At 36.7% G+C, this 70,562-nt stretch overlaps 9 protein-coding genes and 1 long non-coding RNA gene across 10 annotated transcripts in view; 4 read left to right on the forward strand and 6 right to left on the reverse strand.

Annotated features, from left to right (window-relative positions):
- The first annotated feature begins 6,768 nt into the window (after positions 1 to 6,768).
- LOC149405888 (putative transferase At4g12130, mitochondrial) lies at positions 6,769 to 8,941 on the forward strand. Its single transcript, XM_089607056.1, has 2 exons — positions 6,769 to 6,995; positions 8,585 to 8,941. The coding sequence occupies exons 1-2, from the start codon at positions 6,863 to 6,865 to the stop codon at positions 8,830 to 8,832; spliced, it is 381 nt and encodes a 126-aa protein (XP_089463182.1). The 5' UTR covers positions 6,769 to 6,862; the 3' UTR covers positions 8,833 to 8,941.
- Positions 8,942 to 11,016: 2,075 nt separating this feature from the next.
- LOC149405889 (UPF0481 protein At3g47200-like) lies at positions 11,017 to 12,609 on the reverse strand. The gene is made up of 2 exons (XM_089607893.1): positions 12,580 to 12,609; positions 11,017 to 12,453 (listed from the first exon to the last, which is right to left on the reverse strand). The coding sequence occupies exons 1-2, from the start codon at positions 12,607 to 12,609 to the stop codon at positions 11,017 to 11,019; spliced, it is 1,467 nt and encodes a 488-aa protein (XP_089464019.1).
- Positions 12,610 to 17,489: 4,880 nt separating this feature from the next.
- On the reverse strand, positions 17,490 to 18,527 carry LOC149405890 (uncharacterized). Its single transcript, XR_016295435.1, has 2 exons — positions 18,365 to 18,527; positions 17,490 to 17,796 (listed from the first exon to the last, which is right to left on the reverse strand). It is a non-coding gene; the product is annotated as an uncharacterized LOC149405890 (long non-coding RNA).
- A 9,791-nt stretch (positions 18,528 to 28,318) lies between these two features.
- On the reverse strand, positions 28,319 to 29,733 carry LOC149405891 (putative UPF0481 protein At3g02645). The gene is made up of 2 exons (XM_089607894.1): positions 29,057 to 29,733; positions 28,319 to 29,009 (listed from the first exon to the last, which is right to left on the reverse strand). Exons 1-2 carry the CDS (start codon positions 29,731 to 29,733, stop codon positions 28,319 to 28,321), a joined length of 1,368 nt encoding a protein of 455 aa, XP_089464020.1.
- A 1,444-nt stretch (positions 29,734 to 31,177) lies between these two features.
- On the reverse strand, positions 31,178 to 34,902 carry LOC149405892 (uncharacterized). Its single transcript, XM_089630570.1, has 3 exons — positions 34,317 to 34,902; positions 33,497 to 33,757; positions 31,178 to 32,787 (listed from the first exon to the last, which is right to left on the reverse strand). The coding sequence occupies exons 1-3, from the start codon at positions 34,735 to 34,737 to the stop codon at positions 31,448 to 31,450; spliced, it is 2,022 nt and encodes a 673-aa protein (XP_089486696.1). The 5' UTR covers positions 34,738 to 34,902; the 3' UTR covers positions 31,178 to 31,447.
- Positions 34,903 to 41,145: 6,243 nt separating this feature from the next.
- Positions 41,146 to 42,044, forward strand: LOC149405893 (putative calcium-binding protein CML13). The gene has a single exon (XM_089630594.1). It carries the CDS (start codon positions 41,337 to 41,339, stop codon positions 41,778 to 41,780), a length of 444 nt encoding a protein of 147 aa, XP_089486720.1. The 5' UTR covers positions 41,146 to 41,336; the 3' UTR covers positions 41,781 to 42,044.
- Positions 42,045 to 44,267: 2,223 nt separating this feature from the next.
- On the reverse strand, positions 44,268 to 47,176 carry LOC149405894 (alpha/beta-Hydrolases superfamily protein). The gene is made up of 8 exons (XM_089630581.1): positions 46,776 to 47,176; positions 46,273 to 46,398; positions 46,082 to 46,180; positions 45,844 to 45,986; positions 45,206 to 45,314; positions 45,034 to 45,141; positions 44,809 to 44,949; positions 44,268 to 44,732 (listed from the first exon to the last, which is right to left on the reverse strand). Exons 1-8 carry the CDS (start codon positions 46,845 to 46,847, stop codon positions 44,358 to 44,360), a joined length of 1,173 nt encoding a protein of 390 aa, XP_089486707.1. The 5' UTR covers positions 46,848 to 47,176; the 3' UTR covers positions 44,268 to 44,357.
- Positions 47,177 to 47,208: 32 nt separating this feature from the next.
- LOC149405895 (uncharacterized) lies at positions 47,209 to 48,150 on the forward strand. The gene has a single exon (XM_089607895.1). It carries the CDS (start codon positions 47,209 to 47,211, stop codon positions 48,148 to 48,150), a length of 942 nt encoding a protein of 313 aa, XP_089464021.1.
- Positions 48,151 to 50,137: 1,987 nt separating this feature from the next.
- GAE5 (UDP-D-glucuronate 4-epimerase 5) lies at positions 50,138 to 52,888 on the reverse strand. The gene is made up of 2 exons (XM_089630606.1): positions 52,003 to 52,888; positions 50,138 to 51,303 (listed from the first exon to the last, which is right to left on the reverse strand). The coding sequence occupies exons 1-2, from the start codon at positions 52,557 to 52,559 to the stop codon at positions 50,547 to 50,549; spliced, it is 1,314 nt and encodes a 437-aa protein (XP_089486732.1). The 5' UTR covers positions 52,560 to 52,888; the 3' UTR covers positions 50,138 to 50,546.
- Positions 52,889 to 70,462: 17,574 nt separating this feature from the next.
- Positions 70,463 to 70,562, forward strand: part of LOC149405897 (amine oxidase [copper-containing] gamma 1-like) — a 3,600-nt gene continuing 3,500 nt past the window's right edge. The window contains exon 1 of the mRNA XM_089630618.1: positions 70,463 to 70,562. This exon is cut by the window's right edge and continues 1,398 nt beyond it. The gene's annotated coding sequence lies outside the window, so the exon portion shown is untranslated.

A 70,562-nucleotide genomic window follows, 5' to 3' on the forward strand; every position in this document is an offset into this window, starting at 1 on the left:
CTCGCCTCGTTCGCCGAGGCAATACAGAGTCAGGTGCCCGGCCTCAACCTGAGCTCGTTTATGCCCCAATTTCCGTAGAGTTCGCAGCAGGCTCCTTCGACCAACAGCCAGCAGACTCCGACGCCCGGTGTCCACACTCCGACCGGCGGCCAGCAGACGACTCCCGACGGTAGCCAGACCTCCCACCGTGGCGGTCCGAGTCAGTCAGCTGATGAGCACATTATTCCGCCGAGCCTTGCAGAGTATCAGCGCCAGCAGAGCATTTCACGTCGAGGCGTAGGAAAAAAAGGACGACGACCCAAAGGTCGCAGCTAGTCTTTCAGTAGATATTTTGTGTATAGCAGATTATTATTTGCATGTATTTTTACATATTTCTCGTTTATCGAAATCGTAACTGGATTTTATATATAAGTTGATTTCGATAATATAATTTGATTTTTATTTGAATTTTCATTATAGAATTTCATAAACGAAAAAAAATAAAAAATTAATAATTACCGACGACAAAGTCGTCGCTAATTCTAGTAATGACTGAATTTATTAGCGACGAATATTCCTTCGCTAATTAGCGCGGGAAAATTTTCCGCGCGAATTAGCGACGACTAAATCGTCGCTAAATGTATTTCACAAAACTAAAAAAATGTTTTCGTTTATACATTTCGAGACGACATTATCGTCGCTAATGTCGTCGCTAAAGATTTAGCGACGACTAGTTCGTCGCTAAATATATTTAGGCACGGACATTTAACAACGATAAAAATCGTCGCTAATATCGTCGCTAAAAAGATTTAGCGACGATTAAGGGGTTATTACCGACGAAAAAAATCGTCGGTAATGGCTCTATTTGTTGTAGTGTGACTACGGCGGTTGGGTCTCGAGGGCTCGGACTCGTGAAGCTCGAAGAGGTGTTGAAGAGACTAGGATTGTTGTCATTGGGGATAAAAGGTCAAGAGTGTTGTAATTGAACTCAAAATCGTTAGATATCGGTTGTGCTAGTTAAAATCCGGGGGTTTTTTTTATTTATTTTAAGTGCAGGTGTCCATGGGATCATATCCAACATTAATGTGTGGTGACATGGACTTAAGTTAGTTTATATCAGGTATAAATAGATAGCGTTGCACACAGTAATGACTTGTAACACTTTCCACTAGGTTTTATTCATAGAAGGAGATAGAGAGTGTTGAACTAATTATAGGGTTTCTCGGATTTTAGTTCAAATACTCGATTTATTGTGTTTCGTTGATAGTGAAGATCAGACCCTGAATTAGGTCATTTACGACTGAACTGGACTAAAAACACTCATGTCAAATATTTAATTTAGCGTGATCTTGTTTTGAAGCATGGCGATTGGAAGTTTACTTGGAGTTCAAGGTATCTTGGTTTTGAGAGCTTGAATCTGAGATTGTCGCAACAATTGATATTAGAGCCTACCTCGACAATCAAGACAAACGAAGATGAGCCTAAGGCGAATTAAAGTAGAATGATTTGATGTGAAAGGTGATTTTTCGTTATGGCGAAATCAGCATGAAGGCATTGATGATTCGGATGAAGATTGCAAATGCCCTACACAAAAAGAAGGAGATGCCAAACACGTTATCAAATTAATTTTACATATCTTCAGCTTAAATTAATGAGATATATATATTATTTGAATAAATTCTTTTCCTACATGCTTGCTATAAAATTAGTATATATATTTTTTTAATCAGATTTGTCCCCATAATGTAAATCTTGGGCGGAGGGGAGTCGGGGAGATCTCGGGCGTGAGCAAAGAATTCTCGATGGGCTCGTCGAGAAGGATGAGATTTATTGGCGGCAAAGAAGTAGGATGGCATGGATGAAGAGTGGGGATAAGAACTCAAAACTTTTCCACCGTAAGGCGACTACGCGAAAGAGGAGGAGCACTATCCCGGGCCTTTTCGATGATGACGGGGTGTGGAGGGAGGGAGACTTAGAGTGCGAGAAGGTGATCTCGAGGTACTTTGAAGGTATCTTTTGCTCTTCTAGACCTGGGTTGGGTAGCATCGCCACGGCCCTTGCTGGTGTCGAGCCGAAAGTCACCTCGGCTATGAACGAGCTTCTTCTTTGCCCCTTCGACGACAAGGAGGTGAGGGCTGCCCTTTTTGCGATGGACCCCATCAAAGCGCCCGGTAAAGACGACTTTCTCGCCCCTTTCTACCAAAAAAATTGGAAAGTGATGGGAGATCGAGTGACCGCCTTGTGCTTAGGCGTTCTCAACAACGGCGGCCCGGTCTCGGAGCTCAACGACACCATTATCACCCTTATCCCTAAGGTGGATAAGCCGACTAAAGTGAATGAATTTCGTCCTATAAGCCTTTGTAATGTCATTTACAAAATCATTTCAAAGTGCCTTGTTTCTCGTTTGAAGGGTATCATGAACGTGATTATTTCGGAGAATCAAGGGACGTTTCTCTTCATGGTGTGCTTCAAGGGCATCCACACCATGAAGAGGGGTCGGTTCGGCAACGGTAAATTTGCCGCCTTGAAAATCGATATGGCGAAAGCTTACGATCGCGTGGAATGGACGTTCATTGAGGCTATCATGGTGAAGTTGGGATTTGACTCTAAATGGGTGGAGCTAGTCGTGCGATGCGTTTCCTCGGTAAGATTCTCGTTCAATGTCAACGGCTTGATCCAAGGCTCCCTCATCCCGGAACGGGGTCTCCGTCAAAGGGACCATCTTTCCCCCTTTCTTTTCCTTTTTTGCGCCGAAGGTCTCTCTCGCCTTCTCATTGAAAAGGAAAGAAGGGGTCTCATCAATGGGGTTAGATTCGGGAGAGGGGACCTCCGGGTCTCGCATTTGCGCTTCGCCGACGATAGCCTGATCTTCTTCCAGGCTGACATCGAGGAGAGTGAAGAGGTGGGCCGGTGCCTCTCGACGTATGTCGCGGCCTTGGGACAAGCCGTTAACTTCGTGAAATCCGATGTGTGCTTTGGTCATTCCGTTCCGGACGCTACTAGAGCCTTGGTTGTCGATAGCCTCGGAGTCTCGATCACCGCCCGTACCACATGAAGTACCTCGGGTTGCCCACCTTCTCGAGTCGAAGGAAGTGTGAGTTGTTCGCGTTCATACGGAATCGGATTTGGGAGAAGCTTCAATCTTGGAGGGGGATTTGGTTTTCTCACTCCGGCCGCGAGGTTCTCGTCAAGGCAGTCCTCCAAGCTATTCCCGGGTACGTGGCTAGTTGTTTTCGCCTTCCGAAGACACTCATTAAAGACATTCACAAGATCATCGCCAAATTTTGGTGGGGGAGTAAAGAGAACGAGAAGAAGATCCATTGGCGCGAGTGAAAAGAATTGGCGGTCCACAAAGAGGACGGAGGGTTGGGATTTCGGGACTTAGAGCAGTTCAATCAAGCCCCCGTTGCCGTTTCATGTGTGGAGGCTTGAGCGTAATAAGGGCAACCTTGCTGAGAGGGTTTTCCGTGCGAGCTACTACCCCGATGGGAACATCCTTGACGCCGTTTGTAAGCCGAATGGGTCCTCTATTTGGCGGAGCTTGATGTGGGGCAAAGATCTTATTGTGAGGGGTACAAGATGGAGAATCGGAGACGGGGAATCGGTGCATGTGATGGGAGATCGTTGGATTCCCCGGCCCCATAATTCTGCGCTTTCCGAGGTGTATCTTATTCCGGAGGATATGCGCGTGGCGGAACTCAAGCATAATGGCGGTGAGTTTAATGAAGTCTTGGTACGAGCCATGTTTGAAGATGAAGACGCGGAGGACATCCTCGCCATCCGGTGAGTGAAGATGGGATTCCCGACAAACTTAGATGGCATTTTTCCCTCGACGGTGTGTACTTGGTCAAGAGTGGCTATCGCTGGCCATGACTTCCCTTGCACGTGCCTCTCCGTCCGTCCCGGGCGTTACCGCGAGGTGGTGGAAGACCCTTTGGAAGCTCTCACTCCCACCCAAAATCAAGCTTTTTGCTTGGCGGGTGTGCAAAGGGTGGATTCTGGCTTTGTGGCGAACCTTTCTCGGAAGAAGATCACCGACAATGAGCGCTGGCCGAGGTGTTTTGATGGACCGGAAACGGTCACGCACAGCTTATGGGGCTGCCGAAGGGTCCGTAAAGTTTGGGAGTTCACTAGTTTCTTTGATCTCGTCAAGGATATCCGGGGAGAAGACGCCACTACAATCTTCATCAAAATCATGGAGAACTTTGAGGTTCGTAACTTGGAATTATTTGTGGACCTTTCATTACTCGTCCAAAATATTTACCAAAATTAATGTGCTCAGTCACAGAGACCTGAGGCGTTTTATTTTTCTCTCTTTATTTATTTACATTTATTCTTTTGAGAATATGTATATATATATATATATATATATATATATATATATATATATATATATATATATAAAGTTATGGTACTAGAGAAAGAAAGAAGCACTTAAAAGTTAAAACTGAGCCATGCATACATTGAAAAGTTCAATAATAAAGTTTAAGTATAAAGTGACAATAAAGCCAAGAAAAAAAAATATTGCATGCATATTCATATACTACAATGACATAGTAATTTAAGACCAATTATAAACAAATTCCTTTTATTAGTTAGATTGAATATTTGTAGAACGATAAAATGAAGAGATGAGCTTATGACGTTCTTGGATAATGAAAACAACCTTAAAAACGTTAATAATACTCAATCAGAGTATTTGACCCGTGAAATCAGTAATATATTTATATATATGGCACTCTCCGTGGTGCTCCAACTTCCTCCACGTGGTAGCGAACGGAGATCCGGTGCCGAGAATGTTCTCGGAGAACTACTTGCCGTTTGGGACGTTTCTGTTGTGCTCGGAATCTGGAAGCTCTTGCTGAGTTTGCTGGCCGTAACCGGATCGGAAAACAGAGGAACTTCCGGTGGGAGTGTGGATTACGGGAAGGTTCTGGAAGATCTGAAGCGAAAGTCTTTGTTCAAGAAGAAACTCGAGACTGAGACTGAGTGGGATACGAATCTATACCAAATGGGAACTCTCACCCAACTCTCAGCCATAGGCTATCCGCTCTCACAACTGGTATCTATACTCTCTCGCTTTTTAGAAATCATATGTATTGAGATAATTTGTATTATAAGATTATTGTAATTGGTAGTTGATGAGTTAGTTTTATTTTTATAAGTAGTTAATAATAAGGTTAGGGGTGTAAACATTAAATTCAGTTGTGAAAAACACTGAAAATAATGAATAAGAAGTATTTTAATTTCTTTTAATTAAAAGTAAATTGTTTAGGTAAACCCTAAACCCTAATACATACTCTATAGGTAGTAAAAAAAATTGAGAATTTTTTAAAATTACTAAGGGCAGAGCTACATACCCTGAACTTTTGAAAATTACAGTTTTTATCCTAAAAGTTTTACAAAGTGTTACAATTTTAAACTAAATTTATATGATTTTTCTAAATTTGTTCACCTGAATTGATTTATTTTTTCAAATTTGCTCCTCTGATTGGAATTCCTAGCTTCGCCAAACACGGAAGTGTGAAGTGTGTTTTACAACACTGCATACCAAATATGTTATTAATTTAGTGAAAAAATTGGTTATCCAATTTTATATGAGAAGGAGAGAGATAGTGATATGTAAATTTGACCCGTGAAAGAAAAAAGACTCAATCAAAGTCAGCGAAATACATTAATGGGATTAGAGACAACGTATGTTTTTAGTTGGCATGTATTTATTATTACTGGCCATATTTAATTCGAATTCCCCAACTACTCGGATTACTACGTTTTTAGTTGGCATGTATTTATTATTACTATGACGATAGATTTGCTTTTTTTTTTTCAAACTCTCACATGGGGTGGTCTTCTTCCGTACGAGAAGTGGTCCAAAAAATACACACGAGGAGCCATATACTAAATATAATTCCTCTCGCTCATAATAGAAATCAGGCAAAACAAAATAACAATAAGCAAAAGCAAGAAAACTAGAAAGTAAAGAGACATATAATACAAAGGTAAAATCAAAATATACACTATTCAATATCCAAAATCAAGATTCAATTCCAACAATACTCAAATGCAACATAAAAATACGCTCAAAACATAAATCAACAAAGATCCAAACTCAAATCCAAGATCATGAACATGAAGTCCATGAACATGAAGATGCTTCTCTCCAACCTCTCTTTGTTGGCGCTGCAGTTTATGAGAATGTTGAGGAGGTGCCATGGAAGTTGATTCTTGAGAAAAAAATAAAAACAAAACTCTTGCTCCATAGAATTCTGGATCCCATTGCTGATCACACTACTCCTGATCCAGATCTTGTAGTGGACCATGTCGAAGATGAACTGCAAAACAAAGCAAGCGTCAAGAAACACAAGACTCAGCAGCCCATCGTCATCGAATGACACTACAACAAACAGTGGCAACAGCCACAATTTTTATTCTCGGGAATAGCCGCGACAAGTTGTGGCTAATTAATAAAGGATAACACATGTAAAAAAAATAAGCAGTCAATAAGATGCCACGTATGCAATTTGGCTATTTACAAAGAATTTACAAAAGGTTAGCTAATTTACAATTCTTATAGTTTAAGTGGCTTAAAACTTTCTGATTTTTGTTTTTTTTCGAATTAATTTTTGTCTGCTGTTTTTCAAGCTCTTGTGTTTAGGTTTTTACGATTTTGTTTTCCCTACCTTTCTTAAATGTCGTTTACAGCAGTTCCTGAATTATAATTGAGGTTAGCCCAAACTAAACATTCGTTAATTTTCTTCTCAATTGTACTTTAGTTTTTCAGTTAATCATTCTCAAGTGAATATGTAGATTGATAAATGTGTGTATAGGAAAATGAAGTATAAACTCATGATGTGTAGGTGAGGCAATTCCTCTCGAGTACAATATGGTGGGTCTAAACGCGATAAGCTTTGACAAGGGGTGTTATGTTGGCCAAGAGCTTGTCGCTCGGACCCACCACCGTGGCGTTATTCGAAAGAGATTGCTACCATTAAAATTCCTCAATCACAACGGTGAAGGTAAGTGATGAGTGCGTATTTTACGTACGAATCTGCTCTCGTTTGACTTGGATTTAGCGCGTTCTCAAGTGTTTTTGATGGTTTTAGTGTGGTTATAGTGAATTTCAGGTCAACATAGATGAAAAGTAGCTGTCGGGTCACATATCGATGGAACGGAAGTAAAAGCGATGAATTTGGAGTCAAAATGAAGAAAATGAAGATTTGGAGGCTGGTGCGCAAGACCTCGCGCCGCGACCAGAAGACCTCGCGCCGCGACCCCTGCATTTTCACGAACACAAAAAGTTCCAGGAGCTTCTCGCGGTGCGCCTCGCGGAGATCTCGCGTCGCGACGATGCGAAGAAAGGAGCCTCGCGCCGCGAGGATGGATGGCGCGCCGCAAGACGACGAATCCTGACGAAAATAAAGTCGAATTTTGACTTAATCTCAGTCATTGGATCGTTTTTATTAAGGCCCATATCAGTCCAAAATTGTACTTCGACCTAAACCACTATAAAACATAACTCAGCCTCTATTTTTAGGTTACGCTTTATTTTATTATTGTTTTGGAGAGCTTTTGCAACGGAGAGAAAGCTTATCAACGGAATTGACAAAATCCGATCAGCCGGAACTCCATTAATAGTTTTTCTTCTTCCTTCTATTTATTTTCTGCTCTTAATTTACTATTGTGTTCTTGAATTCCTTTTTTGTTATAATCATGAGCTCTCTTCGTCATTCTATGCTAGTTTTATTGCTTTTAATCACTCTCCTTGTGTTGATCATGGTCATGAACACCGTTAGAGGCTAAGTCTTTAGCGGGGTTACGATGTAGTCGGGGTTAGATATAGCTTAGGGGTTTCGTTAGGGTTTGATTAGTTATTAACTGTTTCATGAATATGTTTGCTTGTGTGGAAGTGTTCTTAATGCATTCTTTAGCTCGATCACCTTTAGAATTGTTTAATTAGAGTTTTTAGCTGCTCGAGAGAGAGTAAAAATTCGTGCCCTTTTTCACTCATCACATTGTTTTAGGTTGCTTGACGGCTTAGACGAGTGTGTAATCGTTAGAATTCTCGCGTTTAGTGCATGTGGTTGTTTTAATAGGATTAGAGGCCGAGAGGATAAGTAATCCGACAATTGCATAGGTTCGCTAGATCACTCGAGAGAGGCTAGGGAATATTATGAGAGAATGAGATTAGCTTACATAGGAATAGTGGTAATTGTTCGTTCCCGAAACCCCAATGCTGTGTTACCTAGTGAAATCGTAACCCCGTAGTTTCCTTTGCTTGTTATCTCGTGTTTGTTTCTCGTTTATTTTTACGTTAATTCATTTGCTATTTTCATAAACACATCCATCAACAAATTTGTGAAATCAATTTGCTTTAGGTTGTTTAACGTCGCTATAGTAACTAGTCTCTGTGGGATCGATATCCGTTACTTACGTAACACTATTACTTGTTCGATACGTCCACTTGCGTGCTAGTCATAAAAATATCGCAACAGTAAGAAAAAAAAAATTATTTTCACTAGTATTTTTGTTGATTTTTTTGGTCCGCTGTGTGATCTCCACTTTTTGGTTTTTGCTTGACACACATTTTGATTTTTTTTGGGGTCAGAAATGGTGCAAAAAGTGTGTCCCGGGTCGGAAATCGTGGACCCCGAATCGGGCAAGAAAGTCGGAAATGTGACGACGGCGATCGGGTCTCGAGGGCTCGGAATCGTGAGGGTCGAAGAGGCGTTGAAGAGCTCAGAGTCATGTTTGGGGATAAAAGGTCAACAGGATGTGAAGGTTGAGGCCTCAAAGCCAGATTGGTGGCCTAACGAGAGGTCTCAACACTATCACCAACATACCGCTCTTGCTTGAAGGAATAAGTTTTTGGACCTTTTTAATTTTTACCCGAGCACGAACCACACCACGGTGTCAGGGGTTCGAATCCCTTCATTTTTTTTAATTAGGTGGTGGTAGTCTCAGCCAAAAAAAGAACAAAAAAAAAAAAAAAAAGCCTCTGCTGAGATTAAATCAGAAAGAAACGAAAACTAAGTTAAGGATGATAAGAATGTTCTCTCTCTCTCTCTCTCTCTCTCTCTCACTCTATCTCTCATGTATAATGTTGTTTATTTATTTATTTCTGGTTAATAAAGCTTCTAAGAGTCTCCATATATATATATATATATATATATATATATATATATATATATATATATATATATATATTAACTTTCTGATTTTAGTTTTTTTTTCGAATCAATTTTTGTCTGCTGTTTTTCAAGCTCTTTTGTTTAAGGTTTCTACGATTTTGTTTTCCCTACCTTTCTTGAATGTCGTTTACAACAGTTCCTGAATTATAATTCAGGTTACTCCAAACTAAACATTTGTTAATTTTCTTCTCCATTGTACTTTAGTTTTTCAGTTAATCATTCTCCAAATTTGACTATTCTAGAAAAGATCTAAAACAGCCACATATTACAGCCTTTCAAACCAAACGACACACTAAATAATTTGTCGAACTAAGTCACTTGAAACGGTGAAATTGTAATATAGCCAACGTTTCGTCCAAATTTTCACTCTAGCAAAAAATGATGACGTGTCTTAATTATGTAAGATGTTAATTACTATAATATCCTCTACTAGAATTTGGCTTAAAAAACTTGTAGTCCACGTTTTATCATTCAAAATTTTTGAAGTTAATACACGTGTATATATTTCGAATTTTTAAAAAAATTCTATATTTGGCAAAGTTGGTTATTGAGCGTTTATTTCTTTAATGAACATTATAGCCGTGTAAGCAAATACAGTGTAAATGTTTGTAAATTTTTGTTAATATCCGCTTCTTTGTTAATTTCTGTTAATTATGGTAAATTTACATATGTGCATGTAGAGCCGATTTCTTTCATTTCCTTTAATACGCATTTAATGCGGTCTTTTTTTTCCAAATTTATTTTCAAATTTTGAACAGGTCATGAGTAATTACGTGTATTCATTATGCTGTTTGACTTATTCAATCAATAAATATTTCATTTCCCTTTTAATTACATCACCGAATCTCCTATTATAAATTCAAAAATCTGAAATTAAATTGCTGTATACAATATAAATCGGTCAAACGTGGGCTAGTGTTTTGATCTCGTAAGTATAAGAAAAATGGTAAATTATGTATTTTATAGCCGTAAATTTCAGTAAATGACTAGATTGCAAAATTTATCAAACGTGGGCTAGATTTCAAAAGTCATGTTTCAAAATGGCTACGTTACTAGTTTACTCCACTAAATATAGGAGAATATGATTTTGGGAATTGATTACGTGACAATACGTCAAACCAACCGTATTCTTTTTTTTTTTTTTTTGCTAAGAAATGAAACCACTGTTTTTCCGCTTGCATCAATAATAATCTCGACAAGTAAACTTACAAAAAGAACATCTTATCCAATGAATTGAAACCAATTTTTTGAATACGATGAAGAAATGGGGTAGAAAGCGTGTCCGGGGTCGGAAATCTAAAGTATTGTACTTCAATAATTCTACGTTCGGAATAATCCTTTCTGGAATGTGCTTACAACAGTTCCTAAAATATAAGTCAGGTTAAGCTAAAACTAAACAATATTTTTTTCCTTCTCTCTACATTGCAATTCAATATTCAGTTAATCAAACTCCAGCTTTCACTATTTTCAAATGGAATTAAGCCAGTACTTAAAACAAAATTATCTATTAAACATTGCAATAATTTTTCCAACCAAACAAATATAAACATGATAATTATAGGAGAATATGATTGTTTGGGAATTGATTACACCACAATACTAAAAAACCAACTTTTTTTTTATTTTCCCAAAGAAATGAAACCACTTCTTTTCTCTAGCTTACACCAATAATAATCTCGACAACACAACTTAAAAACAAACCTTCTTATCCAAAGAAATGAAACCACCTTTTTTCAATATTTTTTTATAAGATGAGAAAATGAGACCAAATTGCAAATTACCACAAACTCAAAAGAAGAGGCAAACACAAACTCATGTACGGCTTCTTTGGTGGTTTGGATGATTTAATCTATTTCCCATCCTTACGGGGATACATAGCGTATAAAGCGGAGATCCCGCCAAAAATGAGCACGAGCGCACCAGCGATCAATGCCAACACTTTCCACGGGCTGCTGGAGTAGTCTTGGTAGAATTGGGCGCACCACCGCGCCAACTTGCTCTCGTAGTGCTCCTGTATCTGTGCTTGCACAAATCTGTAGGGGCGGGTGGGGACCAATCTCAGGTTCGAGCCAATCTCGTTGAAGAGCGTGGCCACTTCCTCGTCGCTGCTGAGGCGGTTGCGCAGCACGTGGGTCTCCCTCAGATCGCGCACGTCCTGCTCCGTGTCAATTAGCGAGTCCACGACCCACAGGTACCAGCTCACCCCGAAACGGCACCTTTCATTGCCGGGGCACATCTCGTACGCCACCAAATTCAGCAGCCTCGTCACCGTCAAGCTGTCCACAGTCAACGCCGGCACCCTCAGCGTCGCGTTGAAGAACCAATACCTGGAGAACGAAACGTCGGATAATGTTGAGGTCTTGCTGGACTTGACCTTGATCCCCACGGTTTTCAGGTCTTGCACGTTCCGAAAGGATCTCCGATCTTCCACAACTATGGACGCCGCGGCCGATGACATTTTGGGCTTGCTAGTGCTGCGCGGATGCAAAAGCTGTCTTCGGAGAAGGTCAAGGAGGTGGAGAGGTTTCTCCTTTTCGAGAAAGCCACGTCGGACTCTATGATCCCCGAAGGTTTCTCCATCACCCACGTCGAAGTCCATGAACATGAAGATGCTTTTCTCCAACTCCTCTTTTTTGGCGCAGCAGTTTATGAGAATGTCGAGGAGGCACCACGGAAGTTGATTCTCGAGAAGGAACAGGTCTTGTTCGATAGAATTCAGGAGCCCACTGCTGAACCCAAACAGGATTACATATAGCTTGTTGGGGAACATTTGAATGAGCTGCAAAACAAAGCAAGCGTCAAGAAACAATAGACTCAGCAGTTCATTGTCATCGAATGGCTTGACCACGCTCTCTTCGTAGCATTCCTTGATCGCCTTCAAGTCGGCTTCGACAAGGCCGAGCAGTTCCTCCTTGCTTTTTTCGCAACCTCTGACGAATCTTGATGCAAATTGGAGCTTGAGGTCTCTCTTGGCGAGCTTTTCGTTGCCAGCGTGGATGGGACCGATCGAGATCTCCCTCGGCGTGTAATACTGCTCTCTTCGTATTTGAAGCTTTATGCTATCCGGAACCTTCTGGATCTTGACACGTGCTTTTGATGATGCGTTCGCTATGAAATCGTCGGCCGTTAGCATACTGTCTTGCCTTCGCATCATGTCTTTTTGTATCTCCAAGTCCAAGTCATCAAGTAGCAACTCTGTTTTACTCTTGTATGATGCGTGACCATTTTCGGCTGTTGTTTCTTCTCTGGCCATGATCAAAACAAGAGGAAGAAAATGTACAACTGTCTGTGTATATAGAATAATCCAAGTTGTAGTAAAACAAGAGTAGATTTATTGAGAACTTGCTTCGTCTTTTTTACTTGTAGTAACAATAATCCAAGTTTGCAAGTGAGAACTTGGTGAAATATATACCCAGAGTCTGATTACTGGTAGATGTGCCATTGATGAAGGCATTTATAGAATAGAGCCATAAATATGAAAGCGTTAATTACTGGTAGATGTGCCATTGATGAAGGCATTTATAGTGAACAACCATTCCTAATTATATCAGGTAGAATAGAGCCATAAATATGAAAGCGTTAGTTTATATCAGGTATAAATAGATAGCGTTGCACACAGTATTGAGTTGTAACACTTTCCACTAGGTTTTCATCATAGAGGGAGAGAGAGAGTGTTGAACTAATTATAGGGTTTCTCAGATTTTAGTTCAAATACTCGATTTATTGTGTTTCGTTGATAGTGAAGATCAAACCCTGAATTAGGTCATTTACGTATGAATTGGACTAAAAACACTCATGTCAAATATTTAATTTAGCGTGATCTTGTTTTGAAGCATGGCGATTAGAAGTTTACTTGGAGTTCAAGGTATCTTGGTTTTGAGAGCTTGAATATGAGATTGTCGCAACAATTGATATTAGAGCCTACCTCGACAATCAAGACAAACGAAGATGAGCCTAAGGCGAATTAAAGTAGAACGATTTGATGTGAAAGGTGATTTTTCGCTACGACGAAATCAGCATGAAGGCATTGATGGTTCGGATGAAGATTGCAAATGCCCTACACAGAAAGAAGGAGATGCCAAACACGTTATCAAATTAATTTTACATATCTTCAGCTTAAATTAATGAGATATATATATATATATATATATATATATATATATATTATTTGAATAAATTATTTTCCTACATGCTCACTATAAAATTAGTATTATATATATTTTTTTAATCAGAGTTGTCCCCATAATGTAAATCTTGGATCCCCATGGATAGTAGTGATAGAAATTGTCATAATGCATTAAGTTTTTTATTTAAATGATCATTTACGGTTAGATACGTTATCATGAATAAATGTGTATTGGTATTTGTTGAGCTAAGCAACGTTTACAATGACGACTCTTGAGAAAGCGAATCCAAGGTGAATGGACCTTTCCTTACTCGTCTAAAATATTTACCAAAATTAATGTGCTCAGTCACAGAGACCTGAGGCGTTTTATTTTTCTCTCTTTATTTATTTACATATATTCTTTTGAGAGAATATGTATATATATATATATATATATATATATATATATATATATATATATAAAGTTATGGCACTAGAGAAAGAAAGAAGCACTTAAAAGTTAAAACTGAGCCATGCATACATTGAAAAGTCCAATAATAAGGTTTAAGTATAAAGTGACAATAAAGCCAAGAAAAAAAATATTGCATGCATATTCATATACTACAATGACATAGTAATTTACGACCAATTATAAACAAATTCCTTTTATTAGTTGGATTGTATATTTGTAGAACGATAAAATGAAGAGATGAGCTTATGACATTCTTGGATAATGAAAACAACCTTAAAAACGTTAATAATACTCAATCAGAGTATTTGACCCGTGAAATCAGTAATATATTTATATATATGGCACTCTCCGTGGTGCTCCAACTTCCTCCACGTGGCAGCGAACGGAGATCCGGTGCCGAGAATGTTCTCGGAGAACTGCTTGCCGTTTGGGACGTTTCTGTTGTGCCCGGAATCTGGAAGCTCTTGCTTCGAGGAGCCTGAGACGGTGCTGAGGAGCCTTGTATCCGGCCACCTGCTTGACCTTCTCCGAGAGGAGCTTTTGTATCCCCTCACCGTCGGCCATGGAAAAAAATTGTCCTACCAACCGCCGAATATTCTGGAACGTCCGAGATCCTTCCGGAACGTGCAGGACTTGAAAACGGCGGGCATCAAGATCAAACCAAGCAGCAGCTCGAGATTATGTGATGTTTCGTTCTCCGCACGGAGGTTCTTCAAGGCAACGCATTGATTGTGGACCACTCAACGATGTCGAAGCTGCTGAATTTGGTGGCGTACGAGATGTGCGCCGACAACAACAGGTGCGATTTCGGTGTGAGCTCGTACTTGATAGGAATGTTGATGAGCATGTCAATCTTTTAGGGACAACAAAACAAAGACAAGTAAATTTCATGCTAAAAAAGTATTTGTTCCATTATGTCTAAAATACACTTTATATCTGTATAAGTTAAGAATAACACTGATATTATATAATTTGTTAAAAGTTTCCAGCATGTGTGCAGCTTTCAGAAACCACATGTAAGGCATTCACAAATATAATTGCTTACATATATATTTATATATATATATATATATATATATATATATATATATATGTGTGTGTTTTTATTTATATTTTTTTTTGTAAGTGCACTTATGGTAAATGTGTGTGATGAAATGAAATTAATGTAGTAAGATAGCTTGATTAAGTTTTTGTAGATGTGGTTGTACTAGCAAGATAGCAGTTAAATTTCAAAACACAGAATAAAAGTGTTAATTTTTTAAAGATTTATTTTTTGTGATGAGTAGTTGTGGATGGATTGTTGTAGTTTGGCTTTCTCGCTGGCCAAGCAAAAACAAAAACAAACGGTTTTATATGACATGATAATTATGTGACATGATAATTGCTTACCATTAAGCAATTTGCTCTATAGAGCTATTTTGCTAAGCTAAATCAATAACTAATATACAAAACAATGATTTAAGCAAGTAGTTTAGAACTTTTGTTATTTACTAGCAAGTCCCTTCAATTGTTAAGCGAATGACCATTAAAGATGCTCTAACTTATAGCCAATAAAAGCATCTTTAATGGTAAGCTAAATGTCTTTATCATGATACATAGTTCTCATTGGTTGAAAAAAAAAATGGGGCTATTTTTTGCTAAGCTAATGGTTAAACAATTTGCTCTATAAAGTTACTTTGCTAAGCTAAATCAATAGCTAATATGTAAAACAATGGTAAGAAAGTAGTTTAAATTTTTGCTATTTACTAGCAAATCGCTCTAATTGTTAAGCAAATGACCATTAAAGATGCTCTAAACACCTAATATATGCTCATGAAAATGATGAGTCAAGATGTCATATAATAATAATTTATTGGTATGTGAAGTGGTGTTGAATTGCGAGGAAGGCATCGTACTGCAAAATGATAATAATTATGTATTTAGATTTTAGACCACTAATTAAAAAGTTCGAGGCGTAAAAAAACACGTCACTATAAATCATTACAGTAACTTAGCAAGTCTATTTCCTTTCCGCTGAACACGTGAGCTTTTTGGGCTGTTTCAATCTCATTGTCATCTTCTTCTTTTATCATGATCTAATGTCACGACCCGCAAGCGATAGCTCGCCCACGAACCGCGACTGATCAACTCAAATCTGTACATAACTCATAATATAAACACATAAATTAAACATAATAAAGTAGTTTGCGAAAATTCGGGGAAATTTTTCGCTTTTATAACTTAGAGTCTTATAGCGACTCCTATACAAATATGTTCCGGAACGTTTTAACAGAAGACACTAACCCCTGATTAAGAAACCCCATAGCCCATAGGTCAAGGCAATACGCGCTCGGTCTCGGTCTTCAATCTCGTTTCCCGCTTACCAGCTTTTCCCTTATCTACATTACCAAGGGTCATAAAACTATGAGTCGATTGACTCAGTAAGTGGGAGTCTATCTATAAAGTAAAACGACTAATGCCATGTGACGTGCAAACAAGCATACAAGAATGCAGAATGATTGCTAGATATCGCTAGAACATAACATTAGAGCATGACTGAAGCGTGATATCACACTCTATCTATTCACTTGTCGTTCTGCAAGATCGTACATCCTCTTCTGCTACGATCTCCACGACGACAATAAGCCAGCCTCAGACCTCGAGCAGCAGTCTTACGGCGGCTTGGGTGTTTTAAGATTGTCTGGGATCCACTAGTGGTACCATCTTCATCTGACGTCGGCGCATGTGTGCCCCCTTGGCACGACAATGAGTTCACTCGAGGCGACTGCTCATTGCTGAATGGGTTCACTCTAGGCGACTGCCCATTACCATCGGGTTCGCTTGTGGCGACTGCCCGTTATCGTTGGGTTCGCTCGAGGCGACTGCCCTTTACCATCGGGTTCGCTCGTGGCGACTGCCCGTTACCGTTGGGTTCTCCCCAGTTTTGAGTACTCAGCGCCATACAGACCACCTAGGTCTGCCACAAACACAAGTCATTGACTTATGGGTACCACCGACATGAGTTTAAATAAAGTTTGGGTACTCTGCGGCTAGCAGCGTACACGTTATACTTATATACAGAAGAGCTTAACGGGATAAACCCCGAAAGAACTTACTGTTTCTCTTTGAAGCTCGTTAAGTGTTTTAAGCTGAAAGTTCGAAATGTGACTTCTGAACCCTCTACTCCCGATTGAATTCGAGAGTCTATTGCTCTTCCGTCCTCTCGATTCTAACCTACTTCCTAGAATTAGAAGAGAGGTCTAACTATACACATAGCAAACGTGGCTGGTTCAAGTTAGCGTTTGAACCTAACGGGCGTACCCGAATTAAGTTCTCAAGCAAGAGTGGCCGAAGCCTTAACTTTTAAGTTCATTCATTTTAGAGCTTTCACCTACTCTTGTTTACTAGCAAACAAATGCACAAACAAACAGGGTTATTCCCTTGGTAAGTAGTTGACTTATGTCTCCACACTTACCTGGAAAAGATCGTCTGAAAACTTGTTGACTTCCGGAGTTTCCTTGCTTTTCACGCTTCCCGTGACTCTATACATCCTGAAGCGTTAACACGTCCTGAAGCGTCGAGAAACTAAAACCTGAAGTCGAAATCTCATTAGTCAATGATTCGGGAGAAGCTGACGAGCTTAAGGTTCGTTATCGGGATTCACTGCGAGTCGGTTCAGGGGTTCGAGAATTTAATTCACTTATTTCTCGGCTTTTCGGAATTTAAACTTATTCAAGACTCGTGCGAGTTCGTACCAGAGAACGAGTACGAAATAAAATCCAAATCATTATTTGACGAGTCTTAAATAAATTAAATGAATAATCCGAAAAATCATACAAACCGAGAATTCTGAATTAATTAACCAGAATTTAAATTCTCGAACATTCTTAAATAAATAATCCCTGAATACAATCTCAAATCCAAAATTAAAACTCGAGTCTAACGCTATAAAGCGATAAACGACTCACGAGTGAGATCGAGCTCTAAAATCTCTTTCTGAATTCACTACTCTTGGGCTTCGACGCGCTCAGTTTCCGCCGATCTCGCTCGATTCTATCCGATCTGTGACTGAGCTGTGAAATTCAGAAATAAACACCGAGTCAATTTACAAATCCAATTCCCGACTCGACTTAGAACCCGAAATCAAAACTTGTCATAAAATTCCATTCCAAACTCAAAAACGAACCAAACTTCAAAACCACTTCCAAATCACTTCTCAATTTCACAATCAACCAAAAATCAAACCGGGCATTAACTCAAAATAACACCCCGAGGCTCAAATTTCATCAACCTAACTAGTGAACCAAAGCACATAACCAAGACCAAACTCACGGCCAAAGTAAACACACGGTCAAAATAAGAATTTCAAGACCAAAACAATCTCGGCCAAAACTACTCAGCCAAAGATAAGGCCCACGGCCAAAATCAAGTCACACAGCCAACAATGACACGGCCAAGCAAACAACCATAACCCAACACCGAAACCAAATCTCATCAATTCCAATCATCAACATCAAAACCCAGCGTAAATCACCCCGGAAACCAATTCAAAACCATCACCCATGCTCACAAATAGGAACCCCCAAATTAATTTATCCAAACCCTAACTCTTAAATTCAATTTGGGTAAGAGGGATTTCACCTTGCTTTTGGGAGAAATCAAACTCTTTGGTGCTCACTCTTCTCTTCACCGGCGTCCTCTATAGCTCGCGGCGGCTCAAGCTTCACGGCGGTCACTCGGTCTCAGCTGGACGGCGCGCGCGCGGCTCGGTGACGGAGCGCTGGGCGAGCGCGAGCAAGGAAGAAGAAGAGAGAGAAGGAGTGGTGCTGGGGGGTTGAGCGGCCGGAAAGAAAAGGCTTGGGTGGTCGTTGCCGATTGAATTTTTTTTTCTTTGTTCTGGTTGTGTTGGAGCTCGCGCGGGTGAGAAGAAAAAAGAAAGAAGAAGAAATAAGAGAAAGAGAAAGAGAGAGTGAGGTGGCCGAGAGAGAAGGAAAGAGAGAGGATAAGACCAACTGCGTGGCAGATCCTCATCGCGCCACATACGCACAGGTGGCCCACCCGGTTTGTGACACGTATCTCTTAAAACAGCCTCTCTTTACTCTTTTCTTTCAAACAGCTCCAAAAACGTTACAATCACGTCCTTGTCACAAATTTTGTGACTAAAACCCGTTCTCGCTTGAACTTTTAATTAAGTTATTCAAACCGAGACTTTCCTCGTTCGTTCTTGATTAATTTAAATATATTTAAGGTTTCTCGGAAATAATTCTCATCTTTGAGAATTTATTTCTTAAATTAAATTCCGGTATATTTCCTCGGAAAATAATTTATTATTCGAGACGAACTCGATAAACCCTTTATTTATTCCGAGATTTTCCATTACCTTAAAATAATTTAAATTAACTCTCTAAACTTCAATGTCCATAATTCATTCAAGAACTTACTTGTGAGACACGAAAGCTCATTTATTAACCGTAAATTACAAACGGCGAGATTCAAAAGTTTATCCTTTACATCTAAACAAGAGGAAGAAAGTGTATAATGCGTATAAACAAGAGGAAGAGCTTTTTAATTGTTCAAGTTTGCAAGTGAAAACTAATTGGATGACATACTGGAGTTGATGAGCTTTAATGAAGCTGAAACTAAATAAATAAATAATAATAATCAAAAGTAGAAACACTAGTAGAGTCAGAGAGACACAGCTCATTGTGCTCGAATGTTTGTCTTATTTATTTATTTTAACATGCAAATAAACTGTACCACTTTCATTCAAATTTTATGTTTTAATTTCTCATTTTGCAAATTTATAGCATTTTTTCCCTCCTGATGTTTTGAGCTTTTATCCGTATGATTAGTATATTTATTTTGACGGAGATGAGACAATATAAACAAACAAATAAATAAATAAATAACAATAATATATCTTTGGACATACTCTTGATGAATCGCCTGAAGAATGCCTTTTCATCTTCCAGTGATCTATTCCCATTCCTTTGAGCTCGAGATCTGTTTCTGTTTCATCGTCGGTTGATTTGATCTCATTTTCATCTTCTTCTTTGGTAGTTAATGTGATCTAAACAAGAGGAACAAAATGTAAAACATGTATATTTACGTACGTGTCCAGGTTTAAAAGTGAAGACTTACTTATACAGATGAAATACGGGAGTATGATTTTGATGAACTTTGATGGAGATGATAATAAATAAACAAACAAATAAATAAAAATAATATATCTTTGCGCATACTCTTGATGATTCGGCTTGGCTTCTCATTATCATTTCTTGTTTCTCCAAGTCACGTAGCAATTCTGTTTCCTTTCTTTTGAACGCGTGAGCTGATTCAATCTCATCGTCTTTTTTTTTTTCTTTGGTCATGATTTAAACAAGAGGAAGAAAATGTACAGCGTGTATAGACGTAGATTTATTGAACTTCACAGACCTAGAAATTAGGGCGAATTGTGGAGAAAGCGACAAACAAGAGAATGAAAGAATATTCTCTGAAAAGAATGATCTGATTGATTGATTGAAAAAGAAAAACAGGTACAAGATATATATAGTCGTGCCAACTAGACATGACTCTGCACAGTCAGCAACATACGCGGATAAGAAGCTAAAACAGAATAGAAACGACTAAACGACTGACTAAGTAACAAAACGACACCTAACAGGTGAGTGACTTGCACAACACGCAAGCTCACTGAAACAATAACTGAAACACTAAGTACATAATATCTCAATACTCCCTCTCAAGATGGCAAATAAACATTTTTAAGAGCCATCTTGCTCAGCAAACTATGCAGAATAGGAGAAGATAAGGGTTTTGTAAAAATGTCAGCTAATTGTAAAGCTGAGCGAACCTGTAGTAAATTCAAGTCCCCTCTCTTGAGATGATCTCGAATGAAATGGCAGTCTATTTCCAGATGTTTAGTCCTCTCATGGAACGTGGGATTCGATGCAATGTGCATTGCTGCTTGATTATCGCAATATAGCACGGTGGGAACTTGCTACTTGAACCCCAAGTCACGCAAAATTTGCTGTAGCCACAACAGTTCACTTGTGGCTGACCCCATCGCTCTATACTCAGATTCAGCTGAGGAGCGAGAGACTGTGACTAGTTTCTTGGATTTCCATGCAACAAGAGAATCACCCAAGAAAACACAATAGCCAGTTATGGATCGTCGAGTGTCAGCACATGTACCCCAGTCCGCATCAGAGAAAGCTCGCAGCTGTATCAATGAAACTGCAGAGTAAAACAGTCCTAGGGCAGGTTGACTCTTCAAATATCGCAGCAAGTGATGAGCTGCTTTCTGGTGAGGTAGACGTGGTGCTGAGACAAACTGACTGAGCCGATGAACAGCAAACATGATGTCAGGACGTGAGATGAACATCAAACATGATGTCAGCCGTGAATTTTGAAGCATTTGTCCATTGTGTAGCCCAAGATCTTACAGTGAGTGCAGTATGGATCGACGATCTTTCTTGGCGGTCTTCTTGTAGTTGGGCTCCTCTTTCACTGCCATTGCCATAGTGTTTGATTGATCTTGTGTTGCCGATCCTAATTCCACTGCTCTGTGCTTCTCTTCTTGAGTGATGAGAGAGAACACTTTGTTGATTGGGGGAATCAGATCCATGAGAAGAATCTGGCCTCTAGAACTGGCATAAGAGTCATTCAGACCCATAAGAAAGATCATTACATATATGTTGTCATTAAACGCAGCAAGATCTTTAGCAGCTCCACATTTGCATCCTCCACACGAGCATCTAGGCTTGAAATTCTGGAAATCTTCCCATAAAGACTTGATCCTGGTGAAGTGAGAGGCTATGGACCTTGAATCTTGAGTCAGATTTACCAACTCTTTCAGAACTTGGGAGATCCTCGGACCATTGCTCTGCTGAAAGCGTTCTTGAAGATCCTTCCATACTGCCTCTGCAGAGTCGCCAAACTGAATACTAGAGGCTATTTCTTTGGAGACTGCATTGAGGATCCATGAGACAACGATGTTGTTGCTTCTTTTTCATGCATTCAGTCTTGGATTATCAGGATTGGGTTTCTTGATGGTTCCGTCGATGAAGGAGAGCTTGTTCTTCACGGACAGTGCGATGAACATTGATCTACTCCACGATGCATAGTTATCGCCGGTGAGCAGTTGCGCGACGAGGATTGCCCCAGGATTGTCGCTGTGATGAAGATAGTACGGATTCTCCATCGGATCTTCCATCGGAGTTCTTTCTGCGACGATTCCTTCGGTGTTGGATTGAGATTGTTCCACTTGCTTCGATTCTTCTGTCTGAGCATCCATGGCGGTGCTAAACAACTTCGATCAGATGATTTTTCAAGGAGTGCGCAAAGTCAGCGCTCTGATACCATATTGAACTTCACAGACCTAGAAATTAGGGCGAATTGTGGAGAAAGCGACAAACAAGAGAATGAAAGAATATTCTCTGAAAAGAATGATTTGATTGATTGATTGAAGAAGAAAAACAGGTACAAGATATATATAGTCGTGCCAACTAGACATGACTCTGCACAGTCAGCAACATACGCTGATAAGAAGCTAAAACAGAATAGAAACTACTAAACGACTGACTAAGTAACAAAACGACACCAAACAGGTGAGTGACTTGCACAACACGCAAGCTCACTGAAACAATAACTGAAACACTAAGTACATAATATCTCAATAAGATTTATTGAACAACTTGCTTTGTCTTTCTTATACTTGTACAAGGTTTGCAAGTGAAAACTTATATAGAGGAAATACATTTTGATGAGCTTTGATGGAGATGCCAATATTATAAACAAAAGTAGAAGCATTAATAAAACACAGCTCATTGTGCTCGAGTATTTGGTCTTTTTATTTTAGAGATTTATTAGTATCTGGCTCTATTAAGAGGGGAGATTAAAATAATAGTCAAATTATCAATTTATTTTAAAGGGAAAATGGTGGTAATTAAAATACTTAATGTTTAGACAAAACACTACTTATATACTCATTCTTTTTTTTTTCTTGGACAAAAATACTCAAAGTTTCAAATTTAGTTATACATAAATATTTTGCCGTTAAAATTTATGTTTGAACTTAACGGTTCGAGTAGTAACGGACCCACTATAACGTAACATGTGGTATTTTTGCCAAAGAAAAAAAACTTTGAGTATATAAGTAGTATTTTGATCAAACATTGAGTATTTTTGCCATCATTTCCCCTATTTTAAAAATAGTCAACATTGATTAAATTCCCAAAAATACTTTTCTCTCCCACACCCAAACATCCAAACACCACACCCACCCCAAAAAACCACACCACAATCTTCTTCTGCGATCCACCAAATCTTCGCCGGAGACTCGCCGTCGCCGGCGCCGAAGAAGGAGCTTCGGACTCGATCGCCACCGCATCGTGTCCCTTCCGGAGAAGCTCGCACCGGTTCTCCACCGGTGGTTCCGAGGTTGATTCCGACGTAGTTGTGGCTCGGGTCGCCGAATTCGGAGTTAAATCGCGTGTCGAACTCGAAGGCGGCAGAGACGGGGCCGGCGCATATGTGTGTTTAAATATATATGTGTGTTTATGTTTTTTTTTTTGTAAGTGCACTTATGGTAATTGTGTGTGATGAAATGAAATTAATGTAGTAAGATAGCTTGATTAAGTTTTTGTAGATGTGGTTTACTAGCAAGATAGTAGCTAAATTTCTAAACACAGAATAAAAGTGTTAATTTTTTAAAGATTTCTTTTTCAGAAAATTGGCTGCTTAAGCCACGGAATGTGTAGCAATTTAAAATTGGCCAACCTTTCGTTAATATGTTGTAAATAGCCATATTGCTTACGTGGCAACTTATTAATTAAATTAGGTTTACACTTTTGTCCTTATTTAATTCGCAGAAACCGAATATGGAAGTTTTCAAATTTGAAATTTGAAATTTCATGCAGATTTTGAAAATTAATAGCCCATTTATTGTTATGTTTTTGGAAGTTTTTAGCGTTGACTTTAGGTAATTAGTATCTATTTTCGTGGCAATTTATATGGATAAACTCTGTAAATATATTCTCCATTTATTGATATTATTTTGTTTTCCATATATTCATAATTTCCAGAATTTTCGTGCTCAAAATATTTCCAGAATACACGATTATACTGTAAATATGCTTTGTATTTATAGTGAATATACTGTAAATATGTTTTGTATTTACAATGAATATACTGTAAATAAGCTTCCTATTTACACGAATATGATTTCTATTTACACGAACATACTGGAAAAAAAAACTGTTCTTCGCGGAGTCCATAATATCGATCGGGACTTTTGGACGCAGATTCTTCTCTTCTCGGAAAATTCAAACAGGGAGCACGAGAGAAAAAAAAAAATCAATCTCTTGAATTCCGACGGTTCTCTTTGATGAATACCTTCTCAATTTGATGAATTTTCACGAGAAATACCTTCTCAATTTGACGAATTCCGACGGTCCTCTTTGATTCCAGCCGAACTCCTCGTCAATCTCTTCACGGAAACTCCCGGCGACTCCCCGGTCCGAGCGCGCGCGGGTTTTGGGTCCGCTCATGACGGGGTGTTTGGTGGTGGTCCGGTCGATCGTTCTCTTCTTCCTCGAGCTCTCACTCCCTCGATATCTCTCTCGGCTCTCTTTCATCTTTCTTTTTTTTTTAAAAAACTATAAATGTGAGCGGTTGTGGTTAAGTGTGAACGCAGCTACACGGTTATAATTATCTCCTTGATATTCGCGAGCATTAATAACCAAATATTTGACTTGATTACGTGTAAATAGCCGATAGAAACTGGGCGGGAAAACAAAAGGGTAGTCTAGTCATATTTTGACTGTAAATAAATCCTCCTGGCTATTTACCATTTATTAACAAAATGTGGGCTAAAAATAAATTGTCTATTTTCAGGAGGCTATATAGCTTAATTACCCATTCTTTTTTGTGAGGGTGATTTTGGTTCTTACCCTTAAAAATTACCACATTTTGTTCCATGCCCTTAAAAGTTTCAATTTTAAGTGAATACATTTCTTAAACAAATAATACCTCATCTCTCAAATATACCCTTCTCTTTTTCTTTTTTTATTAATTTTTTTTTTTAAAAAAAAAAAGCCTGGAGAAACAGCCTGAGAAGGTGCTCTCGTGCTTGGGCTCGTTCACCACACCAGTCATCAAAGCTTCATTCGGGCGGAAGTTGACAATTCGGCGGCGACGACGAGTTCCGGCGACGGCGCGAGTTTTGGCAACGGTCGGACTGTACTTGAACGATATTGACGTTGCAAAAACTCAAGTTCTAAACAAACTAGGGCTTTGTTTTAGGTAAATTCATCCATGAAATTTTTATATTTCGAGTTTGATACTTATTTTGTTGTGTTATATTGAAATCTTTGTTAGATTTGAACCAGAAAAATATGTGTCTAACTCAATGAAACTTTGATTGGAAAATATTTTCCAATGTTGAAGATGATCTTCAAACTCTACTGATCCTGGTTAATTTGCAGTAGATCAGTAGAGCAGTAGAGTTTGATTTAAGCAGTAGAGTTTCAGAGGTAGATCAGTAGAGCAATAGAGTTCCAGAGGTAGATCAGTAGAGCAGTAGAGTTTGATTTAAGCAGTAGAGTTCCAGAGTTAGCTCAGTAGAGCAGTAGAGTGGCATAGTTATATCAATAGAACAAAGTAGATTTATATAGTAAATTTCTATATTAAATTTATCATTAGTATTCTAATATTTAATTTTCATATTGTAAATTAAATTTATCATTAGTATTCTAATTTTTAATTATCATTTTGTAGATAATGACGGAGACCACGTTAACGGTTTATTACAATGGAAAGTGGAAAGAAGAAGACGGCGCACATAAGTGGGTTAGTGAAAAGAATGGAGGAGAATAGATGCTCAAAATGCAATAAATTTGTCATAATATATCAAGATGCCCTTTGAATGGAGGAGAAGCTAGGTCGACACCAACAAAAAAACGCAAGAACAGATAAATAAATAAATAAAATCCTTATGTGTATTTTTTTTTAATTAACTTATTTATCGTATGTCCATGGATGTTTGTTACCATACATTATTGCTTTCATTTTCTTAAATTTTAGTGATATTGATATTGATCTACTGACCAGTAGAGTAGCTCTAATGCTCAGTAGAACCACTAGTAATATTGATCTACTGATCAGTAGAGTAGCTCTAATGCTTGGTAGAATCACTAGTAATATTGATCTACTGACATGTAGAGTAGCTCTAATGCTCGGTAGAACCACTAATAATATTGATCTACTGGCCAGTAGAGAAGCTCTAATGCTCAGTAGAACCACTAGTAATATTGATCGACTAACCAGTAGAGTAGCTTCAATTTGTGTATTTCAAGTAAGTTCAAATACCGCCTAATTTGTGTTCGACTTATTCACAACATAAACATTATAATTATAGGAGAATATGATTGTTTGGGAATTGATTACACCACAATACTTCAAACAAACTTTTTATTTTCCCAAAGAAATGAAACCACTTCTTTTCTCTAGCTTACACCAACAATAATCTCGACAACACAACTTAAAAACAAACCTTCTTATCCAAAGAAATGAAACCACCTTTTTTTCAATTTTTTTTTATAAGATGAGAAAATGAGACCAAATTGCAAATTAACACAAACTCACGATAATAATTATAAATAAGTAAAAAAAGAAGAGGAAAACGCAAACACATGTACGGCTTCTTTGGTGGTTTGGATGATTTAATCTATTTTCCATCCTTACGGGGATACATAGCGTAAATTTTTTGGACGAGTTTTTTTTTTTTTTAATTAATGGCGGAGTGAATACCGGTGGTGAGATAATCGGTATTAAATTTACAGTTATTACTTCCTCGATTCTCGGTTACACGTTACCTCTTTTATTTTTTTATTTATTTTTTTTAAGTAAACCGTGTGCTTATGGGGGGAAAAGCTGGGTGTTTTGGTAAATTTCGTTGTGTCTTAAATGATGTCTGGCTATTTACTTAGTATTTACAAAACCTTGGCTATTTAGCAATTTTAAAAGTTTGATTTGGCTATTTTGCTAAATTACCCTTTTGTTTTTTGTCCAATTTGTTATGGGTTATCTCAAAAATGGTGTAGAAAGTGTGTCCCGGGTCGGAAATCTTGGACCCTGAATCAGGCAAGAAAGTCTGGAATGTGAAGACGGTGATTGGGTCTCGAGGACTCGGAATCGTGAGGCTCGAACCACGAAACATCGGGGGTTCGAATCCAAACATTTTTTTTAATTAGGTGGTGGTGGTCTCAGCCAAAAAAAAGAAAAAAGAAAAAAGCCTGTGTTGAGATTGAATCAGAAAAGAAACGAAAAATAAGTTAAGGATAATAAGAATATTCTCTCTCTCTCTCTCTCTCTCTTTCTCTCTCTCTCTCTATCATGTATTAAGTTGTTTATTTATTTATTTCTGGTTAATAAAGCTTCTAAGAGTCTCCATATATATATATATATATATATATATATATATATATATATATATATATATATTAACTTTCTGATTTTAGGTTTTTTTCGAATCAATTTTTTGTCTGCTGTTTTTCAAGCTCTTTTGTTTAAGGTTTCTACGATTTTGTTTTTTCTACCTTTCTTGAATGTCGTTTACAACCGTTCCTGAATTATAATTCAGGTTAGCCCAAACTAAACATTTGTTAATTTTCTTCTCCATTGTACTTTAGTTTTTCAGTTGATCATTATTCTCCAAATTTGATTATTCTCGAAAAGATCTAAAATAGCCACAAATTAAAAAAAAGTTATTTATCTATTACAGCCTTTCAAACCAAATCAAACCAAACGAAACACGATAAATATAGGAGAATATGAATTTTTGCTAAGAAATGAAACCACTATTTTTCCGCTTGCATCAATAATAATCTCGACAAGTAAACTTACAAAAAGAACATCTTATTCAACGAATTGAAACCAATTTTTTTAATACGATGAAGAAATGGTGTAGAAAGTGAGTCCGGGGTCGGAAATCGAAAGTATTGTACTTCAATTATTCTATGTTCGGAATAATCCTTTCTGGAATGTGCTTATAACAGTTCCTAAAGTATAAGTCAGGTTAAGCTAAAACTAAACAATATTTTTTTCCCTCCTCTCTACATTGTAATTCAATTTTCAGTTAATCAAACTCCATTTTTCACTATTTTCGAATGGAATCAAGCCACTACTAATAAAAAAAAAAAAAAATTATCTATTAAACATTGCAATAATCTTTCCAACCAAACCAATATAAACATGATAATTATATAGGAGAATATGATTGTTTGGGAATTGATTACACCACAATACTTCAAACCAACTTTTTTTTTTATTTTCCCAAAGAAATGAAACCACTTCTTTTCTCTAGCTTACACCAACAATAATCTCGACAACACAACTTAAAAACAAACCTTCTTATCCAAAGAAATGAAACCACCTTTTTTCAAATTTTTTTTTTATAAGATGAGAAAATGAGACCAATTGCAAATTACCACAAACTCACGATAATAATTATAAATAAGTAAAAAAAGAAGAGGAAAACGCAAACACATGTACGGCTTCTTTGGTGGTTTGGATGATTTAATCTATTTTCCATCCTTACGGGGATACATAGCGTAAAAAGCGGAGACCCAGCCAAAAAAGAGCACGAGCGCACCAGCGATCAAGGCCAACACTTTCCACGGGCTGCTGAAGTAGTCTTGGTAGAACTGGGCCCACCACCGCGCCAACTTTCTCTCGTAGTGCTCCTGTATCTGTTCTTGCACATGTCTGTAGGCGCGGGTGGTTCGAGCCAATCTCGTTGAAGAGCGTGGCCACTTCCTCGTCGCTGCCGAGGCGGTTGCGCAGCACGTGGGTGTCCCTCAGATCGCGCACGTCCTGCTCCGTGTCCACTAGCGAGTCCATGAGCCACAGGTACGAGCTCACCTCGAAATCGCACTCTTCATTGCCGGGGCACATCTCATACGCCACCAAATTCATCAGCCTCGTCACCGTTGCTCTGTCCACAGTCAACGGCGGCAGCCTCAGCGTCGCGTTGAAGAACCAAGACCTGGAGAACGAAACGTCGGATAATGTTGAGCGCTTGCTGGGCTTGACCTTGATCCCCGCGGTTTTCAGGTCTTGCACGTTCCGAAAGGATCTCCGACTTTCCAACAATAAAAGGCCCGATACGATAATTCTGGGCTCGCTAGTCCTGAGTGGATCCAAAAGCTGTGTTCGGAAAAGGTCAAGGAGGTGGAGAGGGTTCTCCTTTTCGAGAAAGTCACGTCGGACTCTATCATCTATCAATCTTTGTAAAATTTGAAGTCCATGAACAAGAAGATGCTTTTCTCCAACCTCTCTTTTTCGGCGCTGCAGTTTATGAGAATGTTGAGGAGGCGCCACGGAAGTTGATTCTCGAGAAGGAATGGGTCTTGCTTGATAGAATTCAGGAGACCGGAGTGGCTCGAGGAGGCGCCACGGAAGTTGAACCTCACTTGCTCATTCCTCATCCAAAACATTTCGTGGATGAGCTGCAAAACAAAGCAAGCGTCAAGAAACAATAGACTCAGCAGTTCATCGTCATCGAATGGCTTGACCACGCTCTCTTCGTAGCATTCCTTGATCGCCTTCAAGTCGGCTTTGACAAGGCCGAGCATTTCCTCCTTGCTTTTTTCGCAATGTTCCGGGAATTCTGCTGCAATTAGGAGCTTGAGGTCTCTCTTGGCGAGCTCTTCGTTGCCAGCGTGGATGGGACCGATCGAGATCTCCCTCGGCGTGTAATAATGCTCTCTTCGTATTTGATTTCCCTGAAGCTTTATGCTATCCGGAACTTTCTGGATCTTGACACGTGCTTTTGATGATTTGTCCGCTATGAAAGCTCCGACTGGTTTTCGCCTTATGCATTTGCGTTTCTCCAAGTCATCGAGTAGCAACTCTGCTTCACTCTTGTGTGACGTGTGACCTTTTTCGGCTCTTGTTTCCGTTTGGGCGTGTGTTGTTTCAATCGCATTGCCATCTTCTTCTCTGGCCATGATCAAAACAAGAGGAAGAAAATGTACAACTGTCTGTGTATATAGACGTAGATTTATTGAGAACTTGCTTCGTCTTTTTTACTTGTAGTAAAAATAATCAAATAATAGAGTAGAGACGCAGCTCCTTGTGCTCAAATATTTGGTCTTAAAGCAAAAAAATAAATAAATAAAAATAACCTACAAACAATTTCTCTCCATCATTTTAATATTTTCCTCGTAAAAATAAAAATAAATAATATACGTTTCCTTTTATGTACCTTTTGGTGTGTCTAAATGCGATGAGCTTCAACAAAGGGTGTGTGACGTGGCTTTTTCAAAAGAGTGAGTCTCACTTATGTTTTACTTCTTTTCTATATGAACTTGGTTAATGATCTCTTTAGCTCACTGTGTAACCTTTACTCTTCGGCTTTTGGTCGACACACATTATGCTTTTTGTCCAATTCATTATGGGTTATCTCAGAAATGTGACGACGACAATCAGGTCATCCTCGTTGGGGATAAAATGTCACATTGCAACCCTTTTCTTCTTCGGTCATGGTCTAAACAAGAGGTAGAAAATGTACAATATGTTATATAGACACTGATATGGGTTTGTTACATTGTTTCCTCGTAAAAACATACATATATATATATATATGTTTGTCCAATTTGTTATCTCAGAAATGATAAAGAAAGTGGGCCTCGGGTCGGAAATCGTGGACCCCGAATCAAACAAGAAGTTCGGACTCGGAATCGTGAGGCTTGAAGAGACAAAAGGTAAAGAGGATGTGAAGGTTAAGGCTTTAAAGCCACATTGTTACCCTAACGAGTGGGATCACAAATACACTGATCTTGCTTTGAAAGGAATAATTTTTGGACTTTTTTTTATATATTCTCTCTCTCTCTCTTTTATCATGCTATTCTTTTTTTTTATATATTCTCTCTCTCTTTTATCATGCTATTGGGAAAATTCTCTCTCTCGTACGTGTTTCATGTTGTTGTTAGGAAAGTATCATATACCATCATTTGCCATTAATTGAAGGAGAATTGTAACTCGCTAAACCACCTCAAACATAGCGATTTCATTTTGTCATATGTTTTAAGATTTTTTTTTATATTTAAATAGCAATTACGCCTACTGGTAGATTGAAATTTCCATTTTATCCATCTTCATTTATTCGGTTGTAGTTTGAAATGCAATTCGTTTTTTCTTCAATTTTCTGTTACATGTGGTGTTTATTGAATTATTATTATTATTATAATTATTATTATATATATATATATATATATATATATATATATATATATTTTGTAGAGAACCAGTTGTGTTCTGATTTGTTTCCTTATTTGTAGGAAACTCTCTCTCTCTCTCTCTCTCTCTCTCATTTACCTAAAATATATCATCTTAAATTCGACAATGATAGAGCATTTCTGCCTGTCGTTTTCGTCGCTCCAATTTTGTGTGCCGTTTTTCAAACAGGTTTTTATTTTTTCTGTCGTTTCCTTTATGGAATGTCGTTTACAACAGTTCATCCAGTACAATTCAGGTTTAGCCCAAACTAAACATTCATATTTTTTCTTTTTCCTTTTCTCTATTGGCCTTCACGCTTCAAATCATCATTATCCATTTAACTACATTATATCATAATAAATATATAGCTTTGCAGTAAGGTACAAAATTAATCACATGGACGACTTCAATGTTTTAACAATCAACCTCTGAGGGCTAAAACCACTACTCTTTGGTGAGCCGTTGAACAACTTCCTCAATGCTAGGTCTATTCTCGGGAACCTCTTGCGTGCAATCCAAGGCAAGCCTCCCGAGCTCAACCGCTTCGCTCTCCTCGAACTCCCCGCCGAGCCTCGAGTCCACGAAGCCCTCGGGCCTCGCCGAGCTCGCGGCAGACCTCATCGAGCCGGTCAGCATCGCTTGTCCCGACACGACTTGGAAGACCACGATCCCAAAAGCGTACACATCGCTTTCTCGAGTGAACCGCCCGGTTGTCACGTACTCCGGCGCCAAATACCCCATCGCAGCGCTCGTCTTCAGCGCCGAAAACACAACGTCTTCAGCGAGAAGCCGAGGAAGCCCCGAGTCCGATATCACCGCGTCGAAGTCCCTGTCGATCAGAACCTTCTCCGTCGAGATGTTTTGGTGCACTATCGAAGGTTCCTTGCGGTGCAAGTAACCAACCCCTTTCGCGATTCCCGCGAGGATCGAGACCCTCTTCGGCCACTCGAGGGATTCGCGTTCGAGGAGGCGAGAGAGCTTTCCTTTTCGGGCGAAATCGTAGACGAGGAAGCACTCGTTCCGGCTCCTCGAGCAGCAGAATCCTCTGAGCCTCGTTAGGTTCGGGTGGCGGAGAGAGAAGAGCAATTCGAGGGCTTCGACGAACTCGGACTCTTCGGATTTGCAGCTCGTGATACCGATCCTCCGCGTGGCCACGGACGATCCGTCCCTCAGGACGCCTTTGTAGACAGACGATGAGAATCTCGTCCGGTTCGATGACCCGAGGAGGTTGGTCTCGGAGAAGTAATTGGTCGCGGCTTCGATCTCTTCCATGTTGAGCCTGAACTCGCCGAGGCTCTCCCTCGAGGACCCGAGCTCGTCCCACCCGCTCTTGTACTCTAGGCTCACCAGCGGAGAAGCGATAATGCTCTTACTCTGAAACTCCACGTTGGCTTGGCTCCGGTGAGTTTCGGGGCTGTTGATCGCCGAGGACGCGTGATCCGACACGTTTCCGATTTTCTGTTTCTTGCGTCGGAATCTTATGGTCACGAAGACCGCCGCGCAGATCATGGACACGGTGAGCGTTGCTACGGCGGAGATCACGGCGGCTCGAGAGAAGTGGGTTGACTTTTCGCAGGCGTTGTGGTCGTCGTGGCATGGGTTGACATTTGCGGACTCGGGTTTCAGATTCGAGTCCGAGCCGTTTTCTTCGGCTTCGGGGCCGGAAGCAGAGGCGTCGACACGGACATTGTCGAAAGGAGTGCATAGCCTCAACTGTGAGAAGCCGACGCCGCAGAGCCCGGGGTTGTTTTCGGGTTGAAACCCTTTCTTGAGTCTTCTAAAACCTTCAATTTTTTTTTTAATTTTTTTTTTTTCAAGACAGAGTTAGTAGGAAAGGCAAAAAGAAACTTATTTATATCTATAGTATTGGTTACTTATGTTTTTTTTCTTCTTCTTCTTCTTTTGGAACTTGAATTTTGAAAATTTGGCACTCGCCGATCATCGAATTTTTGAAAAAATATCAAATGCAATGACTAAATAAAAATATAAACGAATTTTTTTAAGTGTGTGGTATTCGAATTTTGTTGTTTAAATAAACGATATTCTTCTTTTGGAATTTGAATTGAAAATTTCAAATTTTCGACAAGATATCGAATGCGCGACATGCCGCAAATTATACATTTTTTTTTTCTCTTTCTAAAAATAGAAATTGATGTGCAAAAATAATCACTAAATAAGTTATAAACGGAATCTTAAGTGTCCGATATTCGAATTTCGTTGTTTAAATCAGAACATTGTTGATTTGGTGGTAAATATTTTTCTCATGAAGCAACAATTTTACTGTTAAGTATTTCGTACATTTGAGATTACCTAGAAAAATTTTACAAGTGTGAATTTTAAAAAAATTGACAAAAAAAAAAATATAACAATTGATGTGAAAAAAGTAAAAACTAGTGTGAAAAGAGTTTTCATAATTCAAGGACTACTAGTGTGAAAAAAAAAATATTAATCTTTTGAGATTGTGGTTTTGGCAATAATTTAGTGGAGACTCACCGGAAGGGACGAATCCAGAAAGAGAGTTGTTTTTGACGTCGAAGACTTGCATGGACGGAATACGAGCCAGCTTCGCCGGAATCGCGCCGGAGAGGTTGTTAGAGCTCAGATCGAGCCTCTTCAGGGCCTTCAATTCGCCGAAGCTCGCTGGGATATCGCCGGCGAGTTTGTTCTTTTGCAAAGCCAGAACGTTGAGTCTCTTCAGCAGACCGATCTCCGGCGGTATTTCGCCGCTCAGCCCGTTGCAACACAGCTGTACAACTATTTACAAACCAAACAAATTCAGTGCAAAATTCTTAGTATTTCTGTTGAATAATTTCTGAAATTTTTATCTACAATAATAAAATACATTCACTTTATAGATTGTGAGTTTATACTCGCACTCTTTAGGCTCAATCAAATCAACTACGAAAACAATCTCAATATTCCTGTTTCTGTTCAGAAAAAATTGGTCATGACTCATGATCATAAAGAAAGAAAGACTACAAATAGTACCTTTTATTTTTATTTTTATTTTTCATTTTTCTGTTGAATAATTTCTCAATTTTTTAATAATAATAATAATAAAAAAATACATTCACTTTTAAATTGTGTATTCAGTATGTGCTAAATTTATAAAATAAAAACGAAACATATTGTTTTGCAGTGAAACGAAAATTAGTTGATTAGAATTCAGAAGACGTATAATTTTACCTTTTCACGTCCAGGTTTGGTTGTAGTAAATGACAGAGGGTAACTCCGGACTTACTTTACCATATAATGTATATTAGTATTAAGTTAAAGAAATAAACAAAAATAAAAGAGTCAAAGAGCCAAATACCTTGAAGAGAAGCCATATTTCCGATCTCAGAAGGAATATGCCCAGAAAGACTATTAACGTTGAGATAAAGCTCGGTGAGCTCTGTGAGGCTCGAAATCTGGCTGGGAATCTCGCCGGACAAGTTGTTATAGTGCAAATACAGACCGGACAAGCACTTGAGCTCGGCCAAAGCCGGCGAGACTTTGCCGGAGAGACCTTTGGCTTGCAGAGAAATATTGGCCACTTTATGATATTCGTTGCAAATCACTCCTTCGAAAGAACCGCCACAAGGGTCTGCGTTTCTGGTCCACGATCTCAGAACGGTGTTTTGTGGGTCCAGAGACGACTTGATCTCCATCAGAGCTTCGAGCTCTGCGTTGCCGTGGACGCCGCCGCAGAGGATCATCATAGAGATCGTGATGAGAAGAAAGAGGCGACCCATTTGGGTTTGTAAAAGCTCCGAGAAAGCCAGTTTTTTTTTTTTTTTGGTGATCCCAAAGTCTCTTGGCTTAACGTGAGAACACAAGATCAGAAACAAAAGTGTGTTTTTTTTTTCTTCTCTTTGGTTCGGTTCTGTGTGTGTGTGTGTGTTCACATTTTGTTGATATGAGTTGTAATTGAGAGAGTTGGACTAGTGTTTTTCCTTTCTTTGAGGTGGGTCCCACTTTGAAGACTTGTGCCAAAGGAATTCTTCCATTTTCATGTCCCATTTCAAATAGTATATATATTTATTTATATACATAAATTTGAATTTTATAGTTGGATTTGAATTTTATATCGAGATTTATAAAAAAATTTAGGGGTTGATTGGTTTGTGATTCCAAATTTGTTTTCTTTTTTATAATTCTAAATTTTAAAAAACACTTATAGAAAATATGTTTAGTTATAGTACTTAGAAAACAAATTTAGAATATGTTTCTTTTTCTTTGAAATTTGTTTAGAAAATAGAAAACAATGAAAAATTGTTTTTTATTTTATCTCTCTTATATTTTAAATTAAACTCTAAAACAATTGAATATAAAACATAACCAAACAACATTTTAAAATATTCTGAAACGTAATTATAAATCTGTTTTTTAAATTTAAAATTAGAATAAAAAAAATTAAAAAAAAACAAATTTAGAATACTAAATTAAACGGCAGTATCGGATTGGTACTAAATTTTCGATTCGTGAATAGTACCGAAACAGAATTATAGTATTGTGAATGCTAAAGTTTAGACCGATCTAGAACTGTTTAGGCTGGTTTGATTTATTTTTTTCGTTTATTTATTGAGTTATGTTTGAACTTTGATCTCAATTTTTCTAACTGTGTAGTTAAGAGTCGTGGATCGATTTGAGATTGAGACTCGATCGGACAATTAACACTATATTTTTTTTTCTTGTGGGAGGGTGGGTCCCACGTAAAAGACTATTGTGAAAGGAAGTTTTCAATATTCATGTCATGACTGTATTTCTACATTTAATGTTCAATAGTAATTGTAGAAGAAGCATTAATGAAGCAATTGGCCTCCAGCTTTCTGAACTCTCTTTTTGGAACTAATAAAAGTTGTAACTTCTTTTTTCTTTTTAATTTTTTTATAATTCCCTTTTTTTTTGGGTTCTTGAGAAAAGTTGGCAATAAAGTTTTTTTTGCCGGGAAAAGTAAAGCAAAGACCTTTCTTGGACTATGAATAAAGGAAATTAAATGCATGTATTGTTTGGAGATCAAATTATTATTGAAACGTTCATACAAGTCAAAGTCATAGCTGGCTTTGATTAGAGATTCGCAAATTTAAGACTAACAAAGATATAACTGTTAATTTTCTTACTATAGCCAAAAATACAATTTAAAAACATGGTTTATATAGATTTTCATCAAGCATATAAAACTGGACAAAAGTTAGGCATTCGTTAAGAACCAGTTAATAATATGGTTCCAAAATGATTAACATATGATCATGTATTTTTGTTATAGACTTATGATTACTATACATTGTGGAATTAATTAAGTTGGTGGTCACCCCATTTTGTTTCAAAGGATTTAATAAACCTCCACTAACGGAGTTGGAAAATTTATGAATATAATCACATCATATTCTTGGTGTAATATGAAAAAAAGTCATGATTATCGGTGGCGAAACCTAACTCTGATATTCCACATGGGGTTGACTTGTGTCGTTTAACAAAATTTTGGAAGAAAGAAGAAGAAGAAACAAAAATAACTAACCTTAAAAATAATTCAGGAAAATAGCTACGATATTGATTTAATCAAAGGACTACATTCCTAGGAATAAAGCTGCAATATTAACTCTCCTCTTTATTGGAGCAGTTTTGAGTCTTTTTCCGTAGAGTTTATGATTTTTTTTTTTTTGGGAATTACTGTTTGATTTTGTTCTATTTTCATGTTGGTTTTCTTGAAGGTGATTGGTGAATCATCATTACGGAATTGTTACGTAAGCATGGTTATCATTTAGAAATGATCGATATAAAGAAAATTGCATGTCTATTTGTGTTTTCTTTCAGTTTTGAGTCTTGACCTAATAATATTGAAAAAAAAAAAATTAAACAACGAAATCGAGGAAGGTCAATCGAAATTGATTTTATACAAAAATAAAAATATTTGTTTTGTTTTAGTTTTAGAAACAAATTGAGTTGACAGCTAATAGGAGATCTGTAAATAATGTAATTGAAAGATCAGAAACTTGGGAGAATATATTTCTTCCAAGTTGTTGTCATTGCTGCCATTACAATCATACAAAGTGACAAAACACAAATATAAAAAGAGTCTTTTAAACTTGAATGGGATAGAAAAGATATTTTTCGAGCCAAATGAATATCCAAGACAGCACATATTATAATTTTTATTATTATTATTATTATTAGGGTAGCCTTAAATACATGTCTCATTATTATGTGATATATTATTAAGCGGCTTTCCAAAAAATAAATAAATAAATAAAAACTAAAAGTAAGCTATTGAACTTTAATTTGAAATAGGGTTCAATTCGCCTAAAGTTTTGAGTGTATATTCACTTTAAAAGCACCACTAACGAACTTTACTTACCACTATAAAAGTGGGTCATCTGATTAAGAAGAGGAATAATAATGATAATAACAAAATTGGCACGAATTGGATAATACAAATAAAAATAACGCAACTTTGACTAAGAAATGATGTCATTATTTTGAAACATGATGGTGGGTTCTGTTTAAAACCTCTCCGCTAATTGCGACTTGATTATGTATTGGAAAAAAACAAAAATAAAATATAAAGTTAGGTACTTTAGCAGTATCCAATGCTATTTTTTGTGTATATTATTTTACTAAATATGTCTCCGATAAGGTTTTTTTTTTCCATTTCTTTTTGGTCGAGTGGTCTTACTCTTACCAAATATTCTCATCGGGACATCCACGAAAAAAATCTGTCCGTCCATGTTTTTTATTTTAGCCGAAATATTTTCTCCGTAGCTAAATTTGGACATATTTTATCTGTATGCTTCATTTAGTGTTGATCGTTAGATAATCTAGTTTTCGATATTCAATGCAAAAATTACATAATTTGCCACTCAGATTGTTACGGTCCGAATCAGAACGGATTAACTTTTCCTTTACTTCATGTATTAATGTAAGAAATTTATAAAATACGAACTAAAGCTCAAACTTTTCAAAGTATGAAAACTAAAAGATCCGCCTTTGTTGTATTATTGTTCCTTTTGTTGTATAGAATCTTAGTATAAAAAGAATGACGATTGGATTTATTTTCTTCTTTATTTGACGATGTTTTGTGCTTTTGAACAATAAATTACTTGCTAGTTTTGTAGTATATTAAATCCTACCTTTTTACCTCCCTAAAAAAATCATACCTTTTACCGTTATCATCATTTTTCTTGCTCTTTGACTTTTGCTCATATACCAAATAAATAAAGCTTCCTGCCCATTATTTACTTTTGCAATTGCCCTTTTTATTTTATATTTTTGTGGCTGGTCCTGAATTATGAGACACGTGGCATGTTGGTTTTTGCTTTTTATTAACTTAACATAAAATTCGTTGGTTTAAAAACGGACACCCTTTGTTTCTGTCTTTGTGGCTAAACGTTAAACTAAAGATGGGAGTTGGATTTTTCTAGATTTTCTTTTATCAAATATAATTCTGAACTACATAAAAATTTAAGTAGATGTTGATTATATTGTATGAACTCGTAAAATAAAAATATTGAAGCTATCTAAAAATTTAAAATTGAATGGGATAATATTTTTTAAAACTAATTACAAATTACTGCGTCTTAAGCTGGGATGGAGCTACACTCTATACTTAAGGGGAGCTAAAGTGAATTTCTTTAAAGGGTTAATTTGTAAATTTTCAAGATAAAAATAAGAAGAAGAAAAAAAAATATAAGTAAAAAATGTAAAAAAATAAAATAAATTTTTTGAAGGGGGTTTAAAACCCGTACTAAGCCTTAACTGACTCCATTCTTTGTTTTAAGTTTTTATGGCCAAATTAGTAATTTGGAACGGTAAGTAATCATTTTTCTATGTTTTCAGACATTTAAAAACAATGTGTTCCCTTATTATGTTGGACTATTTTTAATTGTGTTTTGCTCTTGTCATTCGTTCTAGTCCAACCCATATTGCTTGGCTATGTTTAGAAGCCCAAGAATAAATTATAATGGGCCGATTTATGGGCTTTCACACTGCTTGGCTTCACGTTTATTTATTGGGATTATTCCTATTCTATGACCACCACAATGATTTTGGACCAAAATCAAATAAGTTCAATTTAATCCTAAACTATGACTATCTATTTTCTTTAAGTACAAAAATACCCTCAATAACTCACTGTGACTTTTTATTGATATTAATACAAATAAGTTCCAATGTTTATTGACATTAATTTAAAAAAAAAAAAAGGACCAAACAAAATCCATAACAACTCAGTTACACACGGCAAAAAAAAAAAACAGCATACACGGTCAAGTCTCACGGCCAAGTCCAAAAATCAGCAAATCCATGGTTAATTCATCCAAAATTCGAAAACAGCTCAAATCAACAATCCCAAGCATAATTCCAAACACAAAATTGACTCACAATATCAACAATTCTCAAGATTATCAAAACCCCCAATTTCTAATGAACATACCATGATTTTTCGGCCAAAATAATCAAAATAATCTCCGACGCTGAAGCTCCTGGGAACGACGGTCATGGCCGCCGAAGAGCAGCCCATGGCCATCCCGGCTGCGGCGACCTCGAAGTGTCCGCCGGAACAGCCCGCCATGGATTCCGCGTAGAATTTCTGTGGGTTTTAAAGTTAAAAAATCAAAGAAAAAACGATTCTCGGGATTCTGGATAATTTTGAAAAGTTTCTGAATATTTCTGGGTTTTCGTTGAAGATTTATTGACGTTGATGTCAATAAATATGCATATTTATTGACATCAATGTCAATAAATCTTCAAATGAATTTTCCAGAATCGTTGAAGATTTAGATAAATCTTCAACGAAAACCCAGAAACGTTGAAGATTTATTGACATTAATGTCAATAAAAATGCATATTTATTGACATTAATGTCAATAAATCTTCAACGTTTCTGGGTTTTCGTTGAAGATTTGATTCTGGATAATTTTGAAAAGTTTCTGAAAATTTCAGGGTTTTCGTTGAAGATTTATTTACATTAATGTCAATAAAAATGCATATTTATTGACATTAATGTCAATAAATCTTCAACGAAAACCCAGAAATTTTCAGATTTTTCTTACCCAATTCCTGTGAAATTCACTATCCTCGGTGGGTTCTCTTCCTTTCCCGGCGTTCGCTTCCCGGTCGGTCTCCACGGCGACGCTCGGCGTTCTCGTCTCCTCGGTGGGTTCTCTTCCTCTTCCTCCGCGAGCTCAACTCCGTCTCACTCTCACTCTCTCTCTCTCTCCCGAATTCTCGTTCTTCTTCTTCCTCGCTCAACTCGGCGACAAAGCACGAGAACCCCAAACTAATTTTAGGGGTTTGAAACCCCCGTGATAAGCCTCGACGGAGTTCTTCTTCTTTTGGACGCAAGAGAGAGAGAGAGAGAGAGAGAGAGAGAGAGAGAGAGATTTTGAACGAAGAAGAAGAAGAAGAAAAGAAACGCAGAAGAAGAAAAGAAATAAAGGATAAAAAAACAATGAGAAAAAATTGAAAGAAATAAAAGGATAAAAACGTAATTGTGTAAAAAAGCAAGTCATGTTTTTGGATTAAATTAGAGATATTGGATTTTGGTCCAAAACTATTGTAAAAGTCATAGTTTAGGAATAATCCCTTATTTATTTAATGTAAATGGCGTTTCAAACTGTAGAAATAAATAATAATTAATAAATGAATACGCCGGTGGCTCTGCCACCACCAACATTTCAGAGGCATTTCAGTTTTTTTTTTTTTTATATATAAATAAAAAGATGAAGATGGTGTATTTTTTAAATATATTTTAATTTTTTTGTTGTTACTAATACTTTCTAACAGCTTAATATTTTTGTTGAATAATAATTTCAAATTACTGAAAATATACGGTTAAACATGGTACTGTGTGAATCTAAGCGGTGATTACGAATCTAAGAATCCAAAAGTTGAAAAGAAGATAGGAAAAAAGAAAAAGAAAAAGAAAAAGTATGAGACCAAAATATGTCACAAAATTATAACGGAATATAGTTGCGCTTCATGGTATGATTTCAGACAACATTAATGAACATTAGTAATTAGTAATTACTAGACTAATAATTTTGAGTTTCTCTAATAAGGAAAAAAAATATATGTCCTTAGAGTTTTATCATAAACCGATTGACACGTTGCATTTTCATATTGATTCCCCAGAAAAAACGACGCCGTTTAAGTACATATATAAAACCATCAAAATCCAGAGAGAGAAGCAAAACCAGACAATCAAACATTCATTTCATTGCAATCAAATTTCAATTTTATTTTTTATTACAATTTATAAAAGAAAATAGAAATCCTTTCCTTTCATTCCGACCAAAAATCTCATTCCTTCGCTTCCGATATCGGTGGTGGTTGTGATTGAAGCCCTAGAGCCGCCATGGGAAAAGATCTCAGCGACGAACAGGTTTCTTCGATGAGAGAAGCTTTCACGCTCTTCGACACCGACGGCGACGGCCGGATCGCGCCGTCGGAGCTCGGAATCCTGATGCGGTCCCTCGGCGGAAACCCTACCCAGGCTCAGCTGAAATCGATCATCTCCGACGAGAAGCTCTCGTCGGCGTTCGACTTCCCTCGGTTCCTGGACCTCATGGCTCGCCACATGAAGCCCGAGCCGTTCGATCGGCAGCTCAGGGACGCCTTCAAGGTCCTCGACAAGGACGCCACCGGATTCGTCTCCGTGTCGGAGCTCCGCCACATTCTCACCAGCATCGGCGAGAAGCTCGAGCCCGCAGAGTTCGACGAGTGGATCCGCGAGGTCGACGTCAGCTCCGACGGAAAGATCCGCTACGAGGACTTCATCGCCAGAATGGTCGCCAAGTGACGATCCACGGTTAGGGTTTCCGATTTCCGATTTCCGATTTTTTTTTTCCAGTCTCGATTTGGCTCTGTAATAATGTCTCTCGTCTGTCTGTGTGTTTATTCCGTCGAATTTAGGGGTTATGAATATGATATCTGGTTTGGATTGTGAGATCGAGTAATACTAATTTGCTTTCTTTTTCCTCTTGATCTTTCTGTTGCGTTGTTTTTTTGTTCATAATTGTGGATTACTGTTATGATGATGGAATTAATGACTCGTTTGGTATTATTCGAAAAATGGTTGATTTGGCTCTTGTTGTGTCATGGATCATTTGGTGATCTTGTATCATTTGATTGAGTCTCTGAATTTGAATTTCGGAGCAAAAGATGGTAATGCAGGTAAAAAATGTCTTGGATTTGAGATGAAGATTTCTTCTTTATGCTGTTATGTAAACACTTCTAGCTCTGTAATTCCCAAAAGAAGCCACAAGAATGAATTTACACGTTGAAGTTTTGATCTTTGTGATGAGTCGTGAGTCTCGTGACCGTGCTTTTGAGATGTCTGATTAAATTATTGAACAAATCAATCAATGTGGTTTTTGTGGAAGAAGAACAATGGTTTGGGTAGTTTTGCTCAACAGTCTTGTCTTAGTCACACGAAGACTGGTTTGTCTATCAAAGTAGCAAGATTGGTAATATGTCATTGTCAAATGTCATGGAAGTTTGAACAAGAGATGTGTTTTACCTTTTTACTCTTTTTTTTTTCTTGGTCACTGTTGTGAAGAATTGCTGTATAAAGAGTAAAGACTATTATTTACTCCAAAAAAAAAAAAAAAAAAAAAAAAAAAAAAAAAAAAAAAAGAGTAAAGACTATTATAAACATCGCTGTAATCAATCATTGAATTCATCTGTATGAATGAGCCAACGTGCTTTCTGTGATGCCAAAGAATTATTTCTTCTTTTTTTTAGAGTCGGAGGAGACAATTTGTGGCAAAAACAGAGTCGTTTAGCAATGATACAAAGAGAGGGATATATATCCACTATGCATGTTATATCATACATTTACAGAAGAAAAAATAATTATTTTCAAATTGGAACCCTTGTTAATACATACATTGTAACTATATAATCCATGACAGCTGAATTAACAAACTAAAAACAAACACACGTGTCGTAAGGGAAATAAATTATTAAGCTTGAAATTGTATTTCTTCTTTCTTTCTTTTGAAGTAAAATCAAGCGTAAGAATTACCTCTAATCTTTCATACTAACTACTTCGAGGAATTCGGTTTTAGTATGACCAATAATAATTCTTGAAAGTTGATTTCTATCCTTACATTGTTAAATATCGATAAAATATGTCTCCTTAGACCAAAATACATTTAAAGACAATTAAATGAGAAAAATATGATACATGTTTTTTTATACGATTTGTTGTTTTATTTTCAGCCGACCAAATAATATATTTTTTTACACCCATTTGCAATCACACAATGACTTTTTTAGCCATCAAGGATATTATTGTTCAACGTTTCGATTACACAAGAATTTTTTAGCTACTAAGAATATTTTTGTCAAACGAGTCGTATTTTCAAATTTCATACGTATTAACAAGTTTAATGTGTTACGTCATATTTTTCCGAATTTCTCTTACTAATTACAAATTTATTATCATTAAATAAATTACAAAATTAATTAAGCTATGAAATATTTAAAAAAAATAAATCATAATCCACGGCCGGAAACAATATCGTTTAGCCTGATTCCAATGTGCGTACAATCCTAAATCCACAGCCGGATATTTTAATGTTACTATGGTTAGTATTGTCTATATTAATCTTTATATGTTCCACACTCGGTGTCATTGTAATTTTTTCAAAGGGATTTTGTCTTTTAAATTAGGCAGAACCTAGTTTTAGATTGTTATATTATCGCTCATGTCTTTCTCTTTGGTATGTAAGAACTCGGGTTCATCGCTTTCGTAACGGGTTTCTATTCTGATTTTGTAATGGCATCAAGTCGACCACCGTAGCACACTGGCCGCTTAGAGTGATCTTCATTGTTCAAAGTCAAACCAGAAAACACCGTACAAGTTCTAGAGCAGAGTCGACCGATTTAAGAGAAGTTCTTGGGTCAGTTTCGGAGAGAGAGCAGAGAGCAATGTTTCAATTTTACTTCTGTTTTTTTTTTTTTTTTAATGATTTTCTTACATTAATATATATATGTTGAGTATGCATTTATCAATTTTGAGCAATATTCATACATATTTCATTTACATTTGTATTTTTCTGCCAAAGGCTTTGAATGGACAACCAGCACAAAAGCATGTGCCTTTTCCATGTACACTATTGCTTATGATTGAAAATTGACACTCAAAAAATATTTTTGTAAAGAATCAGATTCAAATTTTAAAAAGAAACAATGTACACAATTGCATAAACCATTTTCATAAAAACAAAAAATTAAAAAAAAAAAAAAAAAAAAAAAAAAAAAAAAAAAAAAAAAACATTGAGAAACATAGAGAACATACATCAATCTGACAGCAAAGGCTCAAACAGTTTGTTTTGTGTAACATACAAAAGAGGGAATCATCTGTGAATCGTTACACCGATCGACTAAGTTTTCGAAAACAGTTCATAGAATGCAACGATCCCACGCAAACCAACACGACACGAAGAAAGACGATTAGGGTAGCCATATCAACAAAAAGCTCATCGATGTTACCGAGTTTTGCCTCACTAAGTGGGAGATCTTCTGAACCTGAACCCTGAGCTTCTGAGCTCTCGGGAGCTAGAGGCGGTTGACTTTGCCCGGTTGACTTTTCCGAGCTTCCCTTATCATCCTTGGGCCGATCATCTTCTTCTTCATCTTCTTTGTCGTTCTTTTTACTGGGGCTCCCATTTCCGCCACTGCCTTCTTTCGGGACATTCTTGACGAGATCGGGCCGAGGTTCGACTCCGACTCGGCGTAAATGTAGCTGCCAGATCACAACACAAATACAAAGTCAAACAAAAAAGTTGACCGATGGACTATTTTATATTTTTATCTCTTACCTGAAGATGAAGGTTGACTTCGTCGGGGCGCGATAGGAACGGAAAATCGCCACCGCTTTTCAAGGACGCTCGTCTCGCTCCCGGATATCTTTCGCTCACATCATCTTTGAGTTGTTGAGGAATCGCGCAATAATCGTTTGTCTTCACAAACAAACAAAACGAAGGAAACGGAATGGATAAAGATTAGAACTTTTTCACTCACGGCGAGCGTTTTCGGAATCTTACATCCATGATGGTGATGAGCGAATCCGAAAGCAAAAGCGGTCCAACAGAAGCGGTACCAACGGTCAAAGTCAACCTGGATGCCAAGTCGTCTTTCGAGAGTGTTTCTACCTGAAAACGGTAAAAATGTTTATGGAATGACGGTAAAATATAAAACAAAGCGAGCTTCTTGTACCTGAGAAACGACAAAATCAACGGAATCAGCGATAAAAGGCTCGTGGGGACCGTCACGTATTCCTGTAAGGACATATCTTTTAAGCAAAAATGAAGGTGTCCAACTAACTCTGCAATAACAAATATCGAGTCATCAAAGAAAAACAGATTAGAGAAGAGACTCATTAAAACAGAAATAAAATAAGCATTGATCTAATTGCTAGACTTGTTTTCTTAATTGATAAGGAAAAAAGAATTGTGTTGGATAACACAAAATCGAAAGCCAAGAACAGTTGTTAAATCACAGTGAAATGAAATAAACTTGTATTTCAAAGTGCAGTTCGAGAGTCCCTTGGCTCTCCTCAAAGATCGAAATTTCCTCTCCATTTTCCTGATATTCTTTCTCTACTACTAGTTTCCCTTACTTATATGGTAATATAACTTCTAAGTACTCTATATTAACCCCTAAGCCCAAGTTATCTATTAATTATTCCAATTCTCTAATATCTAGAGTCCTAGCAGAACGATCATTTCTAGCTAAAGAAACGCAAAACCTTTAACTTTGATTAGAGGTTGGTCTATATAGTATTAAAAAAATTATATATAGAGACTATGCATTCAATATTCAATATTTTCTTCTCATAAGATGCGGAAACTTACATGGGAGCCCATGGCATCGCAGCAGAAAAACTCCGAGTGTCCAAAAAAGAATTGGAAAGTATCAACGATCGGACTCGTCTCGGTCGATGCTGAGCAAAAAGCTGAGCCAAAAATCCTCCAAGAGACGTACCATAAAGATGTATCTGCCCAAAAAAAAAACAATGAATCAGAATCTGAATCAGTCAACACAATCGCTCGATCGGAATCCTGAACCTAAAGCCCTTAAAGAAATTCATACATGATGTACATCTATGGCATCTAGAAACTTCTCGAACGCTTGTATCCACTCGTGGTGATTCCATACACGTGGTATATCGACAGAAACAATACGATAACCCTGCAAAATTTGGAAAGGAATTACGATGTAAATTTACATATTGGTTCATCTAGAATCTACTAAAGGAATTACGTGGTATATATATATTTTACCTTGGTAGACAAAGCCATGATTTGTTTGTAGTAGACATCGGACGTTCCTGCAGTTCCGGGGAGGCAAATCAGTGGAGGAACTACTTTTGGGCCGAAATCGTAATATCGCCATTGCTTCGTTCCGATCTGCAATAAAATGAACAAAGAAAGAGAGACTTTGCTAATAAGCCTATTAGCAAGTTCAAACTGTCCAATCCACAACCAATCACAAGTTCAACACTGCTTTGGAACAATATCTTTTGCAGCTGAAATATTTGCTCACAAGCAAGCAAAGCCAATAACCCCCATTTCACAAAGACAATACAAGTCTGATCCAATGCGAATATACGATTCCAAGAAAAAAAAAGCGCAAAGGTTTATGGCTAAAAGAGCAAGCTTCTACATATACAAAGACAACCACATTCTGAATTTCCTAAACTCTTAAAACCGAAACACCGAAACGAAGCTTAATATGAAACGCCCTTGACGAAAATAAAGAAATTGATCTGGTAAGAGAGACATACGGGGATTTTATGAAGAGGAACTTGAGACTTGAAGTAGATATAATCTCCGGGCGCCGAGAAAACGCCTTTCATCGCTTTATTCAGATTTCGTGAATTGCAAATCTTTCACAGAATTATCGACTCTAACAACGCATGATTCGATTCGATTCGATTCTATCGATCAGTCGATCGATCGTCAGGGGAAGAGAAGCTGAACCTCTCTCTCTGTGTTTACGTTGCTGATCGTGGAATCGGAATCAGAAATGGAATTTCTTTTCTTTCTTTCTGTCTCTGAGTCTGTTTTTTGAATTATAAAAAAATAAACTTTTAATAACTGGATTTGACGGGAAGACGAGTGGGTCCCACATTAACGCCGTCACTCGCTCAACGACCCGTCAGCGCTACTATTTAACGGCCCACGTTAGTTTTCACAGCACTCAAACACCAAATAATAATGCTCCTTCTTCTTCATCATCATCTTCTTCGAGCCCTAACCCTAACGAGAAACCTCCACTTCAAGCCACTGAACACAGTCCACGGAAGCTTCCGAAGACCGGTCGCGATTCTCTGGGACCTCGAGAGCCGAACCACGAGAAGAATCCCAGCCTACGACGCCGCCGCGAGGCTGAAGAGAACCGCCGCGTCACTCGGCTACGTGTCGCACCTGTTGGCCTTCGCGACCAAGCCAGCTCCGCCGGGATACGCCGATCCCGGCGCCGACGGCGACGACCACAAGTGCGGCGTCTGCCGGCGGCGATTCCGCGTCCGGGAGAAGTACGTGGAGCACTTCCGTGCGATCCACGCGCCGGAGTACGCGAAGAAGGTGAAGCGGATCGAGTCGGCGGTGGGAAGCTGGAGAGCGAGGCTGGTCGGAAGGTACGCGATGAAGATGGAGAGCTTCGAGCGATCGGTCGCCGGAGTTCTGGTCCCGCGGCTGCCGGGATACGGCGAGGTCGAGCGCGTCGGGTTTCGGATCGGTTCGCCGGAGTTCGCGGCCGGGAAGGTCGTTGAGCTGATCGGATCGGATCTGGTCGGCTGCGTTCTGGTGGTTTCCGAGGAGGAAGGTTTGGAAGGTACGGTGGTTGGGCGCGTGGTGAGGGAGGCCAAGCGGCGGCGCGTCAGAGTTGTTGTGGTGGGGAACGGTGGAGAGGAGGGGCTGAGGAGGGAAGCGAAGCGGCGGCGCGGGAGATATGCGGTGGCGTGTGAGAGTGGACGCGGCGGCGCGTGTGGGCTGAGGAGGGCGGCGGATGGGGTGTTCCATTGGAGGGAGGTTGTGTGTGGGAAGGCCGTTGGGGCTGCGGTCAAGATGGCTGAGAAGTGGAGGGATCGACACGTGTTGGAGATGTTTGAGTGGTCTTATGATCCGACGGCTGAGATTAAGAGTGTTTCCAGTTGAGGAGGTCTTGTGATCGGACGGCCGTCTTTCAATCCTGACTTTGATCTAATGATTGAGAGAGTTTCCTATTAAAAAAAAAAAAGTCTAGTGTTGGTTTTCATGGGTGAGTGAGAATGGACAGAAATCAATCTTGATTAGTGAGAGAATAGGGAGTATGTGATTGTGATGATTATTAGTAGTTCTAAACTTCTTATTTTGATTAGGAAATGGGAAAGGAAATGACTTATTACAAAGACCAATCATACTACTAAAAATATTTATACAAACATCATTAAGTTTCATGGTTAAAAAAAAAAAAAAAAAATCATTTTCAAGCAACCAATTTAGTTTCAAACGAGTTTTCTTCAATCTAGCATGGTGCGATTTAATCGGTCTAAAATATTTTTCGAAATTTAAAAAGGACAATGAAGCAAAATAGACTTTTTGAGAGCATTTTCAATAGAAAACTCTAACTAAGTATCATTATTTTTAAAAACAGAAAGTCTACAAATTTTTTCCATTGAAAAATTAAAATAAAAAAAATTGAAGGATAAAATAGTAATTCGTTTAAACAAAAATTGTCTAAATAATTCAAATTGTCTAGTTATTTAAAAATATGTAAATTATGACTATTTCTTAATTGCCACAATTTCAAGTGGCTTAGTTTGTGCAATTTCGTTATACAAAAAAACTAAACAAAAAATAAAAAAAAACTAACTTGAGCATCTTTAATGGTTTAGCTAAATGTATTAGCTCTATTTGCCACATAGATTTTTCTAGAGCTAAATAGTTAAGCAACTAGGTTAATAGAGCCAATTTGCTTAGATTTGCTTAGCTAAATCAATAGCCAATATGCAAAACAATGGTTAAGCAGCTAGCTAAACATTTTTTATATTTACAAGCAAATCCCTACAATTGTCAAGCAATAAACCATTAAAGATGCTCTAATATTGAGTTTTTAGAAGTCCCACATCACTTACATTCGTCGACTACCTACTACAAATCCTACTACAATAATCAAATAAAGTCTTGCTTCAGGCTATTCGTGCGGCTAATAAAGTCTTGCTCTAGGTAAAGTAGTAAGCGATAAATAAGATAAGGGAAATATGATGGTTTGTAGACGGGATAAAAAAAAGAAGAAGGAATCCATACGCACTAAAAGAATAGACATTTACTGATACTGGAATAAACAACTGCTCTTCAAATTGTCTGGCAATGTCTATCCTTTTGGATGCGTATTAAGCAACAAATGGAAAACACAGTTTGGTTGGGTACTTAATTATGAATTATATATTTAGACACACATACAATATATATATATATATATATATATATATATGTATATATATATATATATATACACACACAACACGTAACTCACAAATGAAATGAGCTAACCAACTAATTTTAATATTGGCTGCCACGCACATTGTCTCATTAGTAAGTGACTCGCGAGGCTTCAAACGTCTTCTTTATCCATAGTTTTTGTCGCAAGATTTTGTCCTTATTTTATTATGCCTTTGAAGATTCAACTTCATACAACCCAGGTTTTTTTTTTCGCAGAATACTTGCAAAGATATTGCGGATTCTCTCTTTGTGAGTGGAATCGAGATCTCCGATGAAGACGTGTCGAATAGAGTTCCTCATTTTGAGAAAAATAAAATACATGTCCAGTGTCTCTTAGTCCTATTGGTTGGGTTCAAATGATTTTCAATAAATAAAAAATTTTGTGCATCGACTTAATAGAAACAAGCTCCATAAGGGTACACTCTTAAACATCTTGCTATAGATTAGCAAACGAGAAAGGAAATGGTGTATTGGTATCATAAAAAGACTGATCTAATCGATTTTTATACGGCTTAAAACACGATCATTGAGGTCGTTACTAATTAAGGAAAACCAAACCAACCAACCAACCAATACCATCAAAATCAAATTGACGCTTTCAATATCAATACAAACCATAAAAACCAATACAGTGAAGTTTAATAACAAAAGAAACATCATCTTAGCAGCAAAATTCAATATTTATTGCAGCAAGTTCGGAGATAAAAATAATCCACCAATCAGCATATCATTGTGGTCTATGTTCATGAACTGTACACATTGCCTACACTAGAAGAAACAGACATTTAAAAAAAGAAAAAGAAAAAAAGAAACACAACATGTGGAAAAACAATCAAGAAGACCACTCTTTCCATGGAGAGAGAGAGAGAGAGAGAGAGAGAGAGAGATCATCCCCCGATAGTATTCCCTGGGAACACCGAAATTCCTTCGGGTTGTTTTTCATCTCTCCTCATTGCAACGTTCACAATATCACAAGCATGATATAAAAGATGGTGAAATGGAAGACATAATCCCAAAAAAGGCACAATCTTCGAGAGACACATAACACACAAAACCGAGATGAAATCATATCACCACGAGCCCGGCTTCGAATGAGAGTAGTAATTCAGGTACCAACGAACGAACTTCTTCAATCCCGTCTCCAAATCGGTGGTGGGTTTGTACCCGAGCTCTCTGTACGCCAGACTGATATTCGCGTGCGTGAATCTCACGTCCCCATTCCTCGGCAAAGGCAAAACCTTTGTCTTCGCTTTCACTTTCAAAAGCTTCTCCAAGATCCGCACGAGCTGAGTCACCGGGACCGGAGACGTGTTCCCGAGATTGTAGATCCTCAGCTGAGCATTCCCTCTCTTTTTCCCTCCGCTCCCCGTGCTCTTCTTCGCCGTGTCCAGAGCCGCGAGACAGCCCTTCACGATATCGTCGACGTACGTGAAATCCCTCGCAACCGACCCGTGATTCGGAGCCTCGAAGATTGTTATGGCTTTCCTCTTCAGGATGTTCTTCGTGAACGAGAAGTAGGCCATGTCGGGCCGGCCCCACGGCCCGTAGACGGTGAAGAACCTCAGGCCCGTTATCGAGAGCCCGTGAATGTGATTGTAAGTGTGAGCGATCTCTTCCCCGGCTTTCTTGGTCGCTGCATACAGACTTGCGGGTTGGTCGGTCCGGTCTTTCTCCGAGAACGGGACTTTCGAGTTCAATCCGTAAACAGAGCTCGAAGAAGCCCAGACAATGGCCGGCTGAGGATTCGCCGACTTGCAAACCTCCAACAAGTTCACAAACCCGGCCACATTGCTGTGGACATATGAGCTCGGGTTTTGCATCGCATACCTAATTTGATCACACACACACAGAAAAAAGTACATAACTTTCAAACTGAACTACCTTGCACAAAATCAAGATCATCAATTATAAATGCTCGTTTTCCACAGATTTACAGACCCAGACACATTACAGACCCGGCCACGTTGCTGCGGACATATGAGCTCGGTTTTTGCAACGCATGCCTAATGATCACACACACAGAAAAAGTACCTAACTTTCGAAATCATAACTACATTGCACAGAATCAAGATCATCAATTCTCGTTTTCCACAAATTCACAGACCCAGACACAGAGCTATGGACATAAGAGCTCGGGTTTTGTATCGCATACCTAATAATCTCTTTCTCTCTCTCTCTCTCTCTCTCTCTCTCTCTCTCTCTCTCTCTCTCTCACACACACACACACACGCAAACACACAAAGTTCCTAATTTTTAAACTCGTAACATATTTAAGGACATCATTAAAAAATGAAAGCTTTCCATGAATTCACAAACCCAGCCACATTGCTATGGACATAAGAGCTTGGCTTTTTGCATTGCAAACCTAATTATAACAATCAAACAAAAAAAGCTCCTAATTTTCCGACTCCTAATAGCTACATTGCACAGAATCAAGATCATCAAATCAGAAAACGAACGTTCTACACAGAATCCAAAACTGACGGTCCAAAATTTCACAAGAAGAGGAAGAGGAAGACAAAATACCTGACGCCAGCCTGAGCCGCCAAGTGCATGACGTGCGTGAACGCGGCGACCTCGAAGAGCTTCGAGAGCAGAGCTCCGTCGTTCAAGTCTCCCTCGACGACGAAGATTCCGGCGCGTTCTAGAAGCTTCTGACGATCGCGCTTGAGCCTCTGATCGTAGTAATCGTTGAAGTTATCAAACCCTAGAACTCCATCGCCGCGGCGCTTGAGCGCGATCGATACGTGAGTCCCGACGAATCCGGCGGCGCCGGTGACGAGAACGGCGAGGCCGCCGGAGGAGCCGGAGCGCGTGCGAATCGAGCGCGTGACGCGACGCTCCCAGTCCTTTCCGCCGTAAGAGGCTTCGCCGGAGGAGAATCGGCGCGTGGGCGATTGCGATTGCGACGGCGATGGGGACAAGAACAGGTAATAGATGACGATAAAGGCGACGAAGAAGGAAGACCAGACGGTGAGCTTGGAGATCGACGCCGTGGAGCCATGGAATCGGAGCCGATACGGCGGAGCTTTTTCGGCCTTGAACTTCCCCGGCGTCGACGGAACGCCGTCGAGGTGCGACATTGTTAGGGTTTCGAAAGATCGATTGGTATTTGGGGGATTGTAATGAATCTCGATCGATTTCAGGGATTAGGGATTCGAGAGTTTGGAACGGAGAGGAAATGAGAGGGTTTGGTTTTCCATTGATTGGAGGGAAATCAGATTTGGGGATTTTGTTTGTTGGTCTCTTTCAGAAACAAATTGGAAAACTCTCTCTCTCTCTCTCTCTCTCTCTCTCTCTATAATTATATAATTGTTGATCTCTCTTGATATTCTGAAATCTGAATGATGGAAGAAAAATGCATGATTTCTTTCCTTATAGTTTCCTCAGGGAAAATAATACTTTTTTGGGGTTTCCTAAAAATAAATAAATACTAGTAATAAATAAATAAAAAATAACTGAAATTTTATTCCTTGAGGAAAAAAGAAGTATTACATTTGACAACATAATACAATGAACTTAATTTGTATTCTTTTTTTTTTTTTTTATGTCTACTAGAAAACTATCTTTGAACTTAAATTATGACATATTCATATACGCTCTTCTTGGTTTCTTCTCCTCCACATTTTCTTCCTCGTAATTTCTTCCTCGTTTCGGCTCACGATTTCTCTTTATATTTTTCCTTGTCCTACGAAGGACAATGGTCATAGGTGAATCAACCAATTAAATATTTTGTAGCGCATTGGATGTGTAGTAAAATAAAAGTCCAATGACCCGGTGAAAGATTAATAAAGTTACACTATATTGGTCATATATATTTCAAATACATTATGCATATTCATATCCTATATTTGAAAAATAAATGGATATTCTAAATATATCATATATATTTCACCGTCGGATTTCTTAGGAAGTTAAGGCCGTTGGTCAGATTGCCAAAATTGATGTACACGCAACCCAAAAACTCCCTAGTTCTTTGTTACACCTCATGATTGTTGAACAATAATAGTACGCAATTCAATAATCTTGAAAATGGTCTAAAAACCATAAGATTGGGAGTCATCGTGTTGAAAACAAAAAAATTCTCTATATTTTTTCAATTTTCATAAGAACTTTCTGAAATAATAATAACGAGACTATGAATATGCATGTTGTGACGCATAGTAAAATATCCAAAAATGGTCATTGAACTTTTTCAATCTCCTCTCAAAGTCTCTCAATAGGATTTTTAAACAAAAAGAGATGCTAATTTGCCGATGGTAATCGCACCTCCAATCTGTGATCGGAGAAAGAGCAGCACAACAAAGTGTTAGTGTCGGTACAAGCACAAGCAGCTATGTCAACTTCCAAATGTGTTAACTATTATAAAATTTAAAGGTTCTACTCTTAGTAGTCTTTACGCATTCATTTATACTTTTAAGATTTCTAGACGTGAATGATCGGGGACTAAAAATTTAATTGTGTGGTGTGATTCGTTAGACACTATTCTTGTTCCATTGAGTATTAGAGACCTGTGTGGGTTCCGTGATTTCGCGGATAAGTAAGTGATCTGGGACAAGTCTTTGTCTCTCTGGTTATCTCTCCTTGTGTTTCGCTTTGATTCCCTATGAAAACAGGGTCCAATTTCTTAGCTCGAGAGTCGGATATTCTTTTCACAATTTGAGAAAAAAAATTAAGAAAATAAGTTTTACCGAGACTGCAATGGTGGATTAATCTTTGATTTTCTTCATTGGAGGTTTCCAATTGGATGAAGAAAGGCGTGTGCATTTTCATTCCGCTCGGAATCTCGCCAGAGAGCTCGTTGTTCGAGAGGTTCAACAACTCGAGCGAGTTCAGGTTCTCAATATTCCATAGGATTTCCGATGGAGCTTGACGGCGACCAATTTTGGCGAGCCTCGTGTCCTCATCGGAGATGCGATCTAGAGGTTCAAAAACCCCTCTTTTCCTCAGCTGGACCTCCTTCAATATTGCTTAACGTTTGACACCTACAATGGCTTAGCTCGTTTTTTCAGAGGACATGAGTTTATTCCTTAAAGTAGGACAATGTAGATTTCTTACCATTTTCAAACTCAAAAAATGCAACGTAACCACAGTTTAGATAATTATTGTTTATTACTCACCCTACATTATTTCCTATCAAATAAAGACCGTATTACCCTTTAAATTAATAGTCGTACATTGCATTAATATTCAGAATGAGAAAACTAAATAAATGAAAAAACTAATGATGCGTATGCAAGTGGTACACGCAACCAATTACACAATTTGGAAAGGAGAACCAAAACGTCAAGGTCATTCAAACACATTAAAATTGTAGATAAAAGTTCTTGGAGAAGATCAAGAAGGTCACGAATTAATGATAATTAACTGTTTATAAACCCATAAATACTAAAGAAAGAGATAAACGAATACATTGTTACAACCATTTTGGGTAGAACTCATCCCAAAAACTAGCTTTTAGGGAAATGGTGCCCAAGAGGTTATAAACCTACGTACTAAACCCATATTTTGTGATGTGAGACACTCACATGCCAATCTCATACTTAACAATGTGAGAGTCAACTAGGATCGTAACATACCTATAAATAAAAATCATTGATTATTAATTGTGTGAAACATAGCATCTTGAAAACCACTAAATTATTAACTATAATTATTGATTATTAACCGTTATTAGTTGCACATATTTGAAGGAAAAAAACCAGAAAATAAAACGACCGCAAAGTCATTCTTTCTGAAATCTGTAAGTCATTCTTTCTAAAAAAAAACTTACAAGCTTTTTTTTTCTTCTGAACTTCAAAATTTACATAAAACCGCTTATTCATAATTCAAAATAATTAAGTCACACTAATTTGAAATGTGTGAATATAAATCGTAATTGGATCCTATAAAAAAAAAAGGGAACTTATTCAATATTGTATATCTCAAATAAAAAATATGCATATTGTTTATTAATTAAACGTAATATTAAAAAATGTTAAAATGAAAATTTCATCCTATCATTAAAATTGCTAGATAGTTTCTTAAAAATTCTGAAACTTTTGACATATTGAATTCGGTAACTTTGTGTAGGCTTGGTCCGTTATAAATTAAAAGTTATTTTTTTTAATTTAGGCTTATGATATTGATATGACGACTAAGATGAAGAGTGGGTGTCTGTGGTGATTGTTTGTTGGGTAATCTAGCAACGTAGCCAATTTCAAACATGCTTTTAAGGATGTAGATAAATTTTTTGTAATCTAGTCATTTACAAATATAAACGGTTAGATAATATCGGAAGTACAAATACGTAACATAAATCATAAAAACCAACTACTAGCCAACATTTCAACCAGCCAAAACTTATCGCGTGTAAAATAAACGGAAATTAACCTAATAAAACTTGATATCGCAACTAACTAGACAACAAAAAAGGAAAGAAAATATTATAGAATAAAGGAGATCAAGTTAACGTATATTAAAACTGCATTATTTGACCGCGATCAAAATAAAAATTTTAAAGGCAATTCATTATTAAATTAATACAAAATATAATAGGTAACCGTGCAAAAATATAATAGGTAACCGTATAAAAATAACTACCCCACTTTCTCTTCTGCTCACTGACCGAAAATTTCTCTTCTAACGTCTGATATTGCATGTAGAATAAACTGAAATTAACAACAACAAAAAAAAAACTTGATATTTGACTGCATTATTTGGAAGAAAATATTATGGAATAAATCAGGTTATCGTGTATTAATAAAAGTTGGTTGCGATCAAAATGGTGGAACACTTGAAGACCTCAAATGTAAATAAATAAAGGTGAGTTCTTAAGGTTTCTTTAAAAATCCTCCTCACAATTTGCTCCAACTTATTGAGGCTTTGGATTATTTTTTTTCTTTTAGCACATGCTTTATTGAGAGAGGTTAAGTTGCTAAGCTTTATTATTAAGTTGCTAAACTTTATATAAAGTTGAGGGGACCTTTCTTTCTTCTTCTTTTAAACGGAATTTCTCATTAAAATTACGACCATACAAAAAAATTCGGACGTAAGTCGGAACCTCGTTCAAACACATACGACTTGTTTGGCATGTCATTAATAAACCATCATTTAAATTAAAATATTAAATGATTTTTTGTGTTTTAGAGCAAAGCAAGAAAAAAAAAACCATTCAAGTTGTTTAAATGGTCATTTGACCATTCTTTTAAGGGTAATTAAGCTAAGTAGCCTCCTGAAAATAGCCATTTATTTTTAGTCAACGTTCTGTAAATAAGTGGTAAATAGCCAGGAGGATTTATTTACAACAAAAATTGGCCGAGACTACCCTTCCAACCGTTCCCGCCCATTAACATGCTGAAAATAAAACATTTAATACAAAATATTCTGATATAACCGCCCATTAATGTCATTAAGATTATTAATTAAGATCATTAAGAGAGAAGAAAGAATAAAGAGAGCCGAGAGAGAGAGAACCGAGAAAGAGAGATCGGTGGCTGCGACACAGGTGAGGGCGGCCGCGAGGAGCCGCGAAAAGGCGAAGGCGGCCAGGGCGGAGTGTCCGCGGTGGAGGCCGAGATGAGGCGCCTCCGCGTCCAGTCCGACCAGTGGAGGAAGGCCGCGGAGGCGGCCGCGGCCATGCTCTCCGGCGCCGGCGACAAGATCTTGGACAGGGCGGGGTCCTTGGACTACAACAGCCCCGGGCCCGCACCCAAGTTCGGCTCCATATTCGCGGACGACGCCGCGCCCGAGGACGACGATGACTTGCTGAAGATGAAAAACGGTAACGTGCTCAAGAAGATTGGGGTGCTTTGGAAGAAGCCGCACCAGAAATAACAGGGTTTTTTTTTTTTTTTAATATTTTAGAGAAGATCAGTGATGTGGTAGAGATGATGAATGAACTGGCCGTTTGTGGGATGGGTTTTTTTTTTTTTTTTAGAGCCACTTGATGTTTTATATGAATTGTTTGTGTAGTTATTTTGAAAAAAAAAAAAAAGAGGTCTTTCTCTGAATGTGAAACACGCTGGGAATCAAGTTCATTCATGTTCCTGGAACGCATGTGCAAATCGACAATTTCTTGCTGAGAGAAGTTTATGGTTTTTTTTTTTTAAATACAGTATGTTCGTGTAAAAAGATAGCATATTTACAGTATGTTCGTGTAAATAGATAGCCTATTTACAGTATGTTCGTGTAAATACGAAGCTTATTTACAGTATATTCACTGTAAATACAAAGCCTATTTACAGTGTATTCGTGTAAATAAACTGAAAAATTCTGGAAATATTTTGAGCACGAAAATTCTGGAAATTATGAATATATGGAAGACAAAATAATATCAATGAATGAAGAATTAATTCGAAATTAATTACCTAATGAATTGCAACGAAAATAGAAACTAATTACCTAAAGTCAACGTTGAAAATTTCCAAAAACATAACAATAAATAGGCTATTAATTTTCAAAATCTGCAGGAAATTTCAAATTTCAAATTTGAAAACTTCCCTATTCGGTTTCTGCGAATTAAATAAGGGCAAAAGTGTAAACCTAATTTCATTAATAAGCTGCCACGTAAGCAATATGGCTATTTACAGCATATTAACGAAAGGTTGGCCAATTTTAAATTGCTACACTTTCCGTGGCTTAAGCAGCCAATTATTTCTTCTTTTAATTCTACTAGGTAGGTGAATTAAACTCATTAAGAATGTCCACAGTTTAAAATGTATTATTTTATGTATATAATAATAATATTAAAAAAAATAAATGTATTAAAATTAAGTAAAGCTTCAAATTAAGTTATATTGTTATAATTATAACTTATAATCATTTTTTTATTTATTGAACAAAATATTATAAATTTTTATAGTAAGAAATAAATTATCAATAATGTAAAGTAATAATTATTTAATTTACATGATATTATATCATTTAACACCATTGAGTATATTAAAAAAATAAATAGAACATTGTAATTTTTTTTATCTACAAATAGGATAGTGTATCATACTAGTAAAATACTTTGTACTTGATTTTTTTTAAAAGATTAGGCAAAATACCCATTAACCAAAATTACTACATAAAATGTACGAATATACTCTTTCACGAGTTGAATAATGTAAATAAAAATTATAATAAACGTCAGTAGTACAATTTTTTTTTTTTTTTTTTTTTTTTTTGCTTTTGTTTGACATTGAGCCTAGTATATTTAAGTTATACAACATTGTTTAGTTTTGTTTATTGCTTTTAATTTGCACTTTAAACATATATGCTGGACAAAATAACAATAAATAATTTATTTTGAAATATATATGCATAAATTTGGGTAAAATAAAATAATTAAAAAAATTGGAGTAGTCGAAATAAAATAAAATAAAATTTATGCCGAAATCATTGGAATCTTCTTCGGTGTAGTCGTGTTTTCATTGTTGGAATCATAGTCTTCTTCGTCGGAATCTCCGTCGAGATGACCGATGGAGATTGTGATTTTTAATAGAGTCATCATCAATTTATGCTAATGAATATTTTACAAATCGAGAATTTGACTATTTAGCAAAACGTAACTTTGCTATTGACTAGTTAACTATAAAGCCATTTAGAATAAAATAAACTTATATGCCCTACCAAAATTTTTGTTTCCTTATCAAAACTTTTAAAAATGAAAGTTAGGTAACTAGCCAGCTAAAATATTTGGGATTGCTATATAGTCAACATTTCGTAAAAATTAGGTAAATAGTCATAAAGACGACGTGACTTTATCAGAGAATTTTATGCATTCTTGATTTGCCCCTCGTTTTAAATTCGGAACTAATTTCATCGTCTGTAAATAGGCGTAAATTTATATAAACCGTCGTAATCAATTGTAAATAGTTGTACATAATATTGTAAATATTTGTTTATTTTGCAATGAAAAAAAATCAATATACGTAAATAGTCAACAGATTCAAGTATTAACTGCAAAAATGTTTGTAAATTACAAATTAATAATTGTAAATAATCGTTAATATGTAATAATAAAACTCAATGTTTTTAAATAGTCGTTAATATGCAACCTCAAATTGTCTCGTAATGTTTTAAATTCGTTTTAAATCATTTATGAAAAAGAAAATAACTCTAATTAAAGATAATAACTGAATAGTCAACTGATTCCTTAAATTATGGAGAAAAAAAAAATTCGTGTGGTGGATTTTTTCATGGGTATCACGATTACTAAATAATACTCGGATTAAAGCATTAAATTTTAAATCTGGGTTTTTCTTTAGCGGAATTTTAATAAGATATTCAGTCATTTTACGCGTTTAAATATATGAATTAGGCCATTTATCTAAAATTTATGAAATGTTGATGATATAGAAATGTGAAACTCTAAATAAGACTATATACCTAATGGACTCAATTTTTAATCAGTTGTGTGAGTTGACATTTTTCTGTTTTATCCAAGCAGACATCTTGATGACATTTAATAGAATTCGCGATTATAATGGCCGATAACGGCTACAATAGAATTTTAAGTCACAAAAAAGCATATCAATCTTTCATGATTTTAGTTTAAGTGTTTTGAGTACATGGAATGATTTCTTATACCTATGTTACTATCATTTGCCATTAAAAGAGTACAATTTGTGAAAAGCAAATTGACCCTATTGTAATTTCAATACTCAAATAAATTTATCGATGAATATTTTGGCTGAAGTATTTTTGTCGTTATTTTTTTTTAACGACACAGGTTTTGGCTTAAGTAAAACGATGTATGTTTTGGCTCAAACATGGAAACGACAAAAATAAACCAGTCGCTAGTACAATGCGTGCGCGTAAAGGGCGAGGAGTATTTGTCAAGGACTAATATACCCTTGTTGTAACTTATTCGAATGTTAGGGCAGAGATTTTTTTTTTGAAGGCAGCTTTGCTGCAGTAGGGATTGAACCCACGACCTCCACACAGGAGGTGGTGTGGAATTACCACTAGGCTATCCTAGGTACCACAGGGCAGAGATGTAATTTCGGATTTTGCTTTTTATTGCCTCTCGTCCAAGACACTCACTCACCATTTCTTTCTTCAGTCTTCACTCCACTCTTTCGCTCTTCGTCTTTTTCGTCTCTCTCTTCACAACAATGCTTTCATCTGCGTTGCTTTCGATTTCTTCTCGTTTTTTTTTATTTCTTTTCTTCGCTTTCTTCATTTTTTCTAATCGAAATGTAGTCGTCCAATACATTTTCATAATATTATAGACATGTTTGAACAGACTGAATCAGGTTTTTGGATTATTACGGTACTTTCGATTTCTTAGTTTTTTTTTTTTATTTTCTTCGCTTTTTTTTTCTAATAGAAATTTAGTCGTCCATTACATTTTCATAATATAATGTAGGAATATAGTCTTTCACATATCATCACTGAAGACGTATAGCGACGACTTTAGTACCATACATCAGTGGTTTAAAGCGTCGACGGGTTAAGTTTAACCCTTTACTCCATTTTAAGGGTTCAGATGGCTCCCAGCGGCAGCGAGGGCGGAGTCTTGGCGCCAAATAGGGTGTTAATGAGGAGGAAGCCTCTCGAGTCTCAGCAAAGATGCTTTACAATGCCACCAACAGTGTACTCCACAAGAAGAAAGATTTGAAGAAATACTCTGGGGAGACACTCTACAATTGGTGTTTGAAGATGATTGCATACTTCATGGTGTTTGTTGCTCTGGTTTTCATTGTGTTGTCAATTTACTATCATTGTTTTGCCAATGATAAGATATAATGTTAAATAAAATTGTCAAACGCAGGCTAGAGAGTATTTTTACAACCATTCATTAAAAAGGGTTATGAGAAATAGTCTCTATTTACAATTTGTGAGCGTGTCCTTCAATGATTTTTTCGCTTGCCTTTTTATATTGGCAAACTAAATGTGGGTTGTTGAAGGAGTCACTGCTCGTCATCTCGCCGACTGAAATAAAAAACGAAGAAAGTGAGAAAATACGAGAAGCGCCGAACACGCAATCTTATTCACTCTTTGATTGTTTTATTTTTAATGTAACTCTTTAGAAACAATCATGCACCTACACTAAAAAAAAATACAGTTTTTGTATATTTCTTTTTAATGTATATTATAAACTATCTTTGAATGTCAAATAATTAATAATTAATATTGACATTTTCATAAATTAATATTGATAAACTTCAATTAACGTCGAGCACACGGATCACTATATTTTTGGATCATAAATTAAATTTGATTGTTGTTGCCTATACTCTGTCTTGGATGGCTTACGACTCCGCGACTAACGCGATCCACCAGAAAAAGGATCTCAAGAAATCCTCTCCGAATGCATCCAAGAACGGGCATCAACTTTTTATTATTATGGGCCTCGTGGTGATTGTTGCGGTGATTATCATTGCGGTGTCCATATACTGTCACTATTTGGGTTGATCTCGGGAGGAAACTTGTCAAAGACAGTTTAAGCATTACGTACTCTTTTTTGTTTAAGGTTTCAATGTTATTTCCTAAAATTTGACTGTTGTTGCCTATACTATGTCTTTGTTTTCGGCTTGTGTTTCTGGGACTTATAAATGTCTTGTGTTTCTGGGACTTATAAATGACTTGTTTTATGTTGAAATGGAAAGTGAAGTATTCGTGTGTTCAGCAGCAGAACGACGGCGCAGCAGCTTCGCTACCGATAGTAGGACCGGAGAGGCTTCAAGAAATGGGATCATATCTCACATTTGAGACAATGGAGAAAATGGTCCATCCGTTTGCCGAGGACTTTCAGGAAGTAGGGGGGACTTCGGCCCCAAGGAGGGTCCTAGTGAGAAAGTACCCAAAGCCGCAAAAGATGGTGATGGATGGGCAGGGACAGAACGTCCGAAGTAAGACAAAGGCTCGCGCGGAGAGGAAACTCACATGAGAGGCAAAGGAGAGGCGCCTCCGCGAGGTGCGCATCATATGGTGCATCATCTTGGTTATCGTGATTCTGTATTCACTCTTGATTGCGATTCACATTTACTTTTTCGCTGATAGGGACATCTTTATTATCCGCTAGTTGTATCGGGATTATGTACTTAGTGTTTGGCGGTTGTATTAGTGAGCTTGCGTGTTGTGCAAGTCACTCCTTTGTTTTGTGTCGTTTATGACTCGTCGTTTAGTCTGTTTGGTTTACAGTTAGTGTGTTTTGCTGACTGTATTGGGTTTTGCCTTGTTGGCGTGCATTTGTATCTCTTGTGTACCTTAATTGGTTAATCAGTCGAATCAATTCTTCAAAGAATATTTTCTTTCATTCTCTTGTTTGTCTCTTCTTCTACATTTCTTCCTAATTTCTTGGTCTGTAGAATCCGATATGGTATCAGAGCGCTGATATCGCGCACTTGGTGAAATCGCTACATTCGGAGAGGATTTTTTCAGATCTTTCTTCTGGTGGATCGTGTTAATCGCGGAGTCGTAAGCCATCCAAGACAGAGTATAGGCAACAACAGTCAAATTTAATTTATGATCCAAAAAATATATTGATCCGTGTCTCGACGTTAATTGAAGTTTATAAATATTAATTTATGAAAATGTCAATATTAATTATTAATTATTTGACATTCAAAGATAGTTTATAATATACATTAAAAAGAAATATACAAAAACTGTATTTTCTCACTTTCTTCGTTTTTTATTTCAGTCGGCGCGATGACGAGCAGTGACTCCTTCAACAACCCACATTTAGTTTGCCAATATAAAAAGGCAAGCGAAAAAACCATTGAAGGACACGCTCACAAATTGTAAATAGAGACTATTTCTCATAACCCTTTTTAATGAATGGTTATAAAAAGAGTACGTAATGCTTAAACTGTCTTTGACAAGTTTCCTTCCGAGATCAAGCCAAATAGTGACAGTATATGAACACCGCAATGATAATCACCGCAACAATCACCTTACCCGTTCTTGGATGCATTCGGAGAGGATTTCTTCAGATCCTTCTTCTGGTGGATCGCGTTAGTCACAGAGTCGTAAGCCATCCAAGACAGAGTATAGGCAACAACAGTCAAATTTAATTTATGATCCAAAAAATATAGTGATCCGTGTGCTCGACATTAATTGAAGTTTATAAATATTAATTTATGAAAATGTCAATATTAATTATTAATTATTTGACATTCAAAGATAGTTTATAATATACATTAAAAAGAAATATACAAAAACTGTATATTTTTTTTTAGTGTAGGTGCATGATTGTTTCTAAAGAGTTACATTAAAAATAAAACAATCAAAGAGTGAATAAGATTGCGTGTTCAGCGCTTCTCGTATTTTCTCACTTTCTTCGTTTTTTTATTTCAGTCGGCGCGATGACGAGCAGTGACTCCTTCAACAACCCACATTTAGTTTGCCAATATAAAAAGGCAAGCGAAAAAATCATTGAAGGACACGCTCACAAATTGTAAATAGAGACTATTTCTCATAACCCTTTTTAATGAATGGTTGTAAAAATACTCTCTAGCCCGCGTTTGACAATTTTATTTAACATTATATCTTATCATTGTCTTATCATTGGCAAAACAATGATAGTAAATTGACAACACTACGAAAACCAGAGCAACAAACACCATGAAGTATGCAATCATCTTCAAACACCAAATGTAGAGTGCCTTCCCAGAGTTTTTCTTCAAATCTTTCTTCTTGTGGTGTAAATTGTAGGTGGCATCGTAAAGCATCTTTGCTGAGACTCGAGAGGCTTCCTCCTCATTAACACCCTCTTTGGCGCCAAGACTCCGCCCTCGCTATCGCTGGAAGCCATCTGAACCCTGAAAATGGAGTAAAGGGTTAAACGTTGACGCTTTAAACCATCGTTGTATGGTACTAAAATCGTTGCTATTAGTCTTCAGTGATGATATGTGAAAGAGTATATTCGTACACTATATTATGAAAATGTAATGGAGACTAAATTTCTATTAGAAAAAAAAGAAGAAAGCCAAGAAAATGAATAAAAAAAACGAGAAGAAATCGAAAGTACCGTAATAATCCAAAAACCTGATTCAGTCTGTTCAAGCATGTCTATAATATTATGAAAATGTAATGGACGACTACATTTCGATTAGAAAAAAAATGAAGAAAGCGAAGAAAAGAAATTAAAAAAAAAACGAGAAGAAATCGAAAGTAACGCAGATGAGGGCACCGTTGTGAAGAGAGAGACAAAAAAGACGAAGAGCGAAAGAGTGGAGTGAAGACTGAAGAAAGAAATGGTGAGTGAGTGTCTTGGACGAGAGGCAATAAAAAGCAAAATCCGAAATTACATCTGTGTCCTAACATTCGAATAAGTTACAGGGTATATAAGTCCTTGACAAATACTCCTCGCCCTTTACGCGCACGCATTGTACTAGCGACTGGTTTATTTTGTCGTTTCCACGTTTGAGCCTAAACATACATCGTTTTACTTAAGCCAAAACCCATGTCGTTAAAAAAAATAACGACAAAATATTTATTATTACACTAGCTTTGTGACGTGTTGAATAAAAAATATCCATCGATATATTTATTTGAGTATTGAAATTACAATAGGGTCAATTTGCTTTTCACAAATTGTACTCTTTTAATGGCAAATTATAGTAACATAGGTATAAGAAATCATTCAATGTACTCAAATTACTTAAACTAAAATGATGAAAGATTGATATGCTTTTTTTGTGACTTAAAATTCTATTGAAGCCGTTATCGGCCATTATAATCACGAATTCTATTAAATGTCATCAAGATTGTCTGCTTGGATAAAAAAGAAAAAAATGTCAACTCACACAACTGATTAAAAATTGAGTCCATTAGGTATATAGTCCTATTTACAGTTTCACATTTCTATATCATCAACATTTCATAAATTTTAGATAAATGGCCTAATTCATATATTTAAACGCGTAAAATGACTGAATATCTCATTAAAATTGCGCTAAAGAAAAACCCAGATTTAAAATTAAATGCTTTAAGCCGAGTATTATTTAGTTGTGATACCCATGAATAAAATCCACCACACGAATTTTTTTTCTCCATAATTTAAGGAATCAGTTGACTATTCAGTTATTATCTTTAATTAGAGTTATTTTCTTTTTCATAAATGATTTAAAAACGAATTTAAAACATTACGAGACAATATGAGGTTGCATATTAACGACTATTTAAAAATATTGAGTTTTATTGTTACATATTAACGACTATTTACAATTATTAATTTATAATTTACAAACATTTTTGAAGTTAATACTTGAATCTGTTGATTATTTACGATATATTGATTTTTTTTCACTGCAAAATAAACAAATATTTACAATATTATGTACAACTATTTACAATTGATTACGACGGTTTATATAAATTTACGCCTATTTACAGACGACGCAAATTATTTCCGAATTTAAAACGAGGGGCAAATCAAGAATGCATAAAATTCTCTGATAAAGCCACGTCGTCTTTATGACTATTTACCTAATATTTACGAAATATTGACTATATATCAATCCCAAATATTTTAGCGGGCTAGTTACCTGACTTTCATTTTTAAAAGTTTTGGTAGGGCATATAAGTTTATTTTATTATAAAGGGCTTTATAGTTAACTAGTCAATAGCAAAGTTACGTTTTGCTAAATAGTCAAATTCTCTTGATTTGTAAAATATTCATTAGCATAAATTGATGATGACTCCATTAAAAATCACAATCTCCATCGGTCATCTCGACGAAGATTCCGACGAAGAAGACTATGATTCCAACAATGAAAACACGACTACGCCGAAGAAGATTCCAATGATTTCGGCATAAATTTTATTTTATTTTATTTCGACTACTCCAATTTTTTAAATTAATTTATTTTACCCAAATTTATGCATATATATTTCAAAATCAATTATTTATTGTGATTTTGTCCAGCATATATGTTGAAAGTGCAAATTAAAAGCAATAAACAAAAGTAAACAATGCTGTATAACTTAAATATACTAGGCTCAATGTCAAACAAAAGCAAAAAAAAAAAAAAAATTGTACTACTGACGTTTATTATAATTTTTATTTACATAATTCAACTCGTGAAAGAGTATATTCGTACATTTTATATAGTAATTTTGGTTAATGGGTATTTTGCCTAATCTTTTAAAAAAAAGGTTGAGTACAAAGTATTTTACTAATATGATACACTATCCTATTTGTAGATAAAAAAAATTACAATGTTCTATTTATTTTTTTAATATACTCAATGGCGTTAAATGATATAATATCATGTAAATTAAATAATTATTACTTTACATTATTGATAATTTATTTCTAACTATAAAAATTTATAATATTTTGTTCAATAAATAAAAAAATGATTATAAGTTATAATTATAACAATATAACTTAATTTGAAGCTTTCTTAATTTTAATACATTTATTTTTTTAATAATATTATTATATACATAAAATAATACATTTTAAACTGTGGACATTCTTAATGAGTTTAATTTCACCTACCTAGTAAAGTTAAAAGAATGGTCAAATGACCATTTAAACAACTTGAATGGTTTTTTTCCTTGCTTTGCTCTAAAACACACAAAATCATTTAATATTTTAATTTAAATGATGGTTTATTAATGACATGCCAAACAAGTCGTATGTGTTTGAACGAGGTTCCGACTTATGTCCGAATTTTTTTGTATGGTCGTAATTTTAATGAGAAATTCTGTTTAAAAGAAGAAGAAAGAAAGGTCCCCTCAACTTTTTATAAAGTTTAGCAACTTAATAATAAAGCTTAGCAACTTAAACTCTCTCAATAAAGCATGTGTTAAAAGAAAAAAACAATCCTGAGCCTCAATAAGTTGGAGCAAATTGTGAGGAGGATTTTTAAAGAAACCTTAAGAACTCACCTTTATTTATTTCCATTTAAGGTCTTCAAGTGTTCCGTCATTATCTTCATTGCCGTTGCTGTACACAATCTCAATCTGCATCAAGAATTCATTAAAAACATTTGAGAATATAGCAAAGCTAAAGCCCGTGAAGTGCAATATTGAGCTTAAATACCTGAGACGCTGAATTAAGTTTAATTCCCATACAATCGCTTATATGATTTAGCCATTTTTATATCTTAAATGAATGAGAAAATATCTGCATAACTACACCTACATATTGCTTCAAGAGGTGCAAACAACTTTATGAAGGAGGGTCTGATTTAAATATTTTCTAGTTGCCATATGTGCATGACTAACAATTTGATTACAAATTTAACGTTCCATTGTCTTGGAGAGTACGAATTGGTAAGAGCTTGTTTCCTAATCTTGTCATTAGTATCGAGTCTTCCATAATAAATTGAATTGAGCATTTGTTTTTATTACCAAGTTTATGTTGGATTTATACTTCACTTGAGAGAGAGAGAGAGAGAGAGAGAGAGAGAGAGAGGGAGAAACGTAATTACACAAAATGAGTAGTTATACTCTTGAATTAAAATAAACCTATTAGATTTTGAATCAAAATTATTAAGAAAATCATATTTGTAGTATAATCTGGCGCAAACACTTTTCATGTAAGAAGTTCGTCCATCCAATACATGAAAGAGCGAACCTAAAGTTGTTTATAGAAATGCTCTCTATGTTTTGTTGTTATGATCCTATGATTCATGGTATTATGTTTCTTTGTTATGATCGAACACTTTTCATGTTAGACATGAAAAACGTGTCGGAAAGATCCAAATAGAGAAACGAATAGCCATTATTTTGGTCAGCAAGCCCAAATCGAGATAGAGAGATATTGGGAATCAAACCTCGGGGGGCCAAAAAATCACTCACAAAGAAATCCCATATCTTTACATATGGGATGTGTAAAGATACTATGACCTAGCAATAATATATATAGAAAAGAGTAAAGCTGTCCAAAGGGCCGAGCCTAAGAAATAAAACATTAGGTCCAATTCAAGATCAAGCCCTCGACCCTCGGGGTCGAGGGTTGGACTTGGGCCCAAGATTATAAATGGCTTAAGTTGTGCAACAAAAAACCCAAATTATAATCATAAAAAATAATATAGAAATATTTTTTTTAAAATTAAAAAATATAATCATTACATGAACATTTCTTTTTAATGCATTGTGAGATAACTTCAACTTTTTTTTTTTTTGAATTTTACCATGGTACTATAAATAATAAATTATAAATGTCTGCCATCTTTTTTTGGGTCCCAGTTTCTTCTCCCCTCCAAGAATAAATGCTCCACCGTGATATTAATCTCCGACGGGTTAGCACAGGTGAAGACTTTATCCCTAAATGCCCATTTATCGGAGAATATTTTCACCGATCTCCCATTTCCAATGTAGAATTTTTCTTTACGAATTGTTGAATCGAGAGAATATATCTTATTTTCACCGATCTCCCACTTCCAATAAATGCTCTTATTTTCTTTTGTTTTTTGGTGTGGTCGTCGATTTTATAGCAGTAACTGCTTATTCCACTGCAACAAGTATATACATTGTATCAATGTTTCATTGACTTTCCATCCGCATTGGCTCTATATACTTATCATTGTTTGATATTAACTCGGAGAGTGATACTTATAAGGCCCAGAAACACAAGCATAAAACAAAGACAGAGTATAGGCAACAACAGTCAAATTTAATTTATGATCCAAAAATATAGTGAAAATCGAAGTTTATAAAAGGAATGCAAATCACGAACAAACGAGTGTTAAAAAAGGCTAGAAAGAGTTCTACTGGTCATAATATATATTACAATAATAGTAGCAATAGAGAATAGAATAATAATAGCAAATGCTAGAATCATAATTAGAATAATAATTATGAATGGAATAGGTTCAATGACGTAATCGTAAGGAAGTAAATCATAACCACTTAAAATTACCGTAATTCCCCAAAAACGGAAATCAAAAATTAAGGATACGAGTTCGACTCCGATAGTGGGTGGCCACGCATAAGGATCGTCATCAAGCTCGGGAGTGGTCGGCAATTCATGACGGCACGTGGGACACGTGTGAGCTTTGGTCAACCAGAAGAGAAGACAAGAGGCGTGGAAAGCGTGAGAGCAGGGCATCACTATAATCTCACCGCTGACTCGATCGTCCAAGCAAATCGCACAGTCAAACCCCTCCGTTGACTCTAATCTCGACCTCTCCAAGTTTTCCAATGTCGAAATCGTCGGAATCTTCTTCGGAGTCGTGTCTTCATCGTCGGAATCATAGTGTTCGTCTTCGTCGGAGACACGGCCGATGGAGATTGTGATGTCTAATGGAGACCCAAACAATAACCACTTAACCAGAAACAATACCATTAGGAACGCTTTTCGCTTTTGTGTATAACAATATTCTTATTTACTTATAGCCCTAGCCAAGGTCAATATATAGTCATTCGTTTATGTCAAACTATAGTCAAGAGTCGGAGTAGGCTTCTTCAAAAATCGGATGTATCAGATCTATATTTCTCTATTATAAAATATTTCGTTGACTTTTCTCTATGCTGCTATTTGCTTATAGCCCTAGAAGATACCACAAGTCGTATAGTCGGACTTCTTCAAAAATAGGAAAGAGACGATATTGACCTTACTTTGGAGCAACTATTATTAACTTTGGGCCAAACTTGAGCTTCATACTTCTAATAATATCTATCAAAGTTATTTAAAAAAAAAAAACAAATAGAAGTTAAGTGATTTTGAATATTCCTGGGGCCGATATAATATATCTCCTCCCAAAGCTAAAACAGAATATAAGGCTACGCGAATCTATTATGCCATTGTCATTGTTGTCCACGACGGATCTCTTTTCAAACAATTTCTGAACGTACTTTACTTTTAAAATATAAAATTAAAATAAACAATATTAACATTAATTAAGGTTTGTAGTTGCCGTAACGGTCCAATATTATTCTTTATTAGTAAAATATTTAATCAGTAAGCCAAGATTTCGTCACCGTAGACTCCAATGTTTATAGTTGAACTTATATAAACGTACACCATCCCAATCAAATAATTTCAATAATATTTGAAAAAATATATTATTTCATATCTATTATAATTCACTAGATACAAAATGTTGCAGATGAATATTTTGAGTGGATGGAGATTCTCTCCATTCCACGTCGAGACATACTTGTCAGTCGTCACACATTAATTATCGTTTTGCGTGTCTTACGAAACTCTA

The sequence above is a fragment of the Urtica dioica genome, chromosome 2, assembly GCF_054948205.1.
Source record: "Urtica dioica subsp. dioica isolate 48M chromosome 2, U.dioica_male_clone48M_v1_H2, whole genome shotgun sequence".
Classification (NCBI taxonomy): domain Eukaryota; kingdom Viridiplantae; phylum Streptophyta; class Magnoliopsida; order Rosales; family Urticaceae; genus Urtica; species Urtica dioica.

Coding starts and splice junctions, on each gene's coding strand:
- LOC149405888 (XM_089607056.1), top strand. CDS start 6,863: ATGGTGGGTCTAAACGCGATAAGCTTTGACAAGGGGTGTTATGTTGGC. Junction 6,996..8,584: donor CCTCAATCACAACGGTGAAG/GTAAGTGATGAG, acceptor TTTTGGGGTCAG/AAATGGTGCAAAAAGTGTGT.
- LOC149405889 (XM_089607893.1), bottom strand. CDS start 12,609: ATGGCACATCTACCAGTAATCAGACTCTGG. Junction 12,454..12,579: donor TACCAGTAATCAGACTCTGG/GTATATATTTCA, acceptor CTATATACACAG/ACAGTTGTACATTTTCTTCC.
- LOC149405891 (XM_089607894.1), bottom strand. CDS start 29,733: ATGGCCAGAGAAGAAGATGGCAATGCGATTGAAACAACACACGCCCAA. Junction 29,010..29,056: donor TGCAGCGCCGAAAAAGAGAG/GTTGGAGAAAAG, acceptor AATTTTACAAAG/ATTGATAGATGATAGAGTCC.
- LOC149405892 (XM_089630570.1), bottom strand. CDS start 34,737: ATGGGTCGCCTCTTTCTTCTCATCACGATCTCTATGATGATCCTCTGC. Junction 33,758..34,316: donor AAATATGGCTTCTCTTCAAG/GTATTTGGCTCT, acceptor GTTTGTAAATAG/TTGTACAGCTGTGTTGCAAC. Junction 32,788..33,496: donor TTCTGGATTCGTCCCTTCCG/GTGAGTCTCCAC, acceptor AAAAAATTGAAG/GTTTTAGAAGACTCAAGAAA.
- LOC149405893 (XM_089630594.1), top strand. CDS start 41,337: ATGGGAAAAGATCTCAGCGACGAACAGGTTTCTTCGATGAGAGAAGCT.
- LOC149405894 (XM_089630581.1), bottom strand. CDS start 46,847: ATGAAAGGCGTTTTCTCGGCGCCCGGAGATTATATCTACTTCAAGTCT. Junction 46,399..46,775: donor TTCCTCTTCATAAAATCCCC/GTATGTCTCTCT, acceptor ATTTTATTGCAG/ATCGGAACGAAGCAATGGCG. Junction 45,315..45,843: donor GCGATGCCATGGGCTCCCAT/GTAAGTTTCCGC, acceptor TTGTTATTGCAG/AGTTAGTTGGACACCTTCAT.
- LOC149405895 (XM_089607895.1), top strand. CDS start 47,209: ATGCTCCTTCTTCTTCATCATCATCTTCTTCGAGCCCTAACCCTAACG.
- GAE5 (XM_089630606.1), bottom strand. CDS start 52,559: ATGTCGCACCTCGACGGCGTTCCGTCGACGCCGGGGAAGTTCAAGGCC. Junction 51,304..52,002: donor GCGGCTCAGGCTGGCGTCAG/GTATTTTGTCTT, acceptor TGATCAAATTAG/GTATGCGATGCAAAACCCGA.